This window comes from Meles meles, chromosome 11, assembly GCF_922984935.1.
Source record: "Meles meles chromosome 11, mMelMel3.1 paternal haplotype, whole genome shotgun sequence".
In the NCBI taxonomy this organism is placed as follows: Eukaryota; Metazoa; Chordata; class Mammalia; order Carnivora; family Mustelidae; genus Meles; species Meles meles.
In genome coordinates, this window is record NC_060076.1 from 27,831,606 (window position 1) to 27,903,694 (window position 72,089).

At 36.6% G+C, this 72,089-nt stretch overlaps 3 protein-coding genes across 3 annotated transcripts; 2 read left to right on the forward strand and 1 right to left on the reverse strand.

Moving 5' to 3' along the window:
• Positions 1–3,322: 3,322 nt before the first annotated feature.
• On the reverse strand, positions 3,323–4,282 carry LOC123953201 (olfactory receptor 13C8). The gene has a single exon (XM_046023230.1). The coding sequence runs from the start codon at positions 4,280–4,282 to the stop codon at positions 3,323–3,325; it is 960 nt and encodes a 319-aa protein (XP_045879186.1).
• A 19,041-nt stretch (positions 4,283–23,323) lies between these two features.
• Positions 23,324–24,358, forward strand: LOC123953171 (olfactory receptor 13C3). The gene has a single exon (XM_046023181.1). It carries the CDS (start codon positions 23,405–23,407, stop codon positions 24,356–24,358), a length of 954 nt encoding a protein of 317 aa, XP_045879137.1. The 5' UTR covers positions 23,324–23,404.
• A 26,357-nt stretch (positions 24,359–50,715) lies between these two features.
• LOC123952555 (olfactory receptor 13C4-like) lies at positions 50,716–51,671 on the forward strand. The gene is given in 2 exon segments (XM_046021829.1): positions 50,716–50,791; positions 50,794–51,671. Coding segments are annotated over 2 exon segments (954 nt in total).
• Positions 51,672–72,089: the final 20,418 nt, after the last annotated feature.

The window sequence follows — 72,089 nt, forward strand, 5'->3', positions numbered from 1 at the left end:
TTCTAAGGAGATTGCAATACTGGGCTCAAGACAAAGTCTTATTCATGGCCTTTCCCATAATCATGGAAGAGTTGATCATCATAGCCCCCTGAATTCACCTATATATACAGTTAGCAGCTTTAAGGAAATTCCAAGGATAAATCCAATTAAGATATCTTAACTTTTTTGCCATCTGGTGTCTTTGGATTAATTTTCCTGACTCAGATGCAACTGGGTTTCAAGATATTTCCCTTCTGACCAGTAGGCAGTAAAGGAAATTTATGTTTTTATAGTCAAGACTGTAGTTTGAAAACTAGCTTTCCCACTTAGAATCTGTATGATCTTAACTACTATGTGTCTTAGTCTATTCATCTGTAAATTGAAAGCAAGAATATATATTATTGTGAAGATTTAGTAAGAAATAATATCATGTGAATACATAGCACAATGGCTTGCACATTGACTTTGCATTCAAATTGCTTAGCTAATTCTGTATCCTTAATTTCTTTTTCTTTTTGCTTCCTTCTTTCTCTAGCCGTTTCCTATCAGAATTTAAGTATAAGCACTTCCCTCAAAAAGCTGTTTATTCCATATTTGATAAATTCTATTTTATTATTATTTTTTAGCATTTCTGTCAATTTATTTCTTTTTTAAAATTTTAATCCCAATATAGTTAACATACAATGTTATTTTAGATTCAGGTGTACAATATAGTGATTCAGCACACCCATGCACCACCCAATGCTCATCACAAGTGAATTCCTTAATTCCAATCACCTATTTAACCCATCCTCCCACCTTAACTCACCTCTGGTAACCATCAGTTTGTTCTCTGTCTTTAAGAGTCTGTTTCTTGGTTTGCCTCTCTCTCTTCCCCCCTCCCTTGCTCATTTGTTTTGTTTCTTAAATTCCACATATGAGGGAAATCATATGGTATTTGTCTTTATCTAACTTGTTTCACTTACCATTATACTCTCTAGCTCTATGCATGTCATTGTATATGGCAAGATTTCATTGGTGAGAGAAAAGAAAAGAGTTATATTTATGTTTCTTTTTCTCTGTAAGTTTATCCCTTCTCACAAGTATCTTAGAATCAGTGAACCACTCAATGTTTTCCTTTCATAGAGTATATGACTATTGCTATGTTATTTTGGGATATACTACAAAAACTTTCATAATCTACATTTTAGAAACAAGAAACCAACTGTAGAAACACAAATGTCTTGCCCAGTACCTTCTGTTATTTATTTGTGTACGGAAATCATAGTCTGACCAAATACATTGTTTATGCTCTATCTGGTTCACTACATTTCTCAGGCAGAGAACTGACTGTTTACTGCTTTTAAAGATACCTCAAGACAGACTTAAGCATTTGATATGAAGATTCATTTTCCAGAAGTAAAAGCTGAGTGACAGATTGAAACCTCTGAGGAGGTGGCACTGGTAGGCTCCTGATTCTGGGTTATAGAGAAGAAAAGAAAATTGAAAGTAGTACTGGAAGCAGCTAAAGGACTGCCATTGTCATGGTGAAGACCCATACCTGGAGTGATGCTGACAGGAGCAAGCAATAGACAGGGAAGCTCAGAGCCCTCGTCATCAGACAGCCTTCTATTCTCCAGTAACTCTTCGGGAAGAATTTAACAGAAGCTAGCTAGCAAAGGAGAAATTGGTTTTCAGTGACCCAGTCCTAACACAAAATGGAGCATAGAAAAATGGATTTGAAGTTGAGAGACAGTAGTTTAATAGCATTAAAATTTATTCCATAACATGTAAGGATGAAAACCTTATGCCTGCTCAAAGCTTTCTGATTTAAATTCACTCAACACTAGTTCTAATAAAACAACCGATGTTTATTGGATGTTTTAGATGTTCAAGGCACTATTTAGAACTGCACATGAATTAATTTTATGAAGTAACCTTAATTACCCATTCACAAGAAAGGAAGATATTATGGGCTTACTCTTAGAATTTGGTAGTTATAGTCCTACTTTAGACTTGTGTGCTATATTTCAAATCCCATAGGCTCTTCGAAGAGCTTAGATAAAAGGAATGCTTTCTTCTATGGATATCAGTGACTCAATTGCTTCCATGGAAATGGGGCTTCTGTCCTCACATTGGCACTGTTTGTCCTCTTTAGTCATTAGAGATCATCTCAGTTTTGGCCCATTTTTTCTTATTGCCAATACGAAACCGTATTTCTTGAGCCACTTGACCCTTTTTCTATTGTTACTTCTTATCCTTTTATTGCAATTACCAGTTCTGTCTAGTTCTCTTACTGCTTAGGAACTATGTGATCCAACGCAGAGTAGGAAAGTAGTTCTCATTACAACCTGGTCTCTTGTCAAAGTTGAAGAGGAATTGTGCTACCATGTCACCTCTATTCTACTATGTTAAAACTTAGGATCCATGACCAGGGGACTCTTTTAGTTACCCTAGTCTCATTATATACCAAATCCAGATAAGTTATGGTAGCTAGTTAACAAAAACCTCTTCCTCTATATTGTGATAGTCATCATATAGAAAATAAAAGGCAACATTTTAGGGGAGTTCATATTTCAGAGCCAATACAGTTTATTTTGAAAATAAAACAATGAATCAGCTTTCATTTTGAATAAGCCTTGTTACCTCATATACCACAGACATACATTCCTACTCTTATATAAGATACAGTTCATTTATTTAATAAAATAAATATTTATATTTATCAAACATCTGTTATGTGCCAGTATCTATTCTGGGTCTGTGGGTTGCTGTGGGTAATAAACAGACAAGTTCTTACTTTCAGAAAGCTTATAGGGTGGACACAAACAGTAAATAATGAATAAGTTAAAAATGAATATAGAATATGCCATTTTCCAATCAGTATTTTTTGCATAATTAATTAAAATGTGCTTATTTTAGGTTACAGAGTATTTTTAGTACACTTTTTTTTAACTGAGCATTTACTTCTTTATTTTATATTTCCATTTCAGCACTATTATGTTCTTTTTAAAGTTTTTATTTTAATTCCAGTTAAGTAATGTACAGTATTATATTAGTTTCAGGTGTTTTTAGTGCACCTTTTTCCTGTATTACTTTCTGAAGTTTTCAGAGTGACTATATTTTGCCTGGGCTCTTTAAAGAGATTTTTTTTGCATTTCCATATTAGTATTTTAAAACCAGAAACACGTTTTGTTTCTATTTTAACAACAAAAAGCTAATAGTAACAACAGCCACCAAAATTTTTCTGTCAGATGATTTTGAATGCCATGTGGTGAATTTGTTTTCACGTGGTCATTTTCTCTTTTCAGATTTTGTGTCTGCAGCAGCTTTGGATACTCAGTCACATAGTGTAAATCGGTACTCATATTCCATCAGAGTTTCTTCTACTCAGCATGTTCTTCATAGCAGCCTTTACATCCTTGTTCCTCAGACTATAGATGAGAGGATTGAGCATGGGAGTCATTACTCCATAGAAGAGAGAGATGAGGGCTTCAATGATGTCTTGATTTTCAGCACCAACAGAGCTTTTAGATTTGGGCTTTGCATACATGAAGAAGATGGTTCCATAGAATATAATTACTACCGTTAGGTGGGCTGAGCAAGTGGAGAAGGCCTTACGTTTTCCTTCCGTGGAAGGGATCCTCAGAATAGTGGTGACAATAAAAATGTAAGAGATAGAAATAACTAGCAGTGGAATAACCAGAACAATCAGATTTGATCCTGCCATGCTGATCACATTGATTGAAATATCAGCACAGGCCAATTTTAGGATAGCCAGAATTTCACAGACAAAATGGTTAATGACATTATTAGCACAGAATGGTAACTGCATTGCAAGAGATGTCTGCAACACTGAGTCAACAAGCCCAGTGGCCCAGGACCCAGCTGCCATGGGCACGTAGGTGTTTTTCCTCATGATGACAGGGTATCTCAATGGGTAGCAGATGGCTACATAGCGGTCAAGTGCCATCATGCCTAGAAGCACACACTCTGTGGCCCCCATAGCAAAGGAGAGAAACATTTGCACCATGCACCCAGAAAAGGAGACCCTTTTCCTTACTGTCAGAAAGTTGTCAAGAATTAGTGGGACAGAGGAGCTGGTGTAACACATGTCCAGGAAGGAAAGATTACAGAGGAAGAAATACATGGGGGTGTGCAAGTGAGAATCATAGATGATTACTGAGATAAGGACTCCATTTCCCAGAAGGATCATCAGGTACATCCACAAAACTAGCACAAAGAAAACTGTCTGGAGCTTTGGGTGGGCAGAAAGCCCAACAAGGACAAATTCTGTCATCATGGAATCATTGGTCCTTTCCATTTTACATATACTCTTTCTCCAACAGCACTCTGGATGGTAGAATAGGAATTTGTTAGTGCAGTATCTGCAAGAGCTACATCTTTTAAGAATCATATTCTGTGTTACTGCTGTTCTATATTTGGATGTAACAGTATAAGTCTATGGCAGATTTCTCACTGAAAACCCAGGCCACCAGAGCAGGAATCTTAACCTGGTTTTCTCAGGGTTAAGAGAGAGTACATTTGATTATAGGACATTTGGATCCCAAACCAGTTTATTGCCATTCCTAGTAATTCTGCCTCTTAACATATTGACTGCAAGTGAGCGGTCTATAGGCTGGATGCAGCAGAGAGATGTGTTTTGTTCGACAGTCTTTTCAGCACTGTGTTTTAAATTTGAACCACAGGTCAACATTTTACTAGCAGGAGATATGGTATAAAAATCTATACTTCAACTTATTTTCAAGTAAATTATAATATTTTAAATTATTATACCTATTTCCATCTTGGAGCTCAGTTACAAATTATCCATTGAATTTGAAGCATGTTCTCCATTCCACCAGATTGCCCTCCTCTCTCTCTTATCTGCTTGCACTGAAAGTGAATATTAGTTGCCAATTAACATGTTATTCTCAGTTGATTTCATTCATTAATAATACCTGATGGGATTGTATATGTATCTGAATTTTCAACCCATAGCTGCAGGGCCACCTTATCCAATAGGCACTGTAGGCCTACTATACTGTTAAAAACCTATAAAAATGTTTTTATTTCTTTTAAAGTCTGAATAACATGATAAACTTTTGACCTTTTGTATATAACATTAGTATATTTATCTTTATATCAAAATAGTTGTAAAATATAATTTTTAATATTATTTCATGGAGGAAAGGGCCCATGTTAGCAAAAGTGTGCAGGGACCATCAAAATTATAATGCAGTCCTGTATAATCAAAGCACTTTTCAGAGCTTATTTTGGCCTGCTGGTGACATATCTGCACAAAGCCTCATTGAGGACAGTGGCTTCATCGAAGAGAGGGACATATCTTTATATTACTCCAGTAACTATCTCCATACAGTGCTGAAATATGTGTCCAAATAACTTTTTCTTACATTTTTAAAATTTAATTTCTTTTCAGTGTAACAGAATTCATTTGTTTATGCACCACACCCAGTGCTCCATGCAATATGTGTCCTCCATAATACCCACCACTAGGCTCCCCCACCCTCCCACCCCCGCCCCTTCAAAACCCTCAGATTGTTTTTCAGAGTCCACAGTCTCTCATGGTTCATCTCCCCCTCCAGTTTCCCTCAACTCCCTTCTCCTCTCCATCTCCACATGCCCTCCGTGTTCAAATAACTGTTTTTTTTAATGTGTTCAAATAAATGTTTTTAATAGAAATAAAGTGAAAAGACTTACAAAGCCAATTTTATCACGAATAGAGACATAATATTATATATTGTAGTCTCCACTTAATTTGTTTATTTTCACCTCATACAAGGACTATCACTGAGAGATCTGCTGTAATAATAGTGCTTTCATTCAAAGTGTACACATGTAACTAAACCAGTGATGTGTAGCCATTATGTTTTAGCAAACCAAATTTATACAGAAGCATAGCATGTAAAGGAAAGAAGGAATTTTCTCTGATTGGAGTTACACTGATTTGCCAAAGAAGACAAAGTACTATTCCTTTCATACCCTAATTACTTTTTCTCCAAACTCAGTTTGGTTTAAGAGGATTCTAAGGGGCATAGTTTGAAAACCACCAATATAGTGAGTTAGAAGTAATATTAATAATCTGCGTTTTAATAGTTTTATTAGAAATGACAGTACTAAAATAGTAGTTTGTGTATTGATTACTCAATGCCAGATACATATCTAAATTCTTTTATTCATAACAATCCAAAGAAGCAGGGATTATTATTCCTTAAACATTTAGTAAACATTTGGTGGCACCTGGGTGGCTCAGTGGATTAAAAGCCTCTGCCTTCGGCTCAGGTCATGACCTCAGGGTCCTGGGATTGAGCCCTGCATTGGGCTCTCTGCTCAGCAGGGAGCCTCTTCCCCTTCTCTCTCTGTCTGCCATTCTGCCTACTTGTAATCCCTGTCTGTCAAATAAATAATAAAATATTTTTAAAAATTTGGTAAATATTTGGTAAACATCATAAACAAATCATGATATAAATGGACTAGAGACAATTAAAAGTAACTATTTCAAGAGGTGCAGGAAATGAATTTGGTGGAGGTCAATTCATAATTTTCATATCAACTATTTGAAATTTCACAAACATGAGATAACTTCTTAATCTTGAGAGAAAACTATGTGCCAAAAACCTACATACATTATTATTGACCAATAATTGAAACAGTTCATACATTCTCATGATCTGTGATGAGATACAGATGCCCACTCTTACATAGATTTGGTAGTTCTGATCAAAATCATATATGGGATAAAAATATAAGAGTGCCAAAAAAAAAAACCTGCCATTTTCTCCCAAATTAGTCTCTACATTTAATCAAATGTATTCAAAAGTTTAGTTAAAATTTTTTGAGGAATGTGAGTATTCATCCTAAATTTTATGTGGAAGAATTAAAGTATACAACTTAGTTAATTTTATAAAGGAAAAATAAAGGAATCGTTCGTATTTGAAACACACTGCAAAGCTACAGTGATAAAAATATGATAATGGCTCAAGGACATTTAAATAGTCCATTGGAAATGAGATCTCAGATATAGACATGTGTATACAGGAATTTGGTAAATCATAATATTGTCACCCCAAAGCAATGAGGAAGCAACAGCTTAGTAAGTCGTGTTAGGAAAATGTCTTTATGTATGGAAAAAGGTAAAATTAGATCCTTGGATTACCATATATAAAAGTTGAAACCAGGTGAATTAAAAATTTAAAGGTGAAAAAAAGAAATTACAAAATTAATAAAAGAAAATATAGGAAATCCTTGTGAACTTATAGTGGAGGCAAAAACTTTTAAAACAAGATACAAATGGCATAAACTATGAGGCAAAACTTGGTGGACTTAATCCATTAAAGGGCATCACAGATAAAGTTAGAGAACTATAGAAAGGAGTTGCAATATCTAAAACTGACAAGTAACCCTCTTGATAGAATATACAAATGAAACAAAGAAAAACCACAAAAACCAAAAACGCTTTTGCTAACCCAAAAGGTAAAGCTTTAAACCAATAGATAACTGGTCAAAGGATATGAATTAGTGATTCATGGGAGGTATTTCCTAAGCGGCTAATGAATATATGGAGGGATTCTCACACTTTGAACATCAGAAAAATGCTCATTAAAACAGCCATAACATATCATTCATGTTCACTAGAAAAGTAGATAATAGTTAAAGTTGGCAAGGATATGGGGAATTATATTCTGTTGGAGTGTACACTAGTATACTAGAAAACTCTCTGGTTGTATTGGACCCAATGATTCTAGTCTTGGAAATATGTTCCAGATAAGTTCTTGCTCAGGACTATAAGGAGGTAAGCATGAGGATTCTCATCATTGGACTGTGACGAAAGGGGGTTGGAGAAGCCTGGATACCCATCATCAGAGTAATGGTTTTATCGCATGTAAGAATGCATTATAGAACACTCTGCAGAAATGAGCAGCAAATGAACTAGGCTCCACAGAGCAATATAAATAGATCTCTGAAGAAGTGTTTAAAAAGTAAGCAGTGGGGGGCGCCTGGGTGGCACAGTCTGTTTGACTCTTGGTTTTGGCTCAGGTTATGATCTCAGGGTCTTGAGATTGAGCCTGGAGTTGGGCTCTGCACTCAGCAGAGAGTCTGCTTAGGTTTCTCTCTCCTTCCCACTCCCCCCAAATAAATAAATAAATCTTTAAGAAAAGTAAGCAGTATTGTGATTTATGGCACAATAAAATTTACATATAAATTTAAGATACGTATTTTACAAGGTACCTGCATTTTAGGGACAAATCAAACAAATTTTTGTGAAATCAGTGATTATGGGAGAATATAGGAAGTTTTGTAAAGGCTGAGGAAAAGAATGTATGGAGGGAAATAATGTAAAATACAGAGGAGTATGATTAACTAAAGCCTAAGTTTAAAGGGAACACGTAAAAACACGTAAAAATCATAGAGAGCAATATAGGGCATATGCCAATGAAGGAGCTCTGATTTTAAAAAAGAGTATAGTTTTAATTGAGGGAACTATCATAAATGTAAAAATAAAGGAAAATTGACTTCTGACTTCATAAAAACAATACACAGTGGATTGGAGGGAAAAAATTAAGGTACTTAAAAGGAAAAAAATGGACTAAAGTTTAGTTAGATCAGACATTTTACAAAACAAAGTTTTAATTCTAGCTAAGGAAATGTCAGGCATAAAATGGTTGGTCAGTAATGGGGAATGAAATGAAGTCCGAGGGTCTGTGAGAGGCAGTACTCATCCAAGAGATTCCGAGTCTTGTGGTCCCATTGGTAAGTGTCCTTAATGTAGAGAGAGATGACTCTGGAATTCCTATTAGCCTGATTCCACTAAGTATACTATTCACATAAATGACTCCCTTGATTTGGTGAGATGAAATGAGAAGCTGGCCATCCAGGTCACTTGTGTAGAAAGAAGAATGGACTGAGCAGGGAGTTGAGTGGATTGTTCTCTATCAGCCATTCTGTTTCTCATTGTAAAGCACAGTACTTACACTGCTTCATAATAGGATCTGTGAGTGAGTGTAATCAACCCCTGTGGTGAGATCCAGCCTCTTCTTGTTTTAACCAATCAATTTTGAGTCTATGGGGCAAAAGAATAGAATGTGGACCTTGATAAAACCACAACACATCACAGCACACCACACCACAGTAGTGCAGTCTGTTGGTAGGAAACCAGGTTTCCCTGGGGGAAGCCTCAGTCATCATACACGTTTTATTCAAACTACAAAAGAAAGTACAAGCAAACTTCAAAGAAGAGATTATCTGAGAAAGAGCCAGGATAGGTTATTATATCTTGTCAATTGAATTTAGCCTTGATGAGCTGGCAGGAAAAAGTCTTAGGTAATAGCATGAGGCAAAATGTGTCAGCTAGGCTTCTAGGTAAGAAAACAGTGTATAGGGGTACAGTAGTCAGAAAAAGATGGAAAAAAAGAAGTAAGATTTGCCATTTTTGATACATATTAAGTGTAGCATTAAGGAATTAAAATTTATTCTTCAGGCACTTGAGAACTCTTAGGATTTTTTTCCAGGGGATATTAAGGATGAAAAAACAGAAAAAAAAAATTAACATGGAGGCATTCTTCAAGATCACGTACTTTTCTCACTACTATGGTACTGTGACCTGTGTGCTTGGTAGGTCTGTAATCATTGTTTTTCAGGGCAATCATTGATTGGCTCCTCCTCCAGCTTGTAGTGACCCTGACTCAAAATTAATCTTTTGGAATTAGAAACAAAATAGTTCATTTTAGGTCAAATCGTATCATAAAGTTTTATTTCCCTTGGCAAAGGCACAATCCTCCCATTTCCTCTGGGTTCTTGGCTTGGTCCTGTTATAGTCTGTGAAAATTAAAGTGCATCTACTTCCCTTTGAGGTGAGACGAATACTCTGTTGGGTCTTAACACAGCTAGGTTTTAACTGATTGCTTTAGTTATTAAACTAACCAAAGTAATAACAACTGGCTCATTCTGCCTGGGTTTTTCCGTTTTCTTTTTCATTTTTGAGTTGAAGGACACTTCGAAAGGTACCCAGAGGAAAAGTAAAACATCCCAGTTAATAAATTAAAAGATTGATTCCCTGGGAGTCATAGGAACCCAACCCTTTTGCTATTCATGCTTAAAAAAAAAAAATCCTCCCCTAGAAAATTTTCCATCCCTAGAAAATTTCTCTTCCAGAAGTGTTTATTAAGGTATTACTCATTAGGTGAATAAGACACAGCCATTTTGTCTTCACTTTACCCTTAGTTGTCCCAGCATATGTTGGACATTGTAAGCAATGGTAGTCAAATGTACATGAGCTGAAAGAAATCTTGGCTGCATCTCTTATGAGCTCTGTAACATTGTGCTAATTTTCTAGCTTCCCTCAGCAACTGTATGCTCACATATATTGGGGCAGCATGTTCTGAATTTAACTGTGATTACATATGCTGTTTATAGTATAGAGTAGTAACTTAAAACATTTCATTCTTCCTTGGATCATAATTAGTCGCAATTAAAAGACAGTGAGACTCAAGTATCATATGGTTTTACTTATTTGTGGAGCATAACAAATGACATGGAGGACATTGGGAGATGGAGAGGAGAGGCAGGTTGAGGGAAATGGAAGGGGAGCAGAACCATAAGAGACTATGGACTCTGAAAAACATCCTAAGGGTTTTGAAGGGGCAGGGGTGGGAGGTTGGGGGAACCAGGTGGTGGGTAATAGGGAGGGCAGGTAGTGCATGGAGCACTGGGTGTTGTACAAAAACAATGAATACTGTTACACTGAAAAAATAAATACATAAATTAAAAAAAAAAGACAGTGAGACTCAAAATTGCATTCTGTGGACACCTGATTCACATGCTAGGTAGGTGAAGGCTACACTACTTTTCAGATTGTAGGTTTCTTTGTCTGTAAAGTTACCAATAGTATCATCATACATTTAATGAAAGAATCCAATGATAAGATACAGTGAAAGCACTTTGCAAGCTGAATGTAATATCCAAATGCTCAGTCACTAATTCATTCAACACATACTTAGCAGTAGCCTTGTGTGTGGTAGGCAGTATAACCAGAGGTGGTGGTGAGCAAATGAAGTCAGTATAACATCTATTTTTCTTAGGACCAAAGGATAGTTCTTTATAAAAATATTTCAGTATTTCTGAAACAACTTAATTTTCCCCTTTATGATTTTATAATTTTGAAGTTTCAAAGGAATTGTCCTATGCTACTGCCTTTTCATTTTAGAAACAAGGAAAGCAATGCTGAGAGAAGGTACATGACTTAATTAGTGTCCTATGCCTAATTAACAATGGTGGGAAGCAAGCATTGTCTGGTTATAAAGCTCACATTCTGAAACACTGTATTATCTTAGAGAAATGTGTTTTATGTTAATCTTATTGGTTTTAGTGATAATTGGAGAGAGGCTAACTTAAGTAAACTTGGAATCCAGCAGTATGACGACACATCGAGAATCTGACAACCGCAGGTATGATCCACAAGCTAAATTTCTGCTACAAATTAAAGCATTTAGCACAATGTAGGAACAGAGGGAGTAGATGCTCAGATTTTTTTTTTCTGGGATATTACTGTTAGCCAAGATAAATCCAAGTCAGTAGTAATCAAAACAAGACAGGTTTAAGGGACCTCTGGTGGAGTTTTGCTCACATATATTGGGGCAGATCTATTTTCTGTCAAAACTATTTTCAAGTCAAAACTTGAGTCAAGTCAAAACTTCAAGTCAAAACTCACTCTGGGGGGCACCTGGGTGGCTCAGTGGGTTAAGCCGCTGCCTTCGGCTCAGGTCATGATCTCAGGGTCCTGGGATCGAGCCCCACGTTGGGTTCTCTACTCAGCAGGGAGCCTGCTTCCTCCCCTCTCTCTGCCTGCCTCTCTACTTGTGATCTCTCTCTCTCTCTCTCTCTCTCTGTCAAATAAATAAATAAAAAACCTTAAAAAAAAAAAACTCACTCTGGAACTCAGGGGCATTAGGATAAAAGAGGTACTGATTACAATGATCCTGATCCAAGGAGCTTTCAGAAAGGGTTCATGGAAGAGGTAGTGTAAGTTTATTTGTATTTATAGAGTTAGACATAGGAATCATATTTTTGTCTCAATTACTTTGAATTCAACAATTATTTTCAAATACAGGTGATATCATATCTCAACTATTCAAAAATTTTTTAAAAATGTGGTCATAGTAACTGTGGAAGTTGGTCAATAACTGTATTGCAATTCCACACGGTTGGAACAGAGAATTTTTTTTCAGCATATTATAGGTCCAACAGTGTTCAAATTGCTAGGCTGCAATGCACCTGTTCTGCAATGCTGTCTTTAAGAATTAAAGAACACCAAATGGAGGTATTTATTGTTCTCATACTATCTGCTGTGAGGAGCGAAGGGAAGGCAGAATAAATGTTTCTGAAGAGGCAGGTGTGGCAAAAGAACACTGAATTTAATTTTAAAGTGCTTAGATTTGAAACCCAAAGATTTGGAACCTCTTTTTTTCCTTCTTTAATTAAAGCCAGTTGCTACCTAAGAGCTTTGTTGTGAAAATTACTCAGCAGTTCTCTAAAATTTAATGTAAAGCCTTATAACAGTAAATGAAAGCTTGACAGATGGAAAAATTAGATATATTCAGTTATAGCATATAAAATTGATTTCTTACCCATAATTTGAAAAAAATTTACAAGGAAAGAAGATGAAATATAATGTCATTTATGTACCTTTGAGCTTGAGGAATGGTTTCCTTTCCTTGATTTGAGTTGTCTTCTTACTTAACAGTTGCTTTGCTTCATAGCCTCAAGTAGTGCTCTCTACTTTTCTTGTTTATGTAATAATTTTCAGGATCAAGTGAGGGAATAGTAGTGAGATTTAGGTAGCAAGCAGGATGCTTATAATTATTTTCTTCAAATTTCAATTTGCTAGTAGTTTATTACTTTGATAAAGCTGGTAGATGAGTTTATTTAGAATATTCTCACTCTCAGGCCCAGTTTCTAGTTCAATATCAGAAAAAAATATGTAAGATGATCTGTAGATTCTGAAGGCCTTTGTAGTTATCTAAGTGTGTGTCTACATTTTGAGCCCTGGAAACATCCTCCAAAAGACCAGCCATTAACCCAGTAAGGCAATGTAAATTCTTTTTGGGGCAAGCCACAGAAGGATCCAATATTTGCAACAAACTAATGTTAAGAATGTAAACATGGAGGATTAAAAACTTTTCAAAACTCCAGGGAGAATGTAGTTGGATCCAATTATAATGTATAATTGGTATATTTTTGTTGTCATGCAACTCAAATAAGAAATGTATATCACCATCTACATTACCACAGTATTTGATAATTTTGAGACTCAAACAGAGGGTGCCTGGGTGGCTCAGTCCTTAAGCATTTGCCTTTGGCTCAGATCATGATCCCAGGGTGCTGCGATCCAGCCCCACATCGGGCCCCCTGCTTGGCGGGAGCCTATTTTTCTCTCATCCACTGCCCCTCCCCCTGCTTTCTGGCTCTCACTGTCTCTGTCAAATAAATAAATAAATAAAATCTTAAAAAAAAGACTCAAAGAGAAAAATAGTCCTTATATATTATCTGAACACTTCCCATGATTAATATTATAAAGTGCCTTCATTTGAATAGTATTTTCAAATATCTAACGTGCTTCCCAGCATACTACCATGAATTAGAATGTTGCATCCCCACTCTGCAATGAGTGCAGGAAATTTAGATTAGAAGAATGTGAACAATTTAAACTGATAGTTAGATGTCAATAAAATATTAAAAATGAACTTTATGGGGCGCCTGGGTGGCTCAGTGGATTAAGCCGCTGCCTTCGGCTCAGGTCATGATCTCAGGGTCCTGGGATCGAGTCCCACATCCGGCTCTCTGCTCCGCAAGGAGCCTGCTTCCTCCTCTCTCTCTGCCTGCCTCTCTGCCTACTTGTGATCTCTCTGTCAAATGAATAAATAAAATCTTAAAAAAAAAAAAAAAAAAAAATGAACTTTATTTCCTCTTTAGTTTCAAGCTGAACTTGAAACATATGTAGTAGAATGTAACCTTTTATTAAACACAATTCCTCTCTGACATTAATAACTAAAGTTTGCATTTTAACTCAATTTTTGCCCCAGAAATGAGTCTTCCTTTCTCAATATTTTTCTGTGAAAGCTTTTTTAGACAAGCCTATTTTTTCCAGTTGGTAATTTCTCCATAGCCTTCTACATATTTCTTCTTTGGTTCACTCTAAATGCTGCAAGTTATGCTCTTCAGGCATCTAACATTTACTGCCACATAATGATACAAACAACTGAATGGGGGTGGGGCATTTCCCCTGTGCTTAACATGTATTTAATTTAACTAATTCTTATTATAATCATGTGAGATACATTCTATTATTTTCATTTTAAAGATTGAGTAACTGAGGAGCAAGAAGATGTTATTTATTGCCCATGATACGTGTATGGGATTGAAAACTACTTAATGGCAGAGCACTTTCTATTTTATTTTTCTGTATCACAGCACCATCTCAAGATGTACCTTCAGCATGGTGGATGCTCAGAATATATATTTGTAGGTAGACAGGCAATTTTGCCATATACATTGAGTTCCTCAAATGCCACTTTATATTTTGTATATTAGGAAATTATTTCACTTCAATACTGGAGTAGTACTTTTCATTGAAGAACCATTGAAGAAGAAAGGATCCTGAATGGACACAAAACTTGAGTCCTCTTTCCCTAATCTCTTTCTCTGTCCCTTAAGCCTTAAAAACTTGAAATATGTATGTTTTATGTGCTATCTACATTTCTAATTGACATATAATGTTCTGTGAGCTTAAGATGTACACTGAGTTGACTTGATACACTTTTATGCTATACTATGAACACTACCATAGTGTTAGCTATCCATCCATCACAACATATGACTGTCTTTTTGTGTGTGGTGAGAACATTTAAAATTTAGTCTCTTAGGGCATGCGGCTGGCTCACTTGGCTAAGCATCCGACTCTTGATTTCAGCTCAGATCATGATCTCGTGGTTGAGGAATCAAGCCCCATTTCGGGCTCTGCATTCAGTGTGGGGTCTGCTTCAGGTTCTCTCCCTCTCCCTCCCGACCCCTCATCCCTCTGTCAAATAAATAAATAAATAAATAAATAAAATCTTCTTAAAAATCTTTTTTTTAAAAAAGATCAAGTTTCTTGGCAACTTTTAATATATAATACAGTATTGTTAACTACAATCATATGCTGTGCATTAGATCCCATAATTTATTAATCTTCTAACTGCAAGTGTGTACCCCCTGATCAACATTTTACCAATTCTCCTACCCTAGAGCTGCTGGTTACCATCATTCCATTTCTGTTTCTAGGAGTTTGGCCTACGTGATTTCATACAGTATTTGTCTTTCTATGTCTGACATATCTCACTTACCATAATGCCCCTATGGTCTATCCATGTTGCCCCAAATGGCAGGATTTCCTACTTTTTTGTGGTTGAGTAATATTCCATTCTGTATTTCTACCATCTCTTCCTCATCCATTTATTGGTTTGATAGACACTAAATGTTGTTTCCATATCTTCGCTGCTGTGAATTATGCTATAATGAGCATTGGAGTGCAGATATCTTTTTGAAACCTTGTTTTTATTTTCTGTGGGTATATATCCAGAAATGGAATAGCTGGGTTATATGGTAGTTGTATATTTGAGGAATCTCCATATTGTTTTCCTTGTGGCTTAGGGAATTTTCAGTCCCACCAATGGTACACAAAGTTTCTTTTTTTTCCCCCACATCCTCATCAATACTTGTTATCCCATCTTTTTGAAGGTATCCATTCTAATAGGTATGAGGTGATATCTTACTGTGATTTTGATTTGCATTTCCTTGATGATTAATGCTATTGAGCATCTTTTCACATTCCTATGGGCCACCTCTATGTTTTCTTTGGAAAAATTTCCATTTAATGTGCTATTGTGAGTGTTGTGAATTGTATAAGACTGATGATTCACAGACCTGTTCCCCTGAAATAAATAATACATTGTATGTTAATTTAAAAAAAGAATTATATTCAATCATCTCTAATACATATCATAACCTCCCCCACAAGTCTATTCAGTTCTGCTGCCCATATTAAAACCAGATTTTTTTAGTTGTTGAGTTGTATGACTGCTTTATATATTTTGGACTTTAACTTCTTATCTGATATATAGTTCAAATATATTTTCTCACATTCCATAGGTTACCTTTTCATTTTGTTGATTATTTCTTTTGCTGTGCAGCAGCTTTTTAGTTTGATGTAGTCCCACTTGTGATTTTTACTTTTGTTGCTTGTGCTTTTAGTGTCAACAGACTAATGTCAAGGAACTTTCCCCCTGTGTTTTCTTCTAGGAGTTTTATGATTTCATTGGTCTTTTTATTGTTGTTGCTTTTTTCTGGTCTCTAATTTATTTCTTCTTTGATCTTTGTTACTTTCTTCCTATGTCTAACTCTGGGCTTAGTTTGTCCCTCTTTTTCTAGTTTCTTGAGATGTAAAGTTAGTTTATTTGAAATCTTCCTGTTTTCTTTTTAAAAATTTTAATGTATGTATGTATATATGTATTTGAGAGCACACACAAGTCAGGGGTGGGGGAGGGACAGAGGAAGAGGTAGAGAGAGAATCTTAAGCAAACTCCTTTGTTCAGCATGGAGCCTGAAATGGGGCTTGATCTCGGGACCCTGAGATCATGATCTGAGCCAAAATTAAGAGTTGAACACTTAACCAACTGAGCCACCCAGGCAATCCTTCCTTTTTCCTTAATATATACATTTATCACTGTAACCTTCCTTCTAATAACTGTTTTTTTTTTTTTTTAGCATCCCATCGATTTTGGCATGTGCTATTTTCCATTTTCATTTGCCTAAAGATATATATATATATATTAAAGATTTTATTTATTTATTTGACAGAGAGAGATCACAAGTAGACAGAGAGGCAGGCAGAGAGAGGGAGAGGGTGCAGCAGGCTCCCTGCTGAGCAGAGAGCCTGATGCGGGACTCGATCCCAAGACCCTGAGATCATGACCTGAGCCGAAGGCAGTGGCTTAACCCACTGAGCCACCCAGGCGCCCCTTAAGATATATTTTTTAAAAGTCTTTTCTTAATCCCTTTGTTGCTCATGAGTGTGCTGTTCAGTCTCCAGGTGTGTAAATTGTCTAGCTTTCCTGTTGTTGATTTCTAGTTTCATACCATTGTGCTCAGAAAAGATACTTGGTATGATTTCAATCCTCTTAAATATTCTAAAACTTGTTTTGTGGCCTCTCATATGATCTATCCTGGAGAATATTCTGTGTACATTTGAGAAGAATGCTTTTAGATGGAATGTTCTATATATGTTTGTTAGGTCCATTTGGTTGAAACTATGGCTCAAATCAAATGTATTGATTTCCTGTCTGGATAATCTCTCCATTGCTGAAAGTGGGATATTGAAGTCTCTTATTATTATGTTAGTGTTTATTTCTCCCTTTAGATTTGTTAGTATTTAAAAAATATATTTTGGTGCTGTGATGTTGAGTACATGTATATTTACAATTGTTACATTTTCTTGATGAGTTGACCTTTTATTTTATTTAAATTCAGTTAATTAACATATAGTGTATTATGAGATTCAGAGTCAGAGTTACAGTGATTCATCAGTTGTATAGAATACCCAGGGCTCATTACATCATGTGCCCTCCTTAATGCCCATCACCTAGTTACCCCACCTCCTCCCTCTCCAGCAACCCTGTTTGTTTCTTATAGTTAAGAGCTCTTATGGTTTGTCTTGCTCTCTGATTTTGTCTTATTTTATTTTGCCCTCCCTTCCCCTATGATCCTCTGTTTTGTTTCTTAAATTCCACATATGAGCAAAATCGTATGATAATTGTCCTTCTGATTGACTTATTTTACTTAGCATAATACCCTCTAGTTCGCCCATGTCATTGCAAATGATAAGATTTCATCTTTTTGATAGCTTAGTAGTATTCTATCACACACACACACACACACACACACACTTACACACACACACACACACACACACACACACATCTTCTTTATCCATTCATCTATCAATGGACATCTGGGCTCTTTCCATACTTCGGCTATTGTATGTTCCATACTTTGACTATACATTGCTGCTATAAACATTGGGGTCCAAGTGCCCCTTTGGATCATTACAATTGTATCTTTAGGGTAAATACCTACTAGTGCAATTGCTGGGTCATAGGGTATCTCTATTCTGAACTTTTTGAGGAAACTTCATACTGTTTTCCTGAGTGGCTCTACCAGCTGTATTCTCACCACCAGTGTAAGAGGTTTCCCCTTTCTCTGCATCCTCACCAACATCTGTTCTTTCCTGATCTATTAATTCAGCCATTCTGACTGGTGTGACTATGTATTTATCTTTACTAGTGTATTGTATATTTTTATATGTTTTCACATTACTAATTAGTGTTCTTTCATTTTGACTTGAAGAACTTTCAATATTTCTTATAAGGTGGGTCTAGTGGTAATGAACTGTTTCCTCAGCTTTTGTTTTTCTAGGAAAGTCTTTATTTCTTCTACATTTCTGAAGGATAACTTTACTGAAACTCAATGTTAATATATACAGTATACATCAATAGATGTTCTTAAAACATTTTACTTCATTAATATGTTATCTACCTATCAGAATTCATGCCCCAAACTATCTGTTCTAGACTTTTTTTTTTTTACTTTTGTGGCCTTAAATATGAATTAACTTTTGGCCTATGGATTTATTTATTTGTATTTTTGTCTATACTTCTTTTAATTCCAAAAAAGTTTGGCAATGGCATCCTGCATGAAATTAACTAGTCCAAAAGAATGTATACAAAGCAAGCAAACAAATTAAATGACAATATTCTTAATTGACAGAAAATATCTGTTTTATTTCATTTATAATATCTAGGTGACTTTTCAATTTCAGTATTTCATTTTGGTAATTATCATTTGAATTACTAATTTCTTACATTGAATTAACTCTCCTTTGGTAAGCATATTTTGAACTAAAAAACTCACATTTCATAAGGTTAGTTTTATGAATATTTGCCCCCTGTTTCCAAAAGTTACATGAGTAGGAGAATGTTGTTTCATTTTTGAGCTGTGGTTCAATCACAGTCTATTCCTAGCACCACTCTTAACTGGGTCTTTGGGACACTCTCCCTAACACTCCAAGAATTTTCTCCATTCCACAGATCTCTCATTCCAACCTTAAATTGTTCTGGGAATTGGGGAACAATTACAACAACTGTTGCATAATAAATATTTACTCTTCCATATCTGTGGAATCAAGCATTGTTTGTTGAATCAGAATGCTGCCATGAATACTAAGAAGAAAGTAACTGGGTCTTCTAGGATGTAGAAATAATTTATCAGTATATAGGTGAGTCTTTAATACCAAGACACTGTACCCTTTCAATCTATATTTAAAGCTATTATTAATATGATTTGTAATGTTAATAATCTGATACAATACTGATACCAATTTATTGTCAATAAAATACAGCTGTGAATCATTATTTTTGATAGTATTTCACTATTATTTCTATAATGTCTATTAATCTTTAAAGCAATTTCCTTATGCTATCTCTTTTCCTGATAATATCCTAGCAAGAAAAGTAGAGCAGGTATTTTTATCACTATTTTACAAATGAGAAGACTGAGGCTATAAATTAGGAGCCGAGAACCTCAAATCAAAGACTTTTATTTTAGATTGAGGCACTTTTCTCCCCATGCTAAAGCCATGTCATATATATATTTCAATGACTATTAGGTGATCCTCTATACTTATAGTGCATGAACTGTTAATTATCTGTGTAAGATGGCACTTTGCTGGTACTGCTTGAAAGATACTTTAAAAAAAAATTAAGACCTGCTGCAAATTAAATATAACATATTGAAGTTTTCCTGATCTTTAAGCCACAAATACTACGTAGGGTAATTGCTTAAGAGTTTAGGAAGTCAGCCTTTATGTATTAAGTCAATCCCCTCATCTATTATGTGCAGCCACTGTGTTAGGCTTAGGTGTTAGAGGGATGATCTAGACAGACAAGGTCCTTCTCCTGTGTCTCTTCTTATCTCACAATATAACAAGATAACCAGTTTAAAGAGAGCTGGGAGCAGATGTAGCAAGATAAGCTACTTGAGCTTGTCTTGAGCAAGACAAGCCTGGCTCAAGAAAGGTTTGAATTAGTGAGGGATTTCCTGCCCAGGAGAGAAAGACTGGGATAGGCAGGTTAGGCGGCCTCAGATGTGTTGTCTGGAAGTTGTCTGGAGCAGGAAGCCAACAGGCTTTCCAAGCCTGGACCTTTTGGTCCTTCCTGGAACATCTCCAGGTAGCCTAGTAATGCGTGTCTTGCAGTTTTCTTCTTTTTTGCATTAGTGACTAGGTTGATTAGAGTACTCATGTCCCTTATCCAGTGCATCCTCTGACCAATTTCTGATCTTGGGAGAATTTTGATTTATTATAAGAAGTAGTGTAGAATGATTGACCCTTCTCTCTGGGCACTGTCGAATGAATATAGTCAATTTGTTTTTGTGACCCCAATATTTCTACAGTTTTTGCTAAGCATTCCCTTCTGTTGATAATTTGTATTCAATTTTAATGATACCAGTAAGTCATATTAATAATGTAAAGATAATGGGCTTTGGATCATTCCTCTGCTCTTTATTCCAACTGAACCAATTTCAAGGCACATAGGATCCTGAAATAAGAGTTGGCTACATAAATGAAATGAAGATCTTTCTTCCTCTACCTTTCTTCTTTCTCCCTTTATGTTCTGGACTGAAGCTGGAAAAAAGAAAATTAACAATCTCTTTATGGCTATTTTTTCAACTCTAAAATTGAGATTTTATTATTTTTTATTTTTTAAAGATTTATTTATTTGTCTGACAGAGAGAGAGAGCATGCATCCAAGCAGGGAAGTGGTGGGAAGAGAAAGAGATTTTGTGGGGCTCCATCCTAGGACCCAGAGATTGTGATCTGAGCTGAAGGCAGACACAACCAACTGAGCCATGCAGGCACCCTAAAATTGAGATTTTTATATTCCCTTGTCTTTCTGTTCAGAGTTGAAATATTTCTATTGTGTATTCTTAACTAAAATTTTTATGTACTGAGAATTTGTTTGAGTTGGACTTTTGTTGAGTTGGACTGCTGGCTCTAAGTAATACCTGTTCTACAGTAATTTTCCCAACTACTGTCCCATGACAAATGAAGCGGTAGAGTGGGGAAAGAGTGGCTCTGCTGAAATTCTCAACACTCTTAGCCCATGGGAAGCCTAAATTTGTGATTTTGCCCCATGTCAAATCTGGTGGTGATTCTGGAAAGATCAGTTTTCACATCAAGTTGGTAATTAGTGACAATTCCATTAATCTACACACCTTAATTCTGTGTTACATTTCTGATAAAAACTGTCATAAAATCATAGTATGATGGCAATTTTTGGAGAGTACTAATACCACAGGATCTAAGCCCTCAACCCATGCTCTGTGCTTTGTAATGACGGACCCTTTCCTTACCAAAAGAAATGGCAAGTTCTCTGCCCAACCTTAGAGACTCTCTGTGTACCTACTATGCTTTTCTTTTCAGATGTGCTTGCCACCACCCTTCCTCAGAAACTTCCTTGTCCAGAAATGTTGTGCTCTAGTTACTCCTAACTTTGACTCAACTTCTCACTTTTGGGGTACCCCACTTCCCCTCTTTTCTTCCAAACCTTTCTAATTCCCATGCTTCCAGATCTGGCCCAAGTCTGAAATACTTCCCAACTTCTCCCTTACATGATTTATTTCTCATAAACTTCTTCCTTATGGGAAAATTGGTAATTTTTACTCAAACTCCATAATGTGATTATATTTATGATATCTTTTCATGTGTGCTTTTCTTATATTCCTAACTGAATTGTGAGCTTTGTAATGGCAGTCACTTTACATTATTCTTTAGTTTATCCTTACTGTGCTTGGATAGTAGGTTGACTATCCAACCTACTAGGTTTAAGGTAGGCTGTCAGTAATATTCCAAAGCTATTATAGTAGTCTGGCACAAGTTTAAACTGCTTTTTTTTTTTTTTTCAAAATATGTCTTTAATTATTTTTTTCTTAAGAGACTATAACAACATGATATGAATTTGAAGCTTTCTGTAAAACACAAAAGGATTGGCCTTCCAATCCATAATAAGGCAAAAGAAAATCAGTTTAGATCAGAAAAATCTGGATATTCTGACAATTCAGTGTAGATTAAACCCTTGCTACTCAAAGGCTTTTAAGACCTTTGCATAAGTACTACCTGCCGACTTATGAGAAATGGAGAATCTCAGGAACTGCCCTGAACTCTAAAACAGAATCTAAAGTTTTTCAGGATACCCGGATGATTCGTATGTATATGAAAACCAGTAAAGCTATGAATTAGACTTTTTTTTTAAAGGATCTCTGTGTCCAGCGTGGGGCTTGAACTCCTGACCTGAGATCAAAAGCCACATGCTCTATCTACTGAATTAGCCAGGCACCTCTGTGAACAAACTTGATCTGAGCCTTGAGCTTCATTTTATTATTTACTATCTGGTTAACTCTGGACAAGCTCCATCTTTTATATTTGGAAAAAAATGGGGCTAGTGTAAAGAATGATTATATTTTGTAAAGCATACAGTGATGCATATACACACATATATGTTTACATAAAATATTTAAACCTTATTACTGTTTTCTTAGGTTAACTTAAACAAGTCAAGATACACTGTGAAGTTACAGAATAAAAATAAGATAGAGACTATGTAATGTCCTCCAAAGATTGTGACATTCACACAGAGTTGATCTCTGCAGTTGTCTTGTCCTAGGAACAGTCACATAAGATACTAAGAGGGGTCTGGAATATGAGATCAACAACTAACTATATTTAAATAGACATTAAATTTTGTTTTATGCTATTCAATATATTATTATTAAATGTCTATAAAATGCACAATTAACTGGCTAACATAAGGTATATAATGTCAGAGATAGAAAGAGATATATAGAGAGTTGCTGTGAACTGGTGACCATGATGTCATTGCTAAACCCCATTTCTGGTCCTTATTGAGTAGACTTTGCCATCTCCACCGCTTGCTTTCTGGGGCAGAGGAAGTTAGGCTCATAGTTGGTAATTAGTCAGTAGTTTTGGAAACCTGAACACACAGGAACATGTCAACAGCAGGAAAGGTTACTTCTGTATGTTTGTCTGGTCATAGGTAGAGCTTCGCATGTTATCAGTGGGCATCAGCACTCCTGTCATTCCCGATTTCACTGATTCCTAGTCACACACATTGTTGAAGATGACTGGATGTCAGAGCTTCAAGCAAACACTCCTTTTAACACCATATAAAAATGGATTGTGCAGGTAATTTGTAACATTTGTTTCTTGGCAGTGAATATATATTGTTTTTGATCTTCGCTTGACATCCTGAAAGCAGATGACATGGATAAAATTAATCAGACATTTACATCAGAATTTCTTCTTCTGGGACTCTCTGGTTACCCAAAATTTGAGATCATTTACTTTGTTCTAATTCTAGTAATGTATCTAGTGATTCTGATTGGCAACGGTATTCTGATCATAGCAAGCATCTTTGACTCCCGTCTTCACACCCCCATGTACTTCTTCCTGGGCAACCTCTCTTTCCTGGACATCTGCTATACATCCTCCTCTGTTCCCTCAACTTTGGTGAGCTTAATTTCAAAGAAAAGGAACATTTCCTTCTCTGGATGCACAGTACAGATGTTCATTGGGTTTGCAATGGGGTCAACAGAGTGTTTGCTCCTTGGCATGATGGCTTTTGATCGCTATGCAGCCATCTGTAACCCTCTGAGATACCCTGTCATCATGAGCAAGGTGGTGTATGTACTAATGTCTTCTGTGTCATGGCTCTCTGGTGGTATCAACTCAATTGTACAAACATCTCTTGCCATGCAATTGCCTTTCTGTGGGAATAATATTATCAATCATTTCACATGTGAAATATTAGCTGTCCTTAAGCTAGCTTGTGCTGACATATCCCTCAATATTATCACCATGGTGATATCGAATATGGCATTCCTGGTTCTTCCGTTGCTGGTCATTTTTTTCTCCTATATGTTCATCCTTTATACCATCTTGAGAATGAACTCAGCCACAGGGAGACGCAAAGCCTTTTCCACCTGCTCAGCACATCTGACTGTAGTAATCATATTTTATGGTACCATCTTCTTCATGTACGCCAAGCCCAAGTCTCAAGAATTGCCTGGAGAAGACAAATTTCAAACTTCAGACAAGCTCATTTCCCTGTTTTATGGGGTAGTGACACCTATGCTAAATCCTATAATCTATAGCTTGAGGAACAAGGATGTAAAAGCTGCTGTAAAATATCTTCTGAACCGAAAACCTATTAAGTAAGTATCTCCTATACAGAAAGTGCATGTCTTTGTGTAATAGGCATGAAGATGTACTCGTAGGTCAATGAGTAAAAACCTTTGCAGAAACTATAGTTAAGGAGAGATATTTTTATTTTTCCCCTTCCCTAGTCCTACTCAACTAGAATTACTAAGAACTGTAATTCACTTTCAACTCACTTTCCAAAATGTGCTGATCTAGAGCTCACAAGCATTCTATTAGAATTCTATTAGGATTTCATCCTTGGTGATATCTGAGATGAGTGTTTCTGGTGGTTTGTGTGGACACATAATAGAAAATAATCACACATAGGTTTGGAAGTAGGCAAGGGTACAAAATTTTCCATTTGACACCACATCGATGACATTGGATAGACTATTCTTTGTAAGCCATAGTTACCTTACTTGTAATAAGGAAATAAAACCCAGTTTCAGTGTCATTTAAGGTTGCAATAAATTGGAGAAATAATCTAACATAGTGCTACTTCACAGTGTCCTAGAATTTCAGAATTGAAGCTAAGACTCCAGATTGAGCACTAAAAGTTACTACTGAGCATCTCTTTTACCATAAGCTAGTAATTTTGAGAGCTAAAGCCTCCTCCTGAAAGTCAATCTGTTAATATAAATCATACTGTGTTTGCCTTTCCCCCATACCCATATAAAGAGAAGCTCAGGCCCAGGAAAGAAATAATTAAGGAAGTTGTCTACCTTATGGAGAATGCACAATGGGTGGCAGGAGGCATTTCTCTATAGTCCCTGAGAAAGAATGGAAAATTGTTTTTTCCAAGTCAAATTGAGGGTGTTGCAGAAGAGCCCTTTAAGATTTTGGAGTCCTACAAAGAGAGCCTGGCTGCTGGCTTGATTGAGTGGAGGCCTGCAGGGTTCTCGAGGCTGCCAGCTGGCGGGGGAGCTAGTCTAAAAGTGGGAGGAAGGTGAGTATTCTCTGCCAGATTAAACAGAAATATTTCAAACCTGCCTGAGGTGTTCTTACAAGTTCAGAAGGAGTGGTAAAAACAATGACTGGGAAAATAAAATCATTTCTTACATTTTCCAATGAATTGAAACTCTTCAGTAAGTCTCTTATGGTTTTTTTCTTTTTTTTTTTTTTTTCTATTGATTCCTTGTCTAGAAGGCCATTGCTGAGAGAAGGGTTATCTTTGGGCCACACCATCTATCTTTTCTGTCATCCCTTAGCCCACTGTGACAGCTGGGATTTGACTTTATTTCCTACTTAATATTCCTCTTTCTTATTTTGCTTTGGATCCACAATGTAGCTCCCTATCTCCTACTCAGAGGCTTCATTCTTGCCAGTCCACTGCCTTGGGTGACTTAATTTTCTACCTAAATGATCTGGTCACTGAATTCTGTTGTTCTTGCCACTATCCCACCAGGAATGAAATGTTGTTACTGCAGAAAACCTACAGCTGCTGCTCTCTCTTCTGGGTTGAATCACATCAGTGTTGCTTTTGGTTCTATTCAGAAAGGCATGCCCTAGACCCTGTGGGTAATGGCTTTTGAATTTCTGGCACTTCTCCTCTTTTCCCTCCCCACTAGAAGCCCTGCATTTGTATCTGACCCTTGTTTTAGTCTCTTTAATTTTAGATATGTGACAACAAGGTTTTAGGCATGTAAAAATGTTATTTATATTGTTTAAACCAACTCCTTAGCACCTTAATTTTTAATTGTTTCCCACATAACATCAAGAATGTTAGCATCTTATATGCAGGCTTATATCAAGTTGAACCCTTCACCAAAAAAATATTCCATAGGTATATAAAAGTGAGTTGAATAGGGCTTTGATATAAACAAGAATGATCACGTCTATCCATGATTGGAAAAGTAATAGATTAGATGATAAAGTTGTCCTTCCTGGAAAATCAGAAAATTTCCAAGAGATTGTTAGGTGTGTGGTTTCCTGATTAATAAATATTTTTTAAATCAGAAATTATTTTAAAATGTTTAAAGGGGCTCCTGGGTAGCTCTGTTGGTAAAGTATCAGACTCTTGATTTCAACTCAGGTCATGACCTCAGGGTTGTGAGATTGAGCCCCAGGTTAGGCTCTGTACTCAGCAAGGAGTCTGCTTCTCACCCTCTTCCTTTCCCTCCCCCTCTATCCCCTCCCTGTGCTTGATTGTGCATGGACACACATGAACACACGAGCTTTCTCTCTCTCTAAAATAAAATAAATTTAAAAATATGTAAAAAAAAGTTGTCTATTTATCCATCTCCCAAAGATATCACTTTCAATATTTCTCTTAGTCATTAGGAGTTATGAATTTATCATGTTTTTACTTTGATTTATCACTTTAATGTACTATGAACCATTAAGGTTAAAGTTTGTGTTTTTTATGTAAAATACCTATTGTTTCAAGGAATAAATTTTAACAGTTGAAGTTCAAAGGGCAGATGATATGAACTTACTCTAATTTCTAGCTAAATTACTCTCAGAAATATATTACCCATTCCATTAGAAGAGTTTCCCCCAATATGTTTACAGCTCTGTTTATGTATATATTTACACATATATATTTGTATCTTTATTTATCTATATATACACATATTTATATTTACTTTTTCTTTAAAACATACTTTTGAAAATTTCAATTTCAAATATTTAACAAAAGAATGAGAGTAATTTAATAAAATCCTAGGTACCAATCATAAAACTTAAATTATTACCAACATGTGGTCAGTCTTCTCTCATCATTATCTTCTTCCTCCAGATTATTTTGAAGCAAATACTGGACATAATTACATAATTTATCTATGTATATATTTATAAATATAGATACTTTATAAATATAGAGAAACATAACATAAACTATGTTTGGAAAACATAAACTATGAGCAATGCCTTCTCCAGTTAAACAATAGTACAGTGCTAATGAGGACCATGAGCCATGAAAAGGGCACATATGCCATGTAAAAGACATTATTTCTCAGGCCAGTGGGTTGTTGCTGTGAGATAATGCAGGCTGTGTATTAAATGATTTTCTAAATTTCAAGAGCGGGCAGATTTTAAAATTAAACTTTGGAGCACTTACCCAATGTTGGATATTTTGCTTTTGCACAACACCCAGTGCTCCATGCAATACGTGCCCTCCCTATTACCCACGACCTGGTTCCCCCAACCTCCCACCCCTGCCCCTTCAATACCCTCAGGTTGTTTTTCAGAGTCCATAGTCTCTTATGGTTCACCTCCCCTTCCAATTTCCCTCAACTTCCTTCTCCTCTCCATCTCCCAATGTCCTCCATGTCATTTGTTATGCTCCAATGTTGGATATTTTGAAGAATATCTGAGGCTTCAGAGTGTATATTCAAGTATGGCTGATGCCTTCCCACAAAGATGTAGGATATGGTCTTGCAGGAGAAAGGAATTTCAGACCAAAAAAGAGAGTTCTGAAACTTCAGTTGAATCTCCCAGGCCAGTACTGCATAACTGTCTTTTAGAACACTTCAGTTAGTGTTGGTTTATATACACAGCATGTTGCCATTAACTGCTTATTGAGTTTTAGTATATATTTTGTACTCCAAAGATTGCTTTCCCCATGATACCATAATACCACCAAATATACTTTAGAGTATGCCAAAGAGCTTCCCATGGGCTCCCTTTATATCAACCATTACGTTCCCTTCTTTCTACTTTTTATTTTTACCCAGGTTATCCTCCTTGGAGTAGGACTGTTAGATTCATCTAGAGGGTTAACCCATGATGCTAGCAGCAATTAAACATGGCCAATGATTCCCCTTTTCTAGTCTGTTAGTATGGTGGATAAGTGTAAGCATATAGGTTTACCCCACTAACCAGGTAAGAGGGAGACAAAAACCATTAATGAAGAGTATCCAATGGGGAAAAAAGACAGTCTCTTCAACAAATGGTGTTGGGAAAGCCGGACAGCAACATGCGAAACAATGAAAGTGAGCCACTTTCTTGCACCATACACAGAAATAAATTGAAAATTGGTGAAAGAGCTAAATGTGAGACCTGAAACTATAAAAATCCTAAAGGACAATGCAGTGACCTCTTTGACATCGGCCATAGCAACTTGTTTATGGATATCTTCTGAGGCATGGGAAACAAAAGCATAAATAATCTATTGAGACTACATCAAAATAAAAAGCTCCTGCACAGTGAAAGAAACAATCAACAAAACTAGATGGCCACTTATGGGAGAAGATATTTGTAAATAATATGTAAATGACAAATATTTGTAAATGACAAAACCCTGATATTTGGATACTTTGAACAGTATCCAAAATATAAAAAGAACTTATAAAACTCAATACCCCCCAAAACAAAGAATGGCAGATGACATGAATAGACACTTTTCCAAGGAAGATGTACAGGTGACCAATAGACACATAAAAGGATGCTCAACATCACTGCTCACCAGGAAAATGCAAATCAAAACTACAATGAGTTATCATCTCACATCTGTCAAAATGGCTAAAATCACAACATTGGAAACAGCAGGTTTTGCAGAGGATGTGGAGAAAGGAGAACTTCTTGCACTGTTTGTGGGAATGCAAACCGGTGCAGCCATTGTGGAAAACAGTATGGAGGTTCCTCATAAAAATAGAACTATCCTACAATCCAGCTACTGCACTACTAGTTATTTACCCATTAATCCCATTTTTTTAAAAAAAAGATAAAAGAAGGACTCATCTATATTATCTTTCTTTTAGGAAGGTAGGCAGTAATATTTACATGTATTGTCCTGTGTCATGTTCAACAATTGACCATTTCTCCAGAACTCATAAATGCAATCCATGTCACAGGAATATAGAGTCAACCAAAGAAAAAGAAAATTTTTTAGAGATATAGAAGTTTCTATGAGTGCCTATATCATTCCCACCATTTTCTCCATATCTCCCTCCCCAGATATCTCAAAATATAGTCCATGGTAATCTTCTTTTAATGCCACATATATTAAGTGTTAGCACACATTCATTCAGTCCTTAAAATCATCCTTTTAGTCTCTTATCATTTTCCAATATTGTAAGCAGGGATTTCAATTGTCTCTTACAATTTTCTTTAGTCCACATTTTATGGATAGGAATGTATATGATGTTTAATGCTTTGTAACCCATTGAATTTCACTTTAGATAACCAACATTCAAATTAAAGTAATAATCTTGCTCTAGACCTTAAATAGTAGGCAGGAGTTTTTGCTTCATTTGCCAAGTTATGCAAATCAAATAAATGAGCATCTTTCTCTGTCAAGAATCATTATCTACCCAGAAACAAGGGTAATGGGCCAATGTAATCCACTTGCCAGATATGCCTCTTCCTGGATCCTTTTGTAGGTAGCCTGTAATGACTTTTAGTTCCAAATTTTTCTGCTTACAAGCATAACAATTTTTAGGTACATTTCCAGATCCTTAGGGAGATAGTAGGATGCATATTTTTTGCATACACTGTTGCATTGCTTGAATGCCTTTATGTACTCTCATCTCACATCCTCAAGAAGCTACTTCCAAAAAGAGAAAAAAGACTCATTTGTTATATTTAGTTCTTTTATGAATTCATGTGGAAAATGTTATGGTAGACATAGGTTTTCCCCACTTTGAAAATCCTTCTTCAATCCATAAAGTGTCCTGTAACATACCACCCTATATAGGAGTCCTTTATCATCCAGCCATATGAGGCCTATATTTTCAGACCATATTGCTAGTCCATTAGCTACTCTTTGAGAATTAGTAAAAATTAATACCATATCATTATTGTTATTGTCTGATTCCTCTAATGAATGAGGAAGACTATTTTTATTCCTAATTATATAGTAACAGTGACTTCGTGACATTAGAATATTACTTCATCACTTTTACTCCAGTTTTCTTGTTTATAGAAGGGGACATCTTACTAAATGATTTTTACAGAGCTTTCCAGCTCTTAACTTCTATAATCTGATAATATAAAAGCAACCTGGATGTGTTTCCATTTGAATTTCAATGTACACATGCTATGGTTTTTGGTGTGGGTGAGTGCGTGTGCATGTTTGTGTCTATGTGCATGCATAAATACCAATCTTTCTTAAGTAAATTTTTACTTCTCAGAATGCAAATATTTTATTTAAAACGTTATATTTAGGTTCTACAATGTAGTTTTTATAATTTATAACATGATGACAATATATGTTATAAGTTGTGCAATGATTACCATAGTCAAGTTAATTTACATATTCATCACCTCACGTTACCTCTCAGTGTGTGTGGTGAAAACACTTAAGATCTACTCTCTTAGAAAATTTCAAGTATACAGTAGAGTGTTATTAACTATAATTGCCATCGTGTACATTAGATCTCCAGAACTTACTCATAACTGAAAGTTTGTACCTTTTGACCAGTATATTTACATTTTTCCCACTACCCGAAACCCTGGCAACAACCACTTTGCTTCCTGGTCCTATCAGCTTTTTATTGTTATTTTTTTTAAATATTTTTTAAAAGATTTTATTAATTATTTGAAAGACAGAGATCACAAGTAGGCAGAGAGGCCAGCAGAGAGAGAGAGGGGGAAGCAGGCTCCCTGCTGAGCAGAGAGCCCAATGTGGGGCTCGATCCCAGGACCCTGGGATCATGACCTGAGCCAAAGTAGAGGCTTTAACCCGCTGAGCCACCTATATGCCCTTAATTGTTATTTTTTAAAGATTTCACATGTTAAGTGAGATCATGCAGTATTTGACTTTCTGTGTCTGACTTATTTTACTTAGCATAATATCTTCCAGTTTTGCCCAGATTGTCACAAATGGCAAGATTTCCTTCTCTTTTATGGCTATATAATATTCCATTGTGTGTCATTTCCATATCTTTCCCATTGTAAATAATGCTGCAGTGAACATGGGAGTGCAGATATCTCTTTAAAGATACTGATTTCATTTCTTTTGGATGCATATTCAGAAGTGAGGTTGATGAGTCACAAGGCATTTTTAATTTTCTGAGGAGCATGCATACTGTTTACCATAAATGCTGTGCTGATTTATATTCCTACCAACAGTGTTCAAGAGTGCCCTTTACTCCATACCCTCAGCAATGCTTGTTATCATTTGTCTTTTGATAATAGCCATCCTAACAAATATGAGGAGCTATCTCATTGTGGTTTTGATTTGCATTTCCCTGATGATTAGTGATATTGAGCACCTTTCCTGTACCTGTTGACCATTGTAATGGCTTCTTGAAATAATGTCTATTCAGTTCCTTTGCCCCTCCCCCTTTTTTGTTATGGAGTGGTATGAGTTTCTTCTTATGGGTTTTGAATATTAACCCCTTACCAGGTATATGGTTTGCAAATTTTTTCCATCTTTCCATAGATTGCCTTTTCAATTTTTTGATGGATTTTTTGCTGTGCAGAAGGTTTTTATTTAATATAGACCCACTTATTTATTTGCATTTGTTGCTGGTGCTTTGGTGTCATATATTTAAAAAAATTGCAAAAATCAATGTCAAGTAGATTTTCCCTTAAGTTTTAGGAGTTTTATAGTTTCAGATATTACATATAGGCCTTTAATCCATTTCAAATTAATATTTATGTATGGTTATTTGAGTATACTTCATTTTTTGCATGTAGTTATCCAATTTCCCAACACCATTTATTAAAGAGACTATCCTTTTCTCATTGAGTATTCTTGTTACTCTTGTCAAAATTTAGTTTACTGCACATACCTGGGTTTATTTCTGAGCTACTTATTCTGTTACATTATCTATGCTTCTGTTTTTATGCTACTACAATACTGTTTTGATTACTAAAGCTTTATAGTAGCATTTGAAATCAGAGTACCTCTAACTTTGTTTTTCTTTCTGAAGATTGCTTTGGCTATTTGGAGTCCTTCAGGGTTCCTATCAATTTTGGATTGTTTTTCTTATTGCTATGAAAAAAATTGGGATTTTTATAGACATTGCATTGAACCTATAGATTGCTTTGTGTAGTATGGATATTTCACCCATGAACACAGGACATTTTTTCATTTATTTGTGTCTTTTTGAAAATTTTTTACGAATTTTTAAAAATTTCTTTTTTTTTTTAAATTATTTATTTTTATTTGCTTATTTTTTTTTTTTTATTTGTTTATTTGACAGACAGAGATCACAGATAGGCAGAGAGGCAGCCAGAGAGAGAGGAAGGGAAGCAGGCTCCCTGCTGAGCAGAAAGCCTGATGCGGGGCTCGATCCCAGGACCTTGGGATCATGACCTGAGCCGAAGGCAGAGGCTTTAACCCACTGAGCCACCCAGGCGCCCCTTTATTTGCTTATTTACAGCATAACAGTGTTCATTGTTTTGGCATCACACCCAGTGCTCCATGCAGTACGTGCCCTCCCTATTACCCACCACCTGGTTCCTCAACCTCCCACCCCACCCCACCCCCTCCCGCCGCCCCTTCATAACCCTCTGGTTGTTTTTCAGAGTCCATAGTCTCTCATGGTTCATCTCCCCTTCCAGTTTCCCTCAACTCCCTCTCCTCTCCATCTCCCCTTGTCCTCCATGTTATTTGTTATGCTCCACAAATAAGTGAGACCATATGATACTTGACTCTCTCTGCTTGACTTATTTCGCTCAGCATAATTTCTTCCAGTCCTGTCCATGTTGCTACAAAAGTTGGGTATTCGTCCTTTCTGATGGAGGCATAATACTCCATTGTGTATATGGACCACATCTTCCTTATCCATTCATCCGTTGAAGGGCATCTTGGTTCTTTCCACAGTTTGGCGACCGTAGCCATTGCTGCAATAAACATTGGGGTACAAATGGCTTTTTAAAAATTTTCAGCAATGTCTTATTATTTCCAGTGTACAGACCTTTCATTTTGTTAAATGGTATCCTGGAACTTTCCTGAATTAGTTTATTAGTTCTAAAAGGTTTTTTTTTTGTTTGTTTGTTTTGGTGATGTTTTTAGGATTTTATTTTAAAGATTTTATTTATTTATTTGACAGAGAGAGATAACAAGTAGGCAGAGAGGCAGGCAGAGAGAGAGAGAGAGGAGGAAGCAGGCTCACTGCCAGGCAGAGAGCCCTATGTGGGACTCGATCCCAACACCCTGAGATCATGACCTGAGCTGAAGGCAGAGGCTTAACCCACTGAGCCACCCAGATACTCTGTTCTCAGGATTTTCAGATATAAGATCATATCATCTGCAAAGAGGGATAATTTTTTATTAATAATTTAAAAATTTTTTATAAACATATAATATATTATTAGCTCCAGGGGTACAGGTCTGTGAATCGCCAAGTTTGCACACTTCACAGAAATCACCATAGCACATACCCTCCCCAATGTCCATAGCTTCACCACCCTCTCCCTACCACTCACCCTGCAGCAACCCTCAGTTTGTTTCATGAGATTAAGAGTCTCTTATGGTTTGTGTCCCTCCCAATCCAATCTTGTTTCATTTATTCTTTTCCTACCCACCAAACCCCCATGTTGCATCTCTGCTTCCTCATATCAGGGACATCATATGATAGTTGTCTTTCTCCGATTGACTTATTTCACTAAGCATGATACGCTCTAGTTCCATCCACGTCGTCGCAAATGGCAAGATTTCATTTCTTTTGATGGCTGCATAGTATTCCATTGTATATATATATATACAACATCTTCTTTATCCATTCATCTGTTGATGGACATCAGGTTCTTTCCATAGTTTGGCTCTTATGGAAATTGCTGCTATAAACATTCAAGTGCACGTGCCCTTTCAGATCACTACATTTGTTTCTTTAGGGTAAATACCCAGTAGTGCAATTGCTGGGTCATAAGGTAACTCTACTTACAACTTTTTGAGGAACCTCCACACTGTTTTCTAGAGTGGTTGTAGCAGCTTGCATTCCCACCAACAGTATAGGAGGGTTCCCTTTTCTCCGCATCCTCGCCAGCATCTGTCATTTCCTGACTTGTTAATTTTAGCCATTCTGACTGGTGTGAGGTGGTATCTCACTGTGGTTTCGATTTGTATTTCCCTGATACCGAGTGATGTGGAACACTTTTCCATGTGTCTGTTGGCCATCTGGAAGTCTTCTTTGCAAAAATGTCTGTTCATGTCCTCTTTCCATTTCTTGATTGGATTATTTGTTCTTTGGGTGTTGACTTTGCTAAGCTCTTTATAGATTTTGGATACTAGCCCTTTATCTGATATGTTGTTTGCGAATATCTTCTCCCATTCTGTCAGTTGTCTTTTGGTTTTCTTAACTGTTTCCTTTGCTGTGCAAAAGCTTTTGATCTTGATGAAATCCCAATAGTTCATTTTTGTCTTTGCTTCCCTTGCCTTTGGCAATGTTCCTAGGAAGAAGTTGCTGCAGTTGAGGTTGAAGAGGTTGCTGCCTGTGTTTTCCTCGAGGATTTTGACGGATTCCCTTCTCACATTGAAGTCCTTCATCCATTTTGAGACTATTATCATGTGTGGTGTAAGGAAATGATCCAGTTTCATTTTTCCGCATGTGGCTGTCCAATTTTTTCAACACCATTTGTTGAAGAGCCTGTCTCTTTTCCATTGGACATTCTTTCCTGCTTTGTCGAAGATTAGTTGACTGTAGAGTTGAGGGTCTATTTCTGGACTCTCTATTCCGTTCCATTGATCTATGTGTCTGTTTTTCTGCCAGCACCATACTGTCCTGATGATGACAGCTTTTAATAGAGATTGAAGTCTGGAATTGTGATGCCACCCACTTTGGCTTTCTTTTTCAATATTCCTCTGGCTATCTGAGGTCTTTTCTGGTTTCAAGGATTTTAAGGATTATTTGTTTCATTTCTTAGAAAAAAATGGATGGGATTTTGATAGGGATGGCATTAAATGTGTAGATTGATTTAGGTAGCATAGACAATTTCACTATATATATTCTTCCAATCCATGAGCATGGAACATTTTTCCATTTTTTTGTGTCTTCCTCAATGTCTTTCATGAGTACTTTATAGTTTTCTGAGTATAGATTCTTTGCCTCTTTGGTTAGGTTTATTTCTAGGTATCTTATGGTTTTGAGTGCAGTTGTAAATGGGATTGACTCCTTAATTTCTCTTTCCTCTGTCTTGTTTTTGGTGTAAAGAAATGCATCTGATTTCTGTGCATTGATTTTATATCCTGACACTTTACTGAATTCCTGTACAAGTTCTAGCAGATTTGGAGTGGAGTCTTTTGGGTTTTCCACATATAATATCATATCATCTGCAAAGAGTGAGAGTTTGACTTCTTCTTTGCTGATTTGGATGCCGTTAATTTCTTTTTGTTGTCTGATTGCTGAGGCTAGGACTTCTAGTACTATGTTGAATAGGAGTAGTAATAATGGATATCCCTGCTGTGTTCCTGACCTTAGTGGAAAAGCTCTCAGTTTTTCTCCTTTGAGAATGATATTCACAGTGGGTTTTCCATAGATGGCTCTGATGATATTGAGGTATGTACCCTCTATCCCTACACTTTGAAGAGTTTTGATCAGGAAAGGATGCTGTACTTTGTCAAATGCTTTTTCAGCATCGATTGGGAGAATTATATGGTCCTTGTTCTTTCTTTTATTAATATATTGTATCACATTGATTGATTTTCAGATGTTGAACCAACCTTGCAGCCCTGGAATAAATCCCACTTGATCGTGTTAAATACTCCTTTTAATGTACTATTGAATCCTATTGGCTAGTATTTTGGTGAGAATTTTCGTATCTGTGTTCATCAAGGATATTGGTTTGTAATTCTCTTTTTTGATGGGATCCTTGTCTGGTTTGGAAGTTTTCCTTCCATTTCTATTTTTTGGAACAGTTTCAGGAGAATAGGAATTAATTCTTCTTTAAATGTTTGATAGATGGGGCGCCTGAGTGGCTCAGTGGGTTAAAGCCTCTGCCTTCGGCTCAGGTCATGTTCCCAGGGTCCTGGGATCGAGCCCCACATCGGGCTTTCTGCTCCACGGGGAGCCTGCTTCCTCCTCTCTCTCTGCCTGCCTCTCTGCCTAGTTGTGAATTCTCTCTGTGAAATAAAGTATTTTAAAAAATAAATAAATAAATGTTTGATAGAATTCCCCTGGGAAGCCATCTGGCCCTGGGCTCTTGTTTTCTTGGGGATTTTTGATGACTGCTTCAATCTCCTTACTGGTTATGTGTCTGTTCAGGTTTTCTATTTCTTCCTGGTTCAGTTGTGATTGTTTTTATGTCCCTAGGAATGCATCCATTTCTTCCAGAATGTCAAATTTGTTGTCATACAGTTGCTCATAAGATGTCCTTATAATTGTTTGTGTTTCTTTGGTGTTGGTTGTGATCTCTCCTCTTTCATTCATGATTTTATTTATTTGGGTCCTTTCTCTTTTCTTTTTGATAAGTCTGGCCAGGGGTTTATCAATCTTATCAATCTTTCAAAGAACCAGCTCCTAGTTTGTTGACTTGTTCTATTGCTTTTTTTTTGGTTTCTATTTCATTGATTTATGCTCTGATATTTGTTTTTTCTCTTCTCCTGCTGGGTTTAGGGTTTCTTTCTTGTTCTTTCTCCAGCTCCTTTAGGTGTAAGGTTAGGTTGTGTACTTGAGACCTCTCTTCTTTCTTGAGAAATGCTTGTATTGCTATCATTTTCCTCTCAGGAATGCCTTTGCTGTATCCCACAGATTTGAACCATTGTGTTTTCATTATCATTTGTTTCCATGAATTTTTTCAATTCTTCTTTAATTTCCTGGTTGACCCATTCATTCTTTAGAAGAATGCTCTTTAGTCTCCATGTATTTGGGCTCTTTCCAACTTTCCTCTTGTGGTAGAGTTCTAGTTTCAAAGCGTTGTGGTCTGAAACTATGCAGGGAATGATCCCAATCTTTTGATACCAGTTGAGACCTGATTTATGACCCAGGATGTGATTCTGGAGAATGTTCCATGTGTACTAGAGAAGGATGTGTATTCTGTTGCTTTGGGATGGAATGTTCTGTATATATCTGTGATGTCCATCTGGTTCAGTATATCATTTAAGGTCTTTATTTCCTTGTTGATCTTTTGCTTGGATGATCTGTCCACTTTCAGTGAGGGGAGTGTTAAAGTCCCCTACTATTATTTTATTATTGTTGATGTGTTTCTTTGATTTTATTACTAATTGGTTTATATAGGTGGTTGCTCCCATGTTAGGGGCATAGATATTTAAAATTGTTAGGTATTCTTGTTGAACAGACCCTTTGATTACGATATAATGTCCTTCCTCATCTCTTATTATAGTCTTTGGCTTAAAATCTAATTGCTCTGATATAAGGATTGCCACCCCAGCTTTCTTTTGATGTCTATTAGCATGGTAAATTGTTTTCCACCCCCTCACTTTAAATCTGGAGGTGTCTTTGGGTCTAAAATGAGTTTCTTGTAGGCAGCATAATGATGGGCTTTGTTTTTTTATCCATTCTGATACCCTGTGTCTTTTGATTGGGGCATTTAGCCCATTAACATTCAGGGTAACTATTGAGAGATGAATTTAGTGCCGTTGTATTGCCTGTAAGGCGACTGTTACTGTATATTGTCTCTGTTCCTTTCTGATCTACTACTTTAAGGCTCTCTCTTTGTTTAGGGGACCCCTTTCAATATTTCTTGGAGAGCTGGTTTGGTGTTTACAAATTCTTTTAGTTGTTTGTCCTGAAGATTTTTATCTCTCCTTCTATTTTCAGTGACAGCCTAGCTGAATATAGTATTCTTGGCTGCATGTTTTTCTCATTCAGTACTCTGAATATATCATGCCAGTTCTTTCTGACCTGCCAGGTCTCTGTGGATAAGTCTGCTGCCAATCTAATATTTTTACCATTGTGTGTTACAGACTTCTTTTTCCGGGCATCTTTCAGGATTTTTTTCTTTGTCACTAAGACTTGTAAATTTTACTATTAGATGACGGGTTGTGGACCGATTCTTATTCATTTTGAGGGGAGTGCTCTGCACCTCCTGGGTTTTTTTTTTGTTTTGTTTTGTTTTGTTTTTTTGTTTTTTTTCCCATTTTATCCATTTTATTTATTTTTTCAGCGTAACAGTATTCATTCTTTTTGCACAACACCCAGTGCTCCATGCAAAACGTGCCCTCCCCATTACCCACCACCTGTTCCCCCAACCTCCCAGCCCTGACCCTTCAAAACCCTCAGGTTGTTTTTCAGAGTCCATAGTCTCTTGTGGTTCGCCTCCCCTTCCAAATTTTTTTTTTTTTAATAAACATATAATGTATTTTTATCCCCAGGGGTACAGGTCTGTGAATCGCCAGGTTTACACACTTCACAGCACTCACGATAGCACTTACCCTCCCCAATGTCCATAGCCCCCTCCCCCTCTCCCAATCCCACCTCCCCCCAGCAACCCCCAGTTTGTTTTGTGAGATTAAGAGTCATTTATGGTTTGTCTCCCTCCCAATCCCATCTTGTTTCATTTATTCTTCTCCTATCCCCCTACCCCCCCATGTTGCTTCTCCATGTCCTCATATCAGGGAGATCATATGATAGTTGTCTTTCTCTGATTGACTTATTTCACTAAGCATGATACACTAAGCTCTAGTTCCATCCACGTCGTCGCAAATGGCATGATTTCATTTCTTTTGATGGCTGCATAGTATTCCATTGTGTATATATACCACTCCTTCTTTATCCATTCATCTGTTGATGGACATCTAGGTTCTTTCCATAGTCTGGCTATTGTAGACATTGCTGCTATAAACATTCGGGTACATGTGCCCCTTCGGATCACTATGTTTGTATCTTTAGGGTAAATACCCAGTAGTGCAATTGCTGGGTCATAGGGTAGTTCTATTTTCAACATTTTGAGGAACCTCCATGCTGTTTTCCAGAGTGGTTGCACCAGCTTGCATTCCCACCAACAGTGGAGGAGGGTTCCCCTTTCTCCGCATCCTCTCCAGCATCTGTCATTTCCTGACTTGTTAATTTTAGCCATTCTGACTGGTGTGAGGTGATATCTCATTGTGGTTTTGATTTGTATTTCCCTGATGCCGAGTGACGTGGAGCACTTTTTCATGTGTCTGTTGGCCAAACGACATATCAGATAAAGGGCTAGTATCCAAAATCTATAAGGAACTTAGCAAACTCAACACCCAAAGAACAAACAATCCAACCTCCTGGGTTTTGATGCTTGTTCCCTTTGCCATATTAGGGAAATTCTGTACGATAATTCTCTCCAATATACCTTCTGCTCCCCTCTCTCTCTCTTTCTTCTTCTTCTGGAATCCCAATTATTCTAATGTTGTTTCGTCTTATGGTGTCACTTATCTCTCGAATTCTTCCCTCGTGGTCCAGTAGTTGTTTGTCTCTCTTTTGCTCAGCTTCTTTATTCTCTGTCACTAATTCTCTCTTCTGCCTCATTTATCCTAGCAGTAAGAGCCTCCATTTTCATAAAAATGAATGATTTCATAAAAATGAAATCAAGTTTGATTTCAACTTGGTTAGATTTATTTCTTTTATTTCTCCAGAAAGGGCTTTTATTTCTCCAGACAGGGTTTCTCTAATATCTTCCATGCCTTTTTTGAGCCCGGCTAGTACCTTGAGAATCATCATTCTGAACTCTAGATCTGACATATTACCAATGTCCATATTGATTAGGTCCCTAGCTTTTGGTACTGCCTCTTGTTCTTTTTTTTTGTGGTGAGTTTTTCCACCTTGTCATTTTATCCAGATAAGAATATATGAATGAGAAAATAAAATACTAAAAGGGTGTCAAAGACCCCTGGAAATATGTGCTTTAACGAAATCAGAAGAGACCCTAAATCATGGGGGGGAGAAAGGGGGTAAAAAGAAAGTCAGAAAAAAAATTTAAAAAAAGAAAACAAATAAAGAAAAATATAAAAAAGAAAAAAAATATATGTATTAGACTGGTGACTAGAACAGGGTCACCCACTTACTTTTGGGAGTATTTTGGTCTCTTAGAAGAAACTACCCCCCAACATTTTAAAGAATGAAAAACATATATAAGGGCAAACACAATGAAGGGATGGAATATGACTATAAAGATGAAAAAAATTTTTTTTAATTTCTTAAAAAAGGAGTTGACAAGGTAAGTTGGTTGGGAGAATAAAGGAAAAGAAAGTGGAGAGAATTTGCTTAGGCTAGAGACTAGAACAAGCCTGGTGCTGGATTTAGGGTATATTTTGATCTATCAGAAGAAGTTGTACCCCAAATTTTTTTTTAGAAGAAAAAACCCTATTTGTATACAAAAAAGAAAGTTAGATACAATGAAAGCTAAAATATGACTATAATAATGAAGGTTCAAAAAAGTTTATTATTATCTTTTTTCATGAAAGGTATTGTTAAGATAAACTAGTTAAAAAAACATTAAAAGAGGAAAGGATAAAGGTTAAAAAAAATTAGCAGAAGAAAAAAAATGAAATTAAAAAAAATTAATTAACTTTGCAAGACTAAGGAATCACGGGGAGAAAGCCATGAATTCCATGCTTTGCTTTCTCCTCTGGGATTCTGCTGTTCTCCTTGGTAAGTGAACTTGGTTTTGGCTGGATTTCTTGTTGATCTTCTGGGGAAGGGGCCTGTTGTAGTGATTCTGAAGTGTCTTTGCCTGAGGTAGAATTGCACTGCCCTTACCAGGGGCCAGGCTAAGTAATCTGCTCGGGTTCACTTTCAAGAGCTTTTGTTCCCTGAATGCTTTCTGTAGAGTTCTGGAGGATGGGAATGAAAATGGTGGCCTTGCAGTCTCTGGACTGGAGGAGCTGAGAGCTCAGGGCCCCACTCCTCCATGCGCCCTCGGAGAAAAGTGCTCAATCACTCCTGTCCCCCTGGCTTCTAGCTGCACTCCAAGCTCACCCAGCCTGTGACCAAACATCTCTGTCTCTGGCACACAGTCTCTCCTGGAGTCTCCGAACCCCAAAGATCCCTGAGCTCTTCCAGGGGGGTCTCCCCGGATCTTGTGGGGTCTCTCTCACAGAGCAGTGGCCTGTGCCATGGATCACAGTTCAAGGTAACCCTGAGTTGAGAGCTCACTCCTCGGCTCCATCTCTGTAGCCGGCTTCCCCACTCTAATACCTGTGAGCTCTGCAACACTCAGACACCCCCGATCCTTCTGTGACCCCGTGGGACCTGAGGCCACGGTGTCCCCATGTGGGCTTCACCCCCGTTTAGCCTCTGGAGTGATGTCCCTCAGTGGAGCAGATTTTTAAAAGTTCTGATATTGTGCTCCATTGCTCTGCTGCTTGCCGGGAGCCAGTCCTTCCCCACCGTGGTCTCTTCCCATTGCTTTGAATTTACTTCTCCACTGGTCCTACCTTTCAGAAAGTGGTCGATTTTCTGTTTCTAGAATTGTTGCTCTTCTATTTGATCTCCTGTTGGATTTGTAGGTGTCCCGAATGGTTTGATAAGCTATCTAGCTGATCTCCTGTTTCCTGATGTTGTCTCAGCCTGCTACTTCTCCGCCATCTTGACTCCTCCCCAAACAGGGATAATTTAACTTCTTTCTTTCCAGTGTGTGGCTTTTATTTATTTTTCTTGCCTAATTCCTGTGAATAGGACTTCCAGTACTAGGTTGAATACAGGAGGCAAGAGAGGGCACTCTTGTTTTGGTCCTGATCTTAGAGGAAAATCATTTCACTTTCTACTGTTAAGTATAATGTTAACTGTAGGTGTGTCATATATGGCCTTTATAATGTTGAGATACAGTCTTTTTATACCTAATTTGTTGAGAGTTTTTATCCTGAAAGGGTATTGAATTTTGTCAGATGCTTTTTCTGCATCTATTGAGTTGATCATATAGTTTTAAATCTTCATTCTGTTAAAGTGGTATTTCACATTTAATAATTTGCATATATTGACACATCTTCATATCCCAGGGATAAATCCTACTTGATCATCATGTATGATCCTTTTAATGTGCTTTTGAATTTGGTTTGGTGGCAGGATTAAAGCCAAATAGGGCTGTAGCCAAGTTTACAAGGTGATAGGGCTATTTCAGAGTCAGTTGCTGCTGGGACCACAGTCCATGATCTTTCAGTTCCCTACTTGGGCATGGGTCTGGCTTCTCAAAATGGCCCACTAGAATCTAGGTATTCTACAGTGAAATGTAACATCTGTTGGAAAATTAGTTGGAATCTAAGTGTTAAATCTGTAATACAGCTCAAAAGACTTTCTGAAACACTTTGAATCAGTCATGTGCTATCTACTTATCTGAGTTCATGCTCTAAACTATCTGTTCTGGACTTTTAAAAACTTTTTTTGGTCTTAAACATATGAATTCACTTTTTTCCTATTAGTTTATTAATTTTATTGCTTGTCTGTGTTTTTCATCCCCCCCAAAATAATAGTAATACATTTAATTCACTACAAATATCTGCTTTAGGTCATTCAAAATATCTAAATAATTTCTCAATTCTAGCTTTCCATTTTGGTAATTATCACTTGAATTAAGATCTTACTTTGAGTTAACTTTGCTATTTTTTTTAAATATTTTATTTATCTGACAGAGAGAAATCACAACTAGGCAGGCAGAGAGAGAGGAGGAAGCAGGCTCCCCACTGAGCAGAGAGCCCGATGTGGGGCTCGATCCCAGGACCCTGGGATCATGACCTGAGCCGAAGGCAGAGGCCTTAACCCACTGAGCCACCCAGGCGCCCCTCAACTTTGCTATTTTAAACTAAAAAAGGCTCATATTTCATAAAGTTAATTTTTGTGAATATTTGCCCATTTCCAAGAGTTACATGAGTAGGAGAATGTCACTTCATTTTTGAACTGTGGTTCAATCATAGTTTATTCCCTGCACCATTCTTAATTGGGTCTGTGGGACACTGTCCCTAATGCATCAGAAGTTTCTCCACTCCACAGATCTTTCATTCCAACTTTAAATTGTTTTGGGAATTGGGGAACAATTACAACAAATGTTGCATAACAAATATTTACTCTTCCACATCTGTGGAATCTGGCATTGCTGTTGAACCTGACCTTAATTCAGAATGCTGACATAAATACTAAGAAGAAAGTAACTGGACCTTCTAGGGGTTAAAAATAATTTATCAGTATACAGGTGAGTCTTAAATACTATGACACTGTATCTTTCCAATCTATAGTTAAAGCCATTATTTTAAAAAACATTTTATTTATTTATTTATTTATTTGAGAGAGAGAAAGAGCATGAACTGAGGGAGAGGCAGATGGAGAGGGAGAGGCAGACTCCCTGCTGAGCAGAGAGACCAATGCAGGGCTCAACCCCAGGACCCCAGGATAATGACCTGAGACAAAGGCAGACACTTAACCGATTGAGCCACCCAGGCAACCCATAAGTTAAAGCTATTATTAAATGTAGAATTAAAAGGTGAACAGCATGAGGCCATACAGCTACTAATTTATTATAACTGAATAGCTATGATTTATTATTATTTATATACTACCTGTTAATCCATAAAGCAGTTTCCATATGCCACCTAAGTTTTTCTGAAAACAGACCTGTGAGACAAAAGCAAAGCATTTATCACTATTTCACAAATGAGAAAACTGAGACTATGTATTAGAAGAACCTCAAACCTAGAGCTTTTGCATCTAAGTTTCAAGCACTTTGTAACTGGAATAATCTCATGCTATATCTGTTCAAGTGAATATTAGGCAGTCCTGCTGCACTTTCACTACATAAATTGGTAAATTTCTATGTAAGATGGCATCTTAGTGGTGACTTAAAGATGATATTTTTTGAAACTTAGAGCCTGCTGCAAATGAACCATTTGGGCATGTTGAAATGCTCTTGAATATGAATCCACAAACACTTTACAGAGAAATTTCTTAAGAGTGTAGAAAGTAAGCCTTTATCTATTTAATCAAAACCCATTCATAATGTGCAGCCCCTTTGTTAGGCCATCTGTGAGTTGTGATGAGCAAGACACACAAGTTCCTTCCTTATGTCTCTCGTTATTATTTTTTTTTTAAAGGATGGAGCAATTGTTTTTATTTTAGTATTAGAAATATTTGGAAAATAGAGAAAGCAAACCACAATCTTATCATTTTAACAAAATAGTAGTTTTTTCTTTCTGCATATATTTTATATAATTATGTTCAAAATAACAAAAATATACATTTTTATGTATGGATTTCTAAATATTATATCCAGACATTTCTTTGTATTGTTTTTCTTCAGATTATCTTTCCAAATATGCTATAATTTTATTACAGATCCTCTTCCTTTGGAATTTTTTGTTGATCCCAATTTTATGCTGTTAGAAATAACCTGACAATGAATATCTTGAGGGATATAGCTGTTTCTGCTTTTTTTTTTCTTTTTGTGTAAATTCCAGTGTCTCTTGTTATCTTACAATATACACAATAACCAATTTAGATTTCTGGGAGAAGAGTAAAGGCAGCAAAACAGGTCTGGCTCAAGGTGGATTTGAATTGGTGAGGGAATTTATGTCTAGGATGGGAAGACAAGGCATGTAGCAGAAGTGGTTTAAGATATATTTTCACTACTTTTTTTTTTTGAAAAGAGAAGCCAATAGGCTCTCACAGGCCTAGACCTTAAATGGGCTGGATCTGGACCATCACCACGTTTCCTGGTAAATCAGTCTATTACTATCTTCTTTCTTTTGTGTTCATGCCTGGGCCAAAGAGATGGCTCATGTCACTTATCTAAGGTACTCCTTGACTAGTTTCTGAGCCCATTTTGGGAGAACTTTGATTTATCCTAAGAAGTAGTGTACAGTGAGTAAAGAATCATTTCAGAGAAATAGAATATTCCAGGCCTATGATTCAATTCCATAGTTGTGAATCTTCCTCCATGATAAAAAGTACTAAGTGCTCAAAGGTAAGCCATTTTCCTTGTATATTGTTAACTGCCTACAGTCAAGTTTTGCTTCTGTGACTTCAATATATCCACAGATACTGGCCATTTTCTTGCTGGCCATCTTCTGTTGTTGACACATGTTTTCTATACAGATTTTTTTAAAAAGTTACTGATTGATTGATTTATTGATTGATTTTTTACTAGTAAGGACATTTAATTTATTGTTTTTCTTTTTTTGCTGTCTTTTTTTTAAGTTTAATTTTATTTTTTCAGTGTTCCAAGATTCATTGCTTATGCACCACACCTAGTACTCTATGCAATACATGCCCTCCTTAATACCCACCACCAGGCTCACCTAACTCCCCACTCCCATCCCCTCCAAAACCCTCAGTTTGTTTCTCAGAGTCCATAGTCTCTCATGGTTCATCTCGCCTTCTGATTTCCCCAAACTCACTTTTCCTTTCCTTTTCCTAATGTCCTCCATGTTGTTCCTTATGCTCTATAAGTAAGTGAAACTATATGATAATTGACTCTCTCTGCTTGAATTATTTCACTCAGCATAATTTCTTTCAGTCCCATCCATGTTGATATAAAAGTTGGGTTTTCATCCTTTCTTATGGAGGCATAATATTCCATTGTATATATGGATCATATGTTCTTTGTCCATTCATCTGTGAAGGGCATCTTGGCTCTTTCCACAGTTTGGCAATTGTAGCCATTGCTGCTATGAACACTGGGTTACATATGGTCCTTCTTTTCACTACATCTGTATCTTTGGGGTAAATAGCAGTAGTGCAATTGCAGGGTTTATCAGGTAGCTCTATTTTTAATTTCTTAAGGAATCTCTGCACTGTTTTCCAAAGTGGCTGCACCAACTTGTATTCCCTCCAACAGTATAAGAGGGTTCCCCTTTCTCCACATTCTCTCCAACACTTGTTGCTTACTGTCTTGTTAATTTTGGCCATTCTAACTGGTGAAAGGTGGTATCCCAATGTAGTTTTGATTTGAATCTCCCTGATGGCTAGTGATGATGAACACTTTTCCATGTGTCTGTTGGCCATTTGTGTGTCTTCTTTGGAGAAGTGTCTGCTCATATCTTCTGCCCATTTTTTGACATGATTATCTGTGTTTTGAGTGTTGAGTTTGAGGAATTCTTTATAGGTCTTGGATATCAGCCCTTTGTCTGTAGTGTACTAATTTATTTTTAGATAGAGAGCAAGAGAGAGAGAGAGAACATACATGAGCAAGGGGGAGGGGCAAAGGGAGAGGGAGAGAATCCTCAAGCAGACCCCTTTGAGAGCAGAGCCCAGTGCAAGGCTCAATCCCAGGACCCTGAGATCATGACCCGAACCAAAATCAATAGTTGGACACTCAACCAACTATTGACCCAGGTTCCCCCCATACAGATTTTAATGCTACTTGTTGTATACAGGAATACTGGAAAGAAAATGGGCTTTGGATTTTGTCTCTGTCCCTTATTAGTCATGTGAATTCAATGAAGTGAACTAATTTCAAGCACTAGAAGTATCTAGCACATAAGATCCTGCAATAGCTGTTTGGATAAATGAAAAGTTTTTTTAATTTAAATAAATTATAGGTGGGCTGTTTTTTTTCCCTTTTAGGTACTTCTGACCATTAGCTGAATAAATAGACTTTAAAATTGCTTTGAGGCTCTATTTTCTCATCTCTAATTTGGAGATTTAATATTCTCTCATTTGCTCCTCTCATTCAAGTTGAAATTTTCTATTTTGTATTCTTTAGCTGATTTTTTTCTGAAGTGAGGCTACCTCTGTTGAGTTTGGCTTCTGACTCTAAGACATTATACACTGTAGAGAAATCTTCCCACCTCTCATCACACAACAGTGTTAGAGTAGGGTAGTGAGCTTATACTGACATTCTCAAAACTATTAGCTTACATGAGCCCTAAGCTTGAAATTTTGGTTACCCTGAAAATTGGTGGTGATTATGAAAAGATAATTGTGTGTGTGTGTGTGTGTACCAGTCTGTAATTAATGATAACCTAATTAATCTAAACATTTTAATTCCTCATATCACATATCTGCTCAAGAACCTGATAAAATTAAAGCATATAACGTTAAGTTTGGAAGGTAGCTAAAATCATCAGGTCTAAACGCTCACCTTGTGCTTGGTGCTTCTAATGATGGGCCCCTTCACCACAAAAAGAAATATCAATTTATCTGCCTCACTTTTGGACATTTCTACATGCTTGGTTCATTTACCTTTCAGATGTGCTTCCCATCATTCCCTCACAGAAACTTCCTCATCTGTATAGGAAATACTGCCAATATGCTTACTACTAAATTTTGCTCAACCCATTCTCCCTTCTGGGATACTCTTTACCCCTCTTGTCTTCCAAACCTGCCTCAACACTTCAATGTTTACAGATCCAACCTGTCTGAAATTCTTCCAAAATTCTCCCTTGACTTTATTTCTTACTAACCTCCTCTTTCTATGAACACTTATAATATTCAGTCTGGTCACACAAAGTAATTATAGTCTGTATCTAATTGTTCCATATGTAGTTTTACTGTTTCCCTTATTGAATTGTGTACTTTTTGATTATAGATATTTATTATATTTGTCTTGTCTTTACTCAGCTTAGAACAGAAATGAGTTAGGCTATCCATAATATCCTACAGATATTGTAGTAGACCAGTAAAAATTCACATTTCTTTTTATGAAACTTGTCTTTCAATAGTATTATTTTCTGAATTGTACTGAACAGTGAGATATGGCTCTGGAATTTGTTCACTGGGAAATACAAAAGAAGTATGCTTCTGTTCATTTTCTAGTTGTTAAGCTAGTCCATATAATAAAACAAAAGGAAATCTATTTGGATCACAAACATCTGGATAGTCTGCCATCTCACTATAAGTGAACTAAAGCCTTGCTCAAAATGTGGCCCCATGCCAACTACTTTGACATACACTTGAAGCTTATTAGAAATGCAGAATCACAGGAATGCTTAGCTGGCTCAGTCAGTAGAGTATGTGACTCTTGATCTCAGTGTTGTCAGTTTGAGCCCCACATTGGAAGTAGACATTACTTAAAAATAAATTGTAAAAAAAAAAAAAAAAAAGAAAGAAAGAAAAAAATGCAGAATCACAGGCTTTGCCGAAGACCTATTAAAAGAGAATCTGCATTTTAAAAGGATCCCCAGGTAATTTTATACACATATGAAAAATTTGGGAGACTGCAATAGTTGATTCTGTATTATTCCACCACGGCCAAAATTTCTGGATACTAGTCAGTGGGAAAACAAGGTATACTGACTTGTGTTGTAGCCCCAACAAGTACAGTTCATTGGCAAAGATCTGAGCTTCAAGCTCTGCTTTTTTTTTTTTAATTTTTTTTAATTTGTTTATTTATTTACAGCATAACAGTGTTCATCGTTTTGGCATCACACCCAGTGCTCCATGCAGTACGTGCCCTCCCTATTACCCACCACCTTGTTCCTCAACCTCCCACCGCCCACCCCCCGCCCCTTCAAAACCCTCTGGTTGTTTTTCAGAGTCCATAGTCTCTCATGGTTCATCTCCCCTTTCAGTTTCCCTCAACTCCCTTCTCCTCTCCATCTCCCCATGTCCTCCATGTTATTTGTTATGCTCCAAAAATTAGTGAGACCATATGATACTTGACTCTCTCTGCTTGACTTATTTCGCTCAGCATAATTTCTTCCAGTCCCATCCATGTTGCTACAAAAATTGGGTATTCATCCTTTCTGATGGAGGCATAATACTCCATAGTGTATATGGACCACATCTTCCTTATCCATTCATCCGTTGAAGGGCATCTTGGTTCTTTCCACAGTTTGGCGACCATAGCCATTGCTGCAATAAACATTGGGGTACAGATGGCCCTTCTTTTCACTACATCTGTATCTTTGGGGTAAATACCCAGCAGTGCAATTGCAGGGTCATAGGGAAGCTCTATTCTTAATTTCTTCAGGAATCTCCACGCTGTTCTCCAAAGTGGCTGTACTAACTTGCATTCCCACCAACAGTGTAAGAGAGTTCCCCTTTCTCCACATCCTCTCCAACACACGTTGTTTCCTGTCTTGCTAATTTTGGCCATTCTAACTGGTGTCAGGTGGTATCTCAATGTGGTTTTAATTGGAATCTCCCTGATGGCTAGTGATGATGAACATTTTTTCATGTGTCTGATAGCCATTTGTATGTCTTCGTTGGAGAAGTGTCTGTTCATATCTTCTGCCCATTTTTTGATATGATTATCTGTTTTGTGTGTGTTGAGTTTGAGAAGTTCTTTATAGATCCTGGATATCAACCTTTTGTCTGTACTGTCATTTGCAAATATCTTCTCCCATTCCGTGGGTTGACTTTTTGTTTGATTGACTGTTTCCTTTGCTGTGCAGAAGCTTTTGATCTTGATGAAGTCCCAAAAGTTCATTTTTGCTTATGTTTCCTTGGCCTTTGGAGACATATCTTGAAAGAAGTTGCTGTGGCTGATATCGAAGAGGTTACTGCCTATGTTCTCCTCTAGGATTCTGATAAGTTCCTGTCTCACGTTGAGGTCTTTTATCCATTTCGAGTTTATCTTTGTGTATGGTGTAAGAGAATGGTCGAGTTTCATTCTTCTACATATCGCTGTCCAGTTTTCCCAGCACCATTTATTGAAGAGACTGTCTTTTTTCCATTGAATATTTTTTCCTGTTTTGTCGAAGATTATTTCACCATAGAGTTGAGGGTCCATATCTGGGCTCTCCACTCTGTTCCACTGGTCTATGTGTGTTTTTATGCCAGTAGCTTTTTAATTATAGGCTGGATAACTTTGGCCACATCCTGTCATTCACATTTGAAAAAAAATAAGGATAATGAGAAGATTAATTTGTTTTTTAAAAATAAAGTATAAAGTGTTATACATGTGTACACAAATATATTTAAGCATTATTACTGTTTTCTCAGGTTCACCTAAGTAAATAAATTATGAAGGACAACTCTGAAGCCAGAGAATAAAACAAATGAAGAGAGATTATTGTTCTTCAAAGATTCTCCATCAGATTCATGCACAACTGGTCTGTACACTGGTCTTAGTATAGGAAAAAGCGAAATAGTTAAGAGTGGGCCATGATTGTGAGTTCAACTAACTTTGCCTTTGAGCAGATGTTAAATTGCTCTGTAATTCAGTTTACTATGATCAAATGTCTGCCCCATAAAAGTACACAATCTAACTGGAAAGAATGTGAGGCAGACAAATATACATACAAATAAAATTTGCTTTACAGTTTTGAACATTTCTGTTAAACACTGAATCAGAATTCCAGTCCTTATTGAGTTGTCTTTTTCCTTCCCCATCACTCTCTCACTGGACCTGATTAATATGAAGTCTGTAATATTCTGGGGCTTTTAGAAAGCTCTACTTAGAGGGTCTTTAGCAGTAAGGAAGTTGCTTCTGAACTTGTTTTTGATCCTGGGTAGATATTCATGCATTAGACACAGGGCCTAGAAACTCTCAATATCTCAGTATTGTATTTGAGGCATAAACATCATTGAGGATAACAACATATGTCAGAAGCAGATGACAGAGCTTCAAAGAAAGCACTCTATTTTACCCCCAAAATAATATTTATGCAAAGCATTTGTTAAATTTGTTGCTTGGCAGTGAAAAAATTTTGTTAGGTCTTCCTTTGATATCCTGAAAGCTGGGATATGGATAGGATAAACAAGACATTTGTGAAAGAATTCATTCTTCTGGGACTCTCCGGTTACCCAAAACTTGAGATCATTTTTTTTCTCTAATTCTAGTAATGTATCTAGTGATTCTAATTGGCAACGGTATTCTGATCATAGCAAGCATCTTTGATTCCCGTCTTCACACCCCCATGTACTTCTTCCTGGGCAACCTCTCTTTCCTGGACATCTGCTATACATCCTCCTCTGTTCCCTCAACTTTGGTGAGCTTAATTTCAAAGAAAAGGAACATTTCCTTCTCCGGATGCACAGTACAGATGTTCGTTGGATTTGCAATGGGGTCGACAGAGTGTTTCCTCCTGGGCATGATGGCTTTTGATCGCTATGTAGCCATCTGTAACCCTCTGAGATACCCTGCCATCATGAGCAAGGTGGTATATGTACTAATGGCTTCTGTGTCATGGCTCTCTGGTGGTATCAACTCAATTGTACAAACATCTCTTGCCATGCAATTGCCTTTCTGTGGGAATAATATTATCAATCATTTCTTATGCGAGATATTAGCTGTCCTTAAGCTAGCTTGTGCTGATATATCCCTCAATATCTTTACCCTAGCAATATCAAATATGGCATTCCTGGTTCTTCCGCTGCTGGTCATTTTTTTCTCCTATATGTTCATCCTTTATACCATCTTGAGAATGAACTCAGCCACAGGGAGACGCAAAGCCTTTTCCACTTGCTCAGCACATCTGACTGTAGTAATCATATTTTATGGTACCATCTTCTTCATGTATGCTAAGCCCAAGTCTCAAGACCGCCTTGGGAATGACAATTTGCAAGCTACAGAAGGGCTTTTTTCCATGTTTTATGGGGTAGTGACCCCCATGCTAAATCCTATAATCTATAGCTTGAGAAATAAGGATGTTAAAGCTGCTGTGAAATATTTGCTGAATTGGAAAGCTGTTAAGCCATAAGACCAAAGGGAAATATGAGTCTTTAGTGTATAAAGAATATAAATGGCATCATTGAGCCACCATTGAGGACCTTCTTTGCGGAAAGCAAAGTTTATAAAGAGAGATTTTTGTTATTTGTTTTCACTGGCCCAGCTTAGCTATAATTACTAAGAATAACCATCTGCCATAAACTCATATTGTAATAGGTTCTGATTCATATCTCACAAAGACAATGAATTCCATTAAAATCTCATCCATGGTGATATCTGAAATGAGTGTTTCTGGTGTCCTGTGTGGCAACAGTGGAAAACATCACATATAAGTTTTGGGAATAGAGAAGCAGGAGTATAAATTCTGCTGTATCACAAACTACTTAAATTAATATTAGGAAAGTTATTATTCTTTCTAAACTGTAGTTTCCTTATTTGCAAAAAGGGAGTGATTAAACACTGTTCTCAGTGTTATTATCAAGACTCAGTAAGTTGCACAAAGCACCTGGCGTAGTGCCAAATTCATAGTGGTTCTCTTGTAGATGATGTTGAGCTTGACTTTTCCTATTGATTCAGAATATAGGAATTGAAGTGAAGATTCCAAATTGAAGATAAAAGACACTAGCTAGCAACTCTTTTAACCCACTGAGCCACCCAAGCGTCCCGCTAGCAACTCTTTAAAAAAAAAAAAACCCAAACTATGAATTATAGCCACCCCTCCCTTAAGTCTTCTTAATAATATCAATCACCACTCTTCCTTGCACCTTCTCTCCATATATCTATATAAAAGAAAACATCAAGAAAGAAAGAAAGGGAGCGATAGAATCAAGGGAGACTTTTACATCATGTGGAGAGCTCAGTGAACCATGAGAGGCATTTCACTATTGTCCCTGTGAAAGAGTAGGAAAGCTGTTCCCATTCAAGCCAAGTAAAGGGAATGCTGCAAAAGAGCTTCTTGAGGTTTTGGATGCCTGCAAAGGACAGCTGATGTCTGGCTTGATCAATGAAGGGTTGCTGACCTTTTCTTCTCTAGGCCGAAGACTCAACTGATAAACTAGTCTAGAAGAGGCTTGAAGGATGATGAGTATCTTAGGGTTAAAAATAACCAGATTTTTTTGTTTGCCTGAAATGTTTTTCAGTCTCTGAAAGAGGGCTGAAATTAGTGTCTGGGAAGAGAAAACCATTTCATTTATACTCGTGTGAGTTGAAACTCCTCAGTAAACCTATTACAGGTTTTTCCTCCTTTTTGTAGGTTTTTCCTGCCTTGGTTGAGCGCAGCATATCATTGGTCATTATCACCAGACATCGCAACAGCTTCTTTCAGCCTTATTTTCCTATCTAAATGTTCTTGTTCCTGTTGGTTTCAGAGCCATAATGCAGCCTGATTCCTCCTAGCTGAGGGCTGTACTCCCTGCCAATCTACATCCTGGGGGTAAATAGTAATCTTGTTACTAAAATCTTGCTGCCTGTTTCCTGGTTGGAGTGTTGTCACTGCAGTAAACCTCTAGCTGCTGGTATTTCTCTGGCTTGGCTCACAGTGGGTGCTGCTTTAGTTCTATTCAGACAGGTGTGTACCAAACTCTGTGGGTGAGGCTTTAACTCCTGCCCTCTCCTGCTGGGATGAGCCCTGTATTTCAGTCTGATTCAAGTTTAATTCTTTTCCAATTTTGACCTCTGCAGTCAAGGTTTTAGGCACACATCTGTATGTACAACAAAGTCCTGCTTCTAGATGTCTCAGGCAACTCCTTAGCACCTTAATTTTTTTCCACAATAGGAAGGGTGCTAGTGTTTCATATGCATGTTTATATTAGATTGAATGCTTTACTTACAAAAATTGATCCTACTTTTCATTGGTATGTATAAAGCTGGTGCAGTGTTGCCTTAGTTTAGAAGTTCTGCTTATATTCATGAATGCTCAGAAAATGAAGTGTTTTTTTTTTTTTTTGAAGATTTTATTTATTTATTTGACAGACAGAGATTTCAAGTAAGCAGAGAGGCAGGCAGAGAGAGAGAGAGGAGGAAGCAGGCTGCCTGCTGAGCAGAGAACCCGATGCGGGGCTCAATCCCAGGACCCTGGGATCATGACCTGAGCCGAAGGCAGAGGCTTTAACCCACTGAGCCACCCAGGCGCCCCAGAAAATGGACAGTTTTAAAAGTAATCTGCTTTCCCAGGAAATTGAGAAATCTTTTTTTTTTTTTAAAGATTTTATTTATTTATTTGACAGGCAGAGATCACAAGTAAGCAGAGAAGCAGGCAGAGAGAGAGGAGGAAGCAGGCTCCCTGCCGAGCAGAAAGCCTGATGCGGGGCTCGATCCCAGGACCCTGGGATCATGACCTGAGCCGAAGGCAGAGGCTTAACCCACTGAGCCACCCAGGCGCCCCGGAAATTGAGAAATCTTAAAAAGATTGTTAAATGTGTTATTTTGTGACAGTAAATATTTTAGAAAATTCCAAAAACTATGGAAAAGTGTAGGCAGAAAAAATTGTTTTCCCTGTTCCTACCTCCTACAGGTGACTACTGTTAACATTTTTATTATTTGTTTTACTAATTCGGAGTCATGAAATTCATCATTTTTATGCTGATAGCTTTTGACACACCATGTACACTTGAAGTTGCTATTTTATAAGTTTAAAAAAATGTGTGTACATATCTCTAGGCTTCACAGAATAAATTCAAGAAAATAAAATTACTGGGTCAGGTGATATGATTGTTTAAAAAAATATCTCTTGCTAATTGTGAAAAAAGGGGAAACATTTCCCGTTTTTCTCCTACCCCCCCCCCCGCCAATATTGTATTATCTGCTGTCAGTGATACTCTCAGGCTTTCTACAAACTTGTGTAGCTCTGGTTTCTGTGTGTTTAGATATATAAACTTCTCATTTTGGAAATCTCAAATATTCATAAACTGAAAGATAATATTCAATGAAACCTCATGTACCAATCACTCAGCTGAAATAATTACCAGTTCATTGTTTCATTATCTATACCTACTTATCCCTTTCTCTGGGTTTTTAAGCAAATATTGGATATAGATGTGTGTGTAAATGAGCCGAGGACCCGATGTGGGATCAATCCCAGGACCCTGAGCTGAAGGCAGAGGCTTTAACCCACTGAGCCACCCAGGCGCCCCATTTTGTCATTCTTAAAATCACTCAATGACATTGTTTTATCATAGCCAGAATATAATTATTGACATAGGGAAATAATACTATTTCATTTACCTGTCAGCAAACAATGATCCTGGGCCAAATCCAACCTGCCAGCTGTTTTTGTGTGGTCCATGAGCTAAATGATATTTGTCTTTTTAAGCTCCTGAAAAAATGACAATAATTATTAATACTCTGTGGTACATGAAAATTATATGAATATCAAACTTGAGTGTCCATAAAGTTTTAAAAAAACTTTACATGGAGATAATTATAAACATGTAGAAAATTGCAAAAATAGTATATAGAGTATCATATACCATTCACCCCATTTCCCTCAAGGGTGCTATGTATGGTAGTACAATAGCAAAACCACAAAAATGACATTGGTTCAATACTATTAACTACACAACAGAACTTACTCAGTTTTCACTATTTTTTCATTTATTATGTATATGTGTAGTTCTGTGCAATTTTATCCTGTATACAGATTCTTGTAAAAACTACCACAATCAAAACAAAACAAAAAATAGTTCATTGACTGCTGATCTAGTTGATAAGCTTATTCAAGTCTCAACAATTTCCAAAACAGCTTCTCTATAGAAAAAATTGTTTTCAAGTCGGAGATTCAATTCAATAATGTTCCTAAACTATCTTTGTTTTCCATGACCTAATGTAATTGGAGGCCAGGTGTTTTAGGATTCCCTTTAAATTTCACTTGGTTTCTTCAGGATAAAATTCAAGTAATGCAAATTTTTGGTAAGAATAACACATTTTTTTTTATTCTCAGTATCTGTTATCAGGAGACACTTGATATTGATTTGATTCATTATGGGAAGTATGAACATTGATTACTGGTTAAGGTGGTGTGTGTTGGATTTCTCCTGTGTAAAATCACTGTTTTCCATTTTTTCATTGTTAAATTCTTATAAGAAGGTACACTGATATTACATGGATATCCTATTCCTTGACAAACTTGTACCACCAGGTTTAGCATCAATTGATAATTCTTCCTTAAATCAAGTCTTTGTTTTTAAGATTTATTAATTTATTTTTGAGGGAAAATGATAGGGAGGGAGCTGGAAGAGGGACAGAAGAAGAGGGAGAGAGAAACTTTAGCAGTCTCTGCACTGAGCCCAGAGCCTGACATGGGGTTCTGTCTTACCACTCTGAGATCAGGAACTGAACTGAAACCAAGAGAGTGTTGCTTAACCAACTGTGCCATCAAGGTGCACCCATAAATCAATTCATATTATTATGGTTGTCACCTGGTGATTTTCTAACACCATCATTTCTTCTAATTTATCCATTGGCATTCTACTCAAAGGAATAACTTTATAAATAAAATAACTCATATATTTATTTATCCATTGGTTTATGTAAATCCATTTCAACTCACTTCCTATTTTATTCATTGGGTTACAATCCATTATTACTATTATTAATTTCACTGCTCAATTTGGCTTGAATTTTGCAATGCCTTCCCTTCAAGTTGGTTCCTGTGTTCTTTTGAAATGTGTACACAATTCTCTGAGCACTTCCTTACTTTCTCTTACTCTCTGGTAAAAGAAGATGTTTCTTTTTTTTTTTTTTTTTTTTTTTTTTTTTTTTTAATTTATTTATTTTTATTTGCTTATTTACAGCATAACAGTGTTCATTGTTTTGGCATCACACCCAGTGCTCCATGCAGTACGTGCCCTCCCTATTACCCACCACCTGGTTCCTCAACCTCCCATCCCACCCCACCCCCTCCCACCGCCCCTTCATAACCCTATGGTTGTTTTTCAGAGTCCATAGTCTCTCATGGTTCATCTCCCCTTCCAGTTTCCATCTTTTTTTCTTTTATTTCAAGATTTTATTTAAATTCAAATTATCCCACATATAGTGTAGTGTTAGTTTCATGGTAGAATTTAGTGATTCATTACTTGCATATAACACTCAGTGCTCATTACATCAAGTGCCCTCCTTAATGCACATCATGCAGTTATTTCTTTTCTTGAATGTTTTGAAAATGAAACTCTATTGTATGAATTGTTTTCAGAACTATTATGTAGGACTGATTCTTTTGCTGTTATAAGGTATTAACCATTTTGATTTAAAGATTTGAATTAAACCTCTATTAATCTTTAAACTCCAATAGTTTCATTGAAACAGTGTCAGAGTTGATTATACTGAACTTATTTTTCCACGTATCTGTTGGACATTTTCAGTTTGTTATTTATGAAAAGGTTTTCTAGACTCACATTTTAAATATTAATTCTATTTCATTGGTTTGTTTCTTTTTTAGAGTCTCAAATTTTATTTCCTTGTTCAAGAAACTATTTTTTTCTTTGCCTCTTCATTTCAACAACTTTTGGATTCACTTTCTTTCTTTTTTTTTTTTAAGATTTTATTTATTTACTTGACAGACAGAGATCACAAGTAGGCAGAGAGGCAGGCAGAGAGAGAAAGGGGGAAGCAGGCTCCCTGCTGAGCAGAGAGTCCGATGCAGGGCTCGATTCCAGGACCCTGGGATCATGACCTGAGCGGAAGGCAGAGGCTTAACCAACTGAGCCACCAGGTGCCCCTGGATACACTTTCTTTATCTTATTTCCGTTTTGTTGATTGCTTCCCTGTCTTTTTTTCAATGCCCTTAATTTAATTGCATTTTAATCCATTTTACCTTGGCTAGCTTTATTTTAGTCTTCATTTCCAAGGTAGTTTGTTTTTTACTCATTATTTTCTGAGTTCATTCAATTCTTTTTTCATTTCTTCCTGATACATTATTTGGTCAATTTACTTTTTCTTTTCTTTTTTAAGGTTTTTTTCTTTTTAAAATTTTTTCTTTTAATCCTAGTATAGTTAACATACAATATTATATTAGTTTCAGGTATACAATATAGTAATTTAAGAATTTTCTGCATCACTCAGTGCTCATCACAGCAAGTGCCCTCCTTAATCCCCATCATCTAGTTTACCCATCAACCCACCATCCTCCCCTCTGGTAACCCTCAGTTTCTTGTCTATAGTGAAGAGTCCGTTTCTTGGTTTGCCACTCTCTCTCTCTTTCCCCTTTACTCCTTTGCTTTGTTTCTTAAATTCCATATATGAGTGAAATCATATGGTGTTTGTCTTTCTCTGACTGACTTATTTCACTTAGTGTGCTTGCTTCGGTAGCACGTATACTTTAAAAAAAAAAGTCAATTTCTTTTTAATTTTTGAATTTCTGGTTCAGAGTAATTTCTGACTCTTCAAATGATTGAATATTGACATCAATTTCTAGTGTTGTTTTACAATTTTAATTTGCTTTTTTTGGTGAATGAGGGGCAGAGGGATTTTGACTCTCATTTTCTATATCATTTTATAGTTGCTTTGAATATAGTTAGTTTTCATCATTCATTTCTTGAGGTGGACTAGTTTACAAGATTTGTAGGTCAGGAGTGCCCTCATCTGTCTGTATTGTGAAGTAGAATTTCCTTAAATGATTGCTCTGGCTTCCTCCTCCCCTCCCCTTCTGCTGCTGCAGAAATAGAGTGAAATTTATACCACCATTAACTTGTGAAAGCCACTTCAACATTTTGTCCTGAGAGCTCTCTGACCTTCCTCTTATCTTTCTCCTTTATCTTGTTTGACTAAGAGGGAGGAATTGTATGCCCTCTAATATTTTAGATCTTTTATTATTAGCATGACCCCAAATTTCTTTTTTGCTTCTTTGTTCTTTCACTTCTAAATCTCCAAAGGTACTTCCTCCTATTTTCTACCTCCCCCCCCAAATCTGGAGCTTTAAAAGACAGTCACTTTAACTCATACACAGCTTGGTGTCCCACCTTTATTCAGGGCCCTGCCTTGGTTATAGGTCCATCTTAAATTTGCCACTGGTTTTCTACTTATCTTTTCCGTGCAAGTCTTTGCTCTGTGAAAACATTCAGTGGGAGCATGAGAGACACTAGGGTTTGGGTATTAAGTTTCATGCTTATAGGTAACTTGAGGTTTGAGTGTTTTCTGTCTTCTAGTTATAATGTTTAGACTGTGGGTTTGGATAGTTTTATTTGTTCTTCTTTTGTTCTGTATTGTTTTTGGAGGATATGTAGGGAGATGTGGATTTAAGTATCCGCCCTTATCACTAACCCACAAGTCTGCATACATTTTTTAATCACTTAAAAATAACATTAGATTTCTGAATATATTAGTGTTTATTTGCATAACAGAGAATTTGAACATATTTTAATATATTCACTTTCTATTATATGTCTTTGTGATTTTTCTTTATTATTTGATTATCCATTTTCTACTTGGGTTTCAATTGAAAGTTGAACAAAATAAATGAATTGGAAATTTCTTTTTATTTTGTGAGAATTCTTTATATATCAAGATTATTAGCACTACTCCATATATATTGTGGTTTTTTGATATTTCAATATCCAGTGTACTTTTATTATTTTGAATTTATAATGTTATTTGAATATTTTCCCCATGATAACTTCTGGCAATTATTATTTATAAAGAAGCTGTTTTATAAGTTTTATTTTGATTCCAATTAGTTAATATGTTATATTAAGTTTCAGGTGTACACTCTAGTGATTCAGCACTTCATACAACACCCAGTGCTCATCACAAGTGCCCTTCTTAATCCCCATCAACTTTTCAACCCATCACACCATCTCCCTCCCCTCTGGTAACCATCAGTTTGTTCTCTATAATTAAGAGTCTGTTGGGCGCCTGAGTGGCTCAGTGGGTTAAGCCACTGCCTTCGGCTCAGGTCATGATCCCAGGGTCCTGGGATCGAGTCCCGCATCGGGCTCTCTGCTCAGCAGGGTGCCTGCTTCCCTCCCTCTCTCTCTGCCTGCCTCTCTATCTACTTGTGATCTCTCTCTGTCAAATAAAGAAATAAAATCTTTAAAAAAAAAAAGAGTCTGTTTCTTGTTTTTTTTCTCTATCTCTTTTTTTCCTTTGCTCATTTGCTTTGGTTCTTAAATTCCACATATGAGTGAATCATACAGTATTTTTCTTTCTCTGACTGACTTACTCACTTAGCATTATACTCTCCAGCTCCATCCATGTCATTGCAAATGGGAAGATTTCATCCTTTTTTATGGCTGAGTGATATTCCATTACCATATCTTCTTTATCTATTCATCAATCAGTGGGCACTTGGACAATTTCCATATTTGGCTATTATAAATAATGCTGCTATAAACAAAAGGGTGCATTTATCCCTTTGAATTAGTGTTTTTGTATTCTTTGGATAAATAACAAGTATTGCATTGCTAGATCATAGGGTAGTTCTATTTTAACTCTGAGCAACCTCCATACTGTTTTCCACAGTGGTTGTAGCTTGCATTCCCACCAACAGCATGCAGGGTTCCTTTTTCTCCACACCTTCCTCTTGTTTTTTGTGTTTCTGATTGTAGCCATACTGACAGATATGAGGTGATATCTCATTGTATTTTTTTTTAATATTTTATTTATTTGACAGAGAGAAATCACAACTAGGCAGAGAGGCAGGCAGAGAGAGAAGAGGAAGCAGGCTCACTGTGGAGCATGAAGGCCGATGCAGGGCTCGATCCCAGGACTCTGGGATCATGACCTGACCTGAAGGCAGAGGCTTTAACCCACTGAGCCACCCAGGCGCCCCTCTCATTGTATTTTTTTTTTTTTTAGATTTACTTTTTTGACAGATAGAGATTACAAGTAGGCAGAGAGGCAGGCAGAGAGAGAGAGAGAGGAGGAAGCAGGCTCCCAGCCAAGCAGAGAGCCCGATGCGGGGCTCGATCCCAGGACCCTGGGATCATGACCTGAGCCGAAGGCAGAGGCTTTAACCCGCTGAGCCACCCAGGCGCCCCTCATTGTATTTTTTAAAGATTTTATTATTCATTTGAGATAGAGAGGCTGAGAGAGAGCATGAGCAGGGCAGAGAGGAAGAAACAGGTTCCCTGTGAGTAGGGAGTCCAACATGGGCTCAATCTCAGGACCTTGAGATCATGACCTGAGCTGAAGGTAGACACTTAACTGAGCCACCCAGATGCCTCTATCTCATTGAAGTTTTGATTTGTATTTCTCTGGTAATAAGTGATAATGAACATCTTTTATGTGTCTGCTGGCCATCTGGATGTCTTCTTTGGAGAGATATTTGTTCATGCCAATTTTTTGAGTGGATTATTTGTTTTTTGGGTGATGAGTTGTATCATTTCTTTATATATTTTGGATACTAAATCTTTATCAGATATGTAATTTGTAGTATCTTCTCCCATTCCATTGGTTGCCTTTGAGTTTTGTTGATTATTTCCTCTGCATTTTATTTTGATGTAGTCCCAACAGTTTATTTTTGCTTTAGTTTCTCTTGTCTCAGGAGACATGTCTACATGTCTACAAAGAAGTTGCTTCAGCCAGTTTCGAAGAAGTTACTACCTGTGATCTCTTCAAGGATTTTGATGGTTTCAGGTTTCACATTTAGGTCCATTGTCCATTTTGAATTTATTTTTGTGTACAGTGTAAGAAAGAGGTTCAGTTTCTTTCTTTCTCATGTTGCTGTCCGGTTTTCCTGTATCATTTGTTGAAGAGACTATCTCTTTCCATTGGATGTTCTTTCCTCCTCTTTTGAAGATTAATTGACCATACCATTGTGGGTTTATTTCTGGGTTTTCTATTGTGTTCCATTGGTCTATGTGGTTATTTTTGTTTCAGTACCATACTGTTTTGATGACTACAGCTTTGCAATATTACTTGAAGTCCGGAACTATGATGCCTCCAGCTTTGCTTTTCTTTTTCAAGGTTGCTATGCCTTTTTGTGGTCTTTTGTGTTTCTGTACAATTTTAGGATTGTTTGTTCTAGTTCTGTGAACAGTCCTTTTGGTATTTTGATAGGGATTGCATTAAATGTGCAGATTGCTTTGGGGTAGTATAGACATTTTAACAATATTTGTTCTTCCAACTCATGAGCATTTCTTTGTGTCACCTTCAATTTCTTTCATTAGTGTTTTATAGTTTTCAAAGTGCAAGTCTTTCACCTTTTTGGTTTTATTCCTAGATATCTTATTACTTTTGGTCTAGTTGTAAATGGGATTGATTCCTTAATTTTTCTTTCTGCTGCCTCATTATTGATGTATAGAAATGCAAGACTTCTGTTGATTTTGCATTCTGTGACTTTTGTGAATTCATTTATCAGTTCTGGTAGTTTTTTGGTGGAACCTTTCCATTTTTCTATATCATGCCATCTTTAAATAATAAAAGTTTTACTTCTTCCTTACTGATTTGGATGCCTTTTATTTCTTTTTGTTTTATTTTCTTTTTATTTCTTTTTGTTGTCTGTTGTGGCTAGGACCTCCAGTACCATGTTAAATAACAGTGATAAGAGTGGACATCACTGTCTTCTTTGTTAACTTAGGGGAAAAGCTCTCATTTTTTTCCCATTGAAGATGATGTTAGCTGTGGGTTTTTCATAGTGGCCTTTATTATGTTGGGCTATGTTCCCTTTAAACCTACTTTGTTGAGGGTTTTTATCATGACTGGATGTTGTGTTTTCTCAGATTCTTTTTCTATTTAAATGAATTTTTTTCTATTTAAATTCATTCTATTTAAATAAACATATGTTTCACATCCTTTTTCTTATTCATGTAATGTGTCACACTGATTGATTTGTGAATAGTCAAGTATCCTTGCAACGCAGGAATAAATCACACTTGATCATGGTGAATGATTTTTTAACGTATTGTTGGATTTGCTTTGCTAATATTTTGTTGAGGTTTTTTTTGCATCTATGCTCATCAGGGATATTGGTGTGTAGTTCAGTCTTTTTAGTGCTGTCTTTGTCTTGTTTTGGTGTCATGGTAATGCTGGCCTCAGAATGAATTTGGAAGCTTTCCTCTCTTTTCTTTTCTTTCTTTCTTTCTTTCTTTTTTTTTTTTTTTGCACTAGTTAGAGAAGAATAAGTATTAACTCTTATTTAAATGTTTGGTAGAATTTGCCTGTGAAGCCATCTGGTCCTGGACTTTTGTTTGTTGGGAGTGTTTTGATTACTGATTCAATTTCTTTGCTGGTTATCTTTCTGTTCACATTTTCTGTTTCTTTCTCTTTTTAATTTTGGTAATTTATATTTATATAAAATTTATATTTTGGTATTTATATCTAGAAATTATCCATTTCTTCCAGATTGTCCTATTTATTGGCATAATTTTTCATAATATTCTCTTAAAATTGTTTATATTTCTGTGGTGTTGGTTTATGTCTCTTCTCATTTGTGATTTTATTTCTTTGAGTCCTTTCTCAGTGTTTTTTATAAGTCTGGCTAGAGATTTATCAATTTTATCGATTTTTTCCCCAGGAACCAGCTCCTGGTTTCATTGGTCTGTTGTATTTTTTTTTTTTTAGTTTCTATATCATTTATTTCTGCTTTAATCTTTATTATTTGCTTCCCTCTGCTGTTCTTTAGGTTTTCTTGTTCTTTTTCTAGCTCCTTTAAGTGTAAGATTAGGTTGTTTATTTGAGATTTTTTTTTCTTGCTTCTTGATGTAGGCCTGCATTGCTATAAACTTTCCCCTTAAAACTGCAAAGGCTTTGAACTGTTGTGTTTTCATTTTCATTTGTTTCCATATTTTTTTAAAATTTTCCTTTATTTCCTGGTTAACCCATTCACTCTATAGTAGCATGTTATTCAACCTCTGTGTATCTGTTGCCTTTCTAGATTTTTTTCTTGTGGTTGACATCTAGTTTCATGGCCTTGTGGTCACAAAAGATGCTTGGTATGACTTTAGTCTTCTTGAATTTGTTGAAGCTTTTTTGGTGTCCTAACATGTGATCTATTCTGGGGAATGTTCCATGTGCACTTGAATGGAATGTTTATTCTTTTTTTTAGGATGGAATGTATAAATATATCTGTTAAATCCATCTATTCTGGTGTGTCATTCAAAGCCATTGTTTCTTACTGATTTTCTGCGTGGATGATCTGTTGATTGATGTAAGTGGGGTATTAAAGTTCCCTACTATTATGACGAGTTCTTTTATGTTTGTTATTAAGTGTTTTATGTTTTTGGGTGTTCCTATGTTGGTACATAAATATTATAATTGTTAAATCGTCTAGTTGGATTGTCCCCTTTATTATTTTATGGTGTACTTCTTTGTCTCTTGTTATAGTCTTTGTTTTAAAGTTTATTAGTCTAATACAAGTTTTGCTATTCTGGGTTTTTGGTTTTAAAACATATTTCTTTATCATTCAAAAATCATTACAAGAGAATTTTTTTAAAAGATTTTATTAATTTATTTGACACAGAGAGAGAGATTACAAGCAGGCAGAGAAGCAAGCAGAGAGAGAGGGGAAACGGGCTTTCTGCTGAGCAGAGAGCCTGATGTGGGCTCGTTCCCAGGACCCCGAGATCATGACCTGAGCTGAAGGCAGAGGCTTAACCCACTGAGCCACCCAGGTGCCCCTCAAGAGAATTTTTGAATTAATATTTTCATAAACTTTTCTCCTTTTGAAATAACTCTACATATGATTTTATTTCTTGAGTTGTTCACAATTTAATGTATTTCTATTATTCTCTTTATCTTTAAATGGGCTAACCAACTATTTATTTACTAACTGCTAATTTTCCATGTATTCTATTGGATTAATTTTTCTATTTTCTTAATATCTGCTTTGGTTCACTTGACAAATATTTATTTTAAGTGCTTATATATTTTCAACATTGTTGAAGGAAATGGGGATATAGTATAGTATAAGACTGAAAAGTTCTCATGCGACTTACACTTTATAAGTAGAAATACACAATTACCTAAACAAACAATTAATACTATGTCATTTTATATATATGTTAGTCCCATGAAAAACTAAAACTGAATCAAGTGCTAAAAGTGTTTTACATCGGGCGCCTGGGTGGCTCAGTGGATTAAGCCGCTGCCTTCGGCTCAGGTCATGATCTCAGGGTCCTGGGATCGAGCCCCACATCGGGCTCTCTGCTCCGCAGGGAGCCTGCTTCCTCCTCTCTCTCTGCCTGCCTCTCTGCCTACTTGTGATCTCTCTCTCTGTCAAATAAATAAATAAAATCTTAAAAAAAAAAGATTTTAAAAGTGTCTTACATCAATGTCATTTTAGATAGAAAACTTTGCTTTTATTAATTTCTTCTGTTTCCCTGTTTTTGTTTCTGTACATGTAAAAAAGAATTTGCTTCTGTGTTTTTATACCTTTTTGTAATTAACCTATTTAAAACTACTGGTTCATGAAGGAAATACCCTCAAGTTCAATTCCATTTTGTCTGGGATATTATTTATGAAGATGCTAAGGAGGGGGCAAGTATATAATATGTCACCTGGATTCATTCCTCAGCTTTTCTCTATCTCTACTAAAAGAATATATAGGAGATAATTTATGATGATCTTTATGGGGTGACTGATGATCTTCAAGGGCTGGGGTGAGCATGGAAGTGTTCATTATGATTTGTGTTTCACTTTGAGTTGACCCTAAATCTTGCACTCAAGTAAACTATGGTGTTCCTGTACTCTCAAAAGAGGATAAATATGAGGATTCAGGAATTTAACCTAGTCTAAAACTTTTTGAAGAACTTGGATTTCAAAGTTTTTCCAACATAACTGTCTGTTAGTGACAATGAGAAGGAGACATGAATTCAAGGATATTCGGTTTATTGTGAGAAGAAGAGCATAATCATTAAGTGACTGGTTCTGGAGTCAAATTGCTTTGATCCCAGCTCTCATATGAACCTGATTTGTAAACAACATAAGTCACTTAATCTGTCTTTGCTAAGGTTGGTTGTTTGGAAAGTAGGGGAAGAAATATGGTTGATGGAACAGAATAAATTACTATGAATACCAGCTCATAATGTTATTGTTTATATTACATTACTACATGTAAAGAACTTAGGAGAGTGTCTAGATCATAGTAATAACTCAATAAATGTTCTGGATTATTATTACTTATTACTTACTTTTAGTATTACTACTGCAGCCAGGAATCCTGTTTCATGAGAATTTTTGTTCATTCTATTTGATGTTGTTACCTTAACACCTTGTAAGTAAGTCATTCTCTCTTAGAAACTCTTGCTAGCTCTAATTTCTCTGGAATTCAGAGTATTGCCTTTCTTCCCTGTTTAGTTAATTTTTCTCACCAAATAGTTCTCTTTCTCATTACCATTACTTATGGAGAGGCCATCTTTCTGTGGTGATGTTGAAGCCACTCTGTACTGATATGCTTCTGTATTAGTTGAGAGCACGTTGGAGCTGGCTAGGTAATTAGGTCACTTCAGTCCTGAAAGCACAATAATAATCATCAATCCCGTCCATCTTCCTTGTGCAGGCTCTGATTTTTGAAAACAAAGTAATGGTTTTTGGAAAGAAACAAGTTGAGCCAGATTAAGGCAGACTCCTAATTTATTATAGACTCATAAAACAACTCTTGCCCAGGCCCACACTGTTAAAGAAGCTTAGAAATGAACAAGATATGGTTTCCAGTGAAACATTATGTATTAGAATATGGCCTGTGTTTCCATGGGAAGCTATTTACCTATACCAATATATGTACTAACAAAGAGAGTAAACAGTGTGAAAGGATTTCAATCTAAAATGAAACCACAGGCTATGAAACAGAGAATCTCACTCATGTGCCTCCAGGAATAAAAACCTTAAAAACTGAGAGACTAATTCCCTGTGAATGCCTGACTTACAGAAAACTAGAATTTTCTACTGACAATGCACATTTGCCAAGAATCTTTCCCCATCCTCAAGCAAGTGAAATTACTACCAGGACTTCAGCTGGACCTTCCCGACTCCTTGCATTCCTTGCCCATAAAGACAGCCTAACCCAAACCTTCAAAGGACTGACCTGTGGTTTGCTACAATTTGAGTTTCCTAAATTGCAGTTTATCTTCTATTCCCGATTAAACTCTTTCTGTTCAATTCAGGCTTGTCTCAGTTTACCTTTTCATTTAGGTTGATGCTAAGTTATTTGGCCCCCTTTGGAACCTACAGATTTTACAGGGTTAGAGATCACTTGGTGGCTCATTAGCTTTATCTGTTTCGGAAGATATAAGATAAAAAGGTTTTGGCCTTAATTCTCCAAGCAGCTGATACTGTGGAGTAATGAGAAGAGTGATGATGTTAAAGTCACATCAGGTATGAGTTTCATAGGAGTCACTGTGCTACCACCTAGCTGGGGATTCTAGGTCAAGTTGTTTCATTTCTTTGGACTTCAGTTTCTTTACTGGCATAAAATAACTTATCATTAAAATAAAATGATGAATAAAAAAGTATATAATTTGTAATCTCTATAAATATCAATTTAATATGACTTACTATTACATGGGTTCAAATGCACCATAATTTTGATTGTGTCTCCGAAGAAGGTGGTGCTATGTAAGACTTTTTCTTAATCTAGACATGATGACTTATAACTCCTTAAGCTGTATGAACTTGGCCATTTAATCTATAAACTTTAGGTTCCTGTCCATAAAATGGAAATAATACCTACTTCTTAGATTTATTGATAGAGTTCATTGAAATAATAGCTATTAATTACTAAGTACAGTACCTGGCAAAATGCAATGAAAATACTGCACAGTATTATTAGTTTTTGTCTGCCCGTCACTTTTTCTTTAATTTTATCTCTACCTCTTATCTTCCCTAATTAGGTCAGAGACTATACCTTAATTTTATGATCGGTTCTGGTTGTTTAACTTGGGAGATTTTCCTATCAAGACTAATTTTGGGGTTTTCTTAAAAGGGTATGGAAGCATCAGGCCCAGAGCCTGCCTAGTTTTTTGTTTGTTTGTTTGTTTGTTTTTATAAGATTTGCCTGTAAATTGAGCTTGCTGTCACCAAATCTTTGTTCTGATTTTTCTTTTCTCTCTCCTTTCCACCTCTTTCCTATCCTATCATTTGACAAATTAAAGTGTTCATTTGCACTATGGCAGTTGTTTTTCTTGGTATACCGGCTGGGATTTTTGGCAGCTGATGGGCCAGGGTGTCCCTCTTGGGTGATTTCTTTCAGCCAGAGAGAACTGCTTTTCCCATGGTTTTTACTCCTTCCTAGGGGCAGACTTTATCTAATGACTGTTCCATGTAGGGATACAAATGCCCTAGACCTTAGCCTTGATTTGGGATTTCTGTAAAGGATCATCCCAGTTTTAGAGATCACTGTGGCATTGTCTAAGGCTTCTGATGATCCTGGGTTGTAGTTAACCTCCCTTCTGCACAGTCCTCTTCTTGTACTTTCTTACAGATGTTGTTTCTGAAGACATGCCATAGTAAACCTCCAGTGGCAAATCTCTGTCTCAGAGTCCTTTCCTAGGAAACCAGCTTATGACAATCTTACACAGCTTGTACCCCAATAGATTTACTTAGTAGGACTCATTTTGCTCACACAGAAACTACAAGAGTAGAACAGTGTACATAAATTCCAATTATTAGACTCATATGTACTAATTTTTGTGCCTTTCTTCCTTAGTGTTAGGCAGAATAGGGAAATTATGAAACACCCAGAAAGACCATCTTGGAAGATGGAAACATGGGATGCCTAGGTGGCTAGGTCAGTTGGACATCTGACTCTTGGTTTTGGCTCAGGTCATGATCTCAGTGTGTTGAGATTGAACCCCACATCAGGCTCCATGCTCAGCCTAGAGTCTGCTTTACTTTCTCTCTCCTTCTGCCCCTACTCCCCTTAAATAAATAAATAAATAGATAAATAAATAAGTATTTTAAAAAAGAAGAGGAAACACTGTCTACACCAGTGGACATGTGGGTGTCCTTCCTTCAGGATTGCATCTGCTTTAAGCAAATCTAAAATCTCCATCCTTAACTTTTCACTCAATATGAAGATCTTACTTTAGACATTGTCCAGAAAAGCTGTTGCCTCACGACTAGCTGACCATCTACGGGGCCACCTACAATGGAAAAAAACATGATGAAAACACAAGTGTAATGCGCTCACTTGAGTCCAAGCTCTCCTTGACAATAAAAACACCACCAACAAAAGAGAAACAAATAATATTTCTTTTAAAATATTTATTTATTTATTTATTTTAGAGAGAAAAAGATTACAAGCAGGTGGAGGGGAGGGAGAGAATCCTTAAACAGACTCCCCGTTGAGGAGGGAGCTCAATGCATGGTCTATCCCAGGACCCTGAGATCATAACCTGAGCTGAAATCAAGAGTCAGACGCTTAACCAACTAAGCCACTCAGGTAGCCCTGAGACTAACAGTACTCTTAATTTTATTTTTAAATGTATTCAAATGCATCATGCATAAAAACAATGGTGCCTAACATACATGCAGACTGTGTAATAGGATAAACGTATATTTAAAATTTGAGGTGAAAGTAAATTAGTAGTGTAAAGTTTGAAAACAAATATGTATAATTAATTCTTTCACATTTTTAGAAAATTTGTCACAATCTGTTCTGGAGCAGCTTACATGTAAATTAAGAGATGGAGACAAGATCAAACATAAGGTTTTCAGGCCCCATAAAGTTGTTTTCATTAAGGTCAAAAGGAATTTTGTCCCTGTAGGATTTTAGAACTTTAAATTGATAATAAAAAAGATGAAATTTAAAAAAAACCCACAAGAGATTATTTTCTGTGTATTGCACACTAACAATTCTTCCTAAATAGGGGAGTAGCAATATCTAATCATGGAATGCTAAGAGATACCCTGTTTTGGATCTAGCTGAAAAAAATCCTTTGTTGTCATCTGGTTTTTACACCTTTATCTTGTCACCTTCAATGAACTTTCCTTTGACTCCATATTAGAAATTAACTTTCTTGGCCAATCCTCATATCTCATCATTAACCATAATTATTCTACTTTCAAGGCTTCAGCATCACAAAATATTACTGCTGACATACTCCATATGGACAGATGCCAACATACAGCTCTGTGAGGTAGCCAAAGGGTGGCTTCTAAGTCCAGACATTTGAGTCTCTATAGCTCTAGCTATTATTCTCTGTCCTATATACACATATTTTCAAGCTCTGAAGGTAGGCCCAATTTTTCTTAAATTCCCCTGCATTTGAATTCTCAAATTCACTCCATCTGAATGCCCACTAATACCATTACACAAGAATATCATTTAATAAGTAAAACAAGGACACATATTAAATGGGAGAAGTGAAACAAAAAAACAAAACAGTTGTAGATAGAATATATTGTGAAAAAGTAGTTTTAGGCAATTTGATTTTTGTTGAATTAGTGTTGCAGTTTCATTTAGTTATATTACCTATTTTAATAGAGCTGTGGCATGTAAAGTAAATTGGTATAACCCCTTTTGAAAGTAAATTGGGGATATATATCAAGAACTATAAAACTTTTCTACTGAGAGCCATAAAACTGTTCATTGCCTTTGATGAAGTAAAGCCACTCCTGGGAATTTACTCTAAGATACAATCAAAAAGAAGGGAAAATCAAACATAGGAAGGTATTTACTTCAGCATTAGTGATAATAGACACTGATTAGAAATACTCTTGAATAGAGAAATGACTAGGATATGTATTTTTAATTCATATGAATAAATATATAGCTACTAAAATGATACTTAGATACAGAATGACAACTGCATGACAGGGTGGACCGGTGTGGGCCCAAATCTATAATTAGACACAGAGAATGGAGAGGCTGCACTATCATCTGTCTCTTCTGCATGATGATAGGTAAAGACCTTCAATATTGATTATTGCTGATGTGATATCCCAGGGCTCAACCTCTTGTCTTAATATCTATACTTACTACCTTGATGATTTTATCCAGTCTCTTAATTTTAAATACTATTCATATGCTGATTACTCCCAAATTGATATCCCTATCCCAGATTTCTGCTGTAAACATAAGACTTGCACATTCATTCTTCAGCATTGTTGTCATATTTAATAGACATTTTGCACCTAGTGTCTACAATGAATGCCTGGTATATTGCTACAGATCTACTCCAACTATACATTTCTTTTTTTTTAATACCTCAAAATAATATATTTTTTATTTCTTTCCAGCGTAACAGTATTCATTGTTTTTGCACCACACCCAGTGCTCCATGCAATACGTGCCTTCCTTAATACGCACCACCTGGCTCCCCCAACTTCCCACCGCCCACCCCCCCGACCCCTTCAAAACCCTCAGGTTGTTTTTCAGAGTCCATAGTCTCTCATGGTTCACCTCCCCTTCCAATTTCCCTCAATTCCCTTCTCCTCTCTATCTCCCCATGTCCTCCATGTTATTTGTTATGCTCCACAAATAAGTGAAACCATATAATTGGCTCTCTCTGCTTGACTTATTTCACTCAGCATAATCTCTTCCAGTCCCATCCATGTTGCTACAAAAGTGAGTTCCACCTCTATCCTTTTCCACTTTTCTGTGTGAAAATCTTGAAGTAATCTTTGGGGCTTCTTTTCCTCTGTCACCCACATCCAATCCTTCAGGAAATCTTGTTGGCTCTGCCTTGTCAATGTATCCAGAATTTGACTGTTGCTCACCTTTCTCTATAACTATCACTCTGGCCTGGGGCTAAAATTACTACCATAGATTTCCAAAGTCTTCCTGACTCTAAAATTATCCCCTGTAGACTGATCTTAACGCAACATGCAGATGACATTATGACATTTATGAAAATTTTTAATAATACTGTTGTATTCGAATGCAATTCACATCTTAAAGGAGAGAGCTGTGGATGGCAAATTAGGGTCTCAAATTCGGCTTTTCTGACTTTAGCTTCTAGGAACTTTCTGCTGTGATTGTCCTTTACTGATAAGAGGTCTTGCTAAAGTAATAAGGTTTTGTTTTTTTTTTAAACACCCAAGCATATTTAAATCACCTTTAAAATATCTCATCCCTCTAAATAAACATATTTAGAATATGTTTTTCAGGCATGCCTGGCTGGTTTAGTTGGTGGAGCATGCGACTCTTATCTTGGGGTTGTAAGTTTGAGTCCATGTTGGGTGTAGAGATTACTTATTTGTGGAGCATAACGAATGACATGGAGGACTTTGGGAGATGGAGAGGAGAAGAAGTTGAGGGAAATTGGAAGGGGAGGCGAACCATAAGAGACTATGGACTCTGAAAAACAACCTGAGGGTTTTGAAGGGTCAGGGGTGGGAGGTTGGGGGAACAGGTGGTGGGTAATAGGGAGGGCACGTATTGCATGGAGCACTGGGTGTTGTGCAAAAACAATGAATACTGTTAAGCTGAAAAAATAAATAAATTAAAGTCTGACTCAAAAAAAATGAAACAAGATGGGATTGGGAGGGAGACAAACCATAAATGACTCTTAATCTCACAAAACAAACTGGGGGTTCCTGGGGGGAGGTGGGATTGGGAGAGGGGGAGCGGGCTATGGAC

Bases quoted from the DNA above. Each gene is read 5' to 3' on its own strand.
- LOC123953201 (XM_046023230.1), bottom strand. From the start codon at position 4,282: ATGGAAAGGACCAATGATTCCATGATGACAGAATTTGTCCTTGTTGGG.
- LOC123953171 (XM_046023181.1), top strand. From the start codon at position 23,405: ATGGATAAAATTAATCAGACATTTACATCAGAATTTCTTCTTCTGGGA.